This window comes from Zootoca vivipara, chromosome 3, assembly GCF_965207765.1.
Source record: "Zootoca vivipara chromosome 3, rZooViv2.hap1.1, whole genome shotgun sequence".
Taxonomy (NCBI): domain Eukaryota; kingdom Metazoa; phylum Chordata; class Lepidosauria; order Squamata; family Lacertidae; genus Zootoca; species Zootoca vivipara.
This window is the reverse complement of record NC_142586.1, coordinates 3046506-3117605: the sequence shown is the minus strand read 5'-3', so window position 1 is coordinate 3117605 and position 71100 is coordinate 3046506. Positions and strand designations below refer to the sequence as shown.

Below are 71100 nucleotides of genomic sequence, written 5' to 3'. Positions count from 1 at the left end.
ATTCAACTTGATTTATCCAGTATATGAATGATGCCAATTAAGGCCATGTGTCACTAGATGTTTTTCTTTTTAAAAATATTTATTTTTCAGTTCTATGGAATTCCACTGAAATACCGTAGCAATGCCCATGCTTCCAAATTAGGGATAAAACACAAGACAGGTCACACTGTATAATGTCAGATTAAGCCTGTTTCTCAAAAGGAAATGTATACTAACCTCAAGTCTCTTCTCTAGGGATTCAATTCTGTCTTTTTTACTGGCCAAGTTAGCTCGCGTGTAGCGATTCTGCCCAGGAAGGAACAACACCTGGCTGTAACATTCTTCCCACACTTGATTATAAGCTTCACTTGAAAGCTCTCCATGCCCCATTCCTTGCTTCACCACTTCCATTTCTTGGGCCAAGAGTTCTTCAGCCTGTTTGAAATGAGGTATTAGTTACAATTCACCTTTCTTGCTGTTCTTGAACTATAAATATAACAATTTACAGGGCAAACTTCTCCATTTGAAGAGCAGCATTTTCTATTGTTTGTATCAACACACCTTACAGTGTTACGTAAAAAACATAAATCATCAGTGGCACTTTCCCCAGTTTTCACATTGCATTTGCTGTACAGAATACAGTGGTACCTTGGTTCTCAAACGCCTTGGTACTCAAACGCCGAAAACCTGGAAGTGTTCCGGTTTTCAAACGTTTTTCAGAAGGCTGTCGGCTATTGTTTCCGGGGCACCTACACCAATCAGAAGCTGCTCCTTGGTTTTTGAACATTTCGGAAGTCAAACGGACTTCCAGAATAGATTAAGTTTGTCACTTTTGTTATTGAGGCTTTTTCTTTTCAGTTAATTTATTTTTATGACTGTGTGGAACCCAGTCAGGTACTAATTGATTATGTGACTGTGAAAATGGATAAAAGCCCCCCCCCATCCAAACAATCATCAGTGCAGGTAAGAAAAAAGTATTTTCATTTTTATCATCTACAATACTGTCTTATTTTATAGTACAGTACATTGATTATTAGGGACATTGTTCGGTCCCTGCTCCTGCAACCTAGCAGTTCAAAAGCATGTCAATGTGCAAGTAGATAAATAGGTACCACTTCGGCGGGAAGGTAAACAGCGTTTCCGTGTGCTGCTCTGGTTCGCCAGAAGCAGCTTTGGCATGCTGGCCACATGACCCGGAAGCTGTACGCTGGCTCTCTTGGCCAGTAAAGCTCTCTTGGCCAGCTGAGCCAGGAGGCGCCGCATCCAGCCTCTGCCTCTTCGCCACTGGAGCCACCCTCCAGCCGCTGCCCACTTCCTCCAACACCGGCAGCAGCGCTGTCCTCCCTAAAAAACTCTGGGAAATGGGCGGTGGAGGGAGCTTTGCACCACGATGCCGGATATGCTTAAGATGGCCCTGGAAACACCATCAGTACTCCCAAAGCACCCCCAAAAGAACATTTTAGAAATTTTCCAATCAGCTTAAGAAAGAATCAAGTTAGAAAGTGTAAACCTTGCAAAATGTAGTACTATGGTAGGCAGAGAGCATAAACAATGCAGAGAAATAGGAGATATATATATACCTTTTTGATGTCTTCCTTTGAGTATTTCTCATAAGGATTGTGTTCAAGATAAGATAGGTGTTCTGTGCTACCGGGTCCAAACCCTGGGACTTTCCCCTTTTTGCCTCCTGGGAGTTCTCCATAAGGGTGATGCACAAGGTCAAAATGAAGCATGGTAATCATCTCTTTCTTAATCAGCTCTTCACTCTTCTGTAAATCTGTTAGTGGTGGCTCTACATTTAAGGGTCTCAGGATTGTTTCATTTACCTAATCAAAACAAAAAACTAGCCTTTTAAGAGCAGCCACTGCTGCTAGTCATCAAACACTATATATGTGATAATCAACTGTTGCATTACATCAAGATGTGCTCTAGAGTGCCAATACACACATTAAATCCACAGAATTTGACAAAATCAGAAAATAATGTTTTATTGTCTTTATTAATTTCATTTAGCAATATAACAGCTTGGCCAGCAACCAGCTTTCCGGAATGGCTATTCTGAGAAGGAAGTGAGGGGTGGTGGACCAGTGCCCTGACTTACACTTCCTACCGGCCAGCAAATCCACGTGTCTTAAATGGCATTTTCCCCACTTCTTAGGGGACAGACTTGGCTTCATTTGCTAATACTGATACTGCAGCTTACAAATATTTATTCACCATTTTACTGATAGCATTCCCTCCTCCCAGCTTTAAACTTATTTCATCTTCTTCAGAATTAGGAACAACTTACTTCAGAGGGTCTTGGCAGATCTTTCTGAACTGCCTTGTGCATCCGCTTTAGTGCCTTTATACGTTCCATTTCTCGAATACTCTAGAAAGATATTTAAGGCATGAATTAGATCACGTTCATGGGAGAAGGACACAGTATGTTACACTGCTTTATAAATCTAATAATTCATTCTACCTGCTTGCGAGCATCTGCATCAGCTGCATCCTCTATGTATGTATCATCTGCATTATGATCTTCAAGTTCTTTTTCCGCATTTTCAGGTAGAACAATCTCAAAGTCATTCTTTGGAGCAGGAAGACCCCTAAGTCCTAGACGCAAATTTTCACGGGATTCTCTTTCCTGTTGAATGTTAAAGGAATTTAATACATTAAATGTTCACTTCCCTAAAAACAGCAATAAAGCAAGCAGTCATTTTACTTTTAAGCCTGCCTGGTGATTTCAACTACTCGCGGACCAGCGTCGTGTCCTTCCTTTCACACTGGGCTCAGATTTATGAAATGACTCAATTCTCAAAAGCAATGAAAGGTCTTGACAGGCAATCGTCAACAAGTCACTTTGGGATTTGAGGGTGATCACTGGGATTGCTCCAGTCTATTTCTGTGATCACAGTGGCTGCAATCACAGAACTTGAGCTGCTGCCCAAATGATGTCTACAAACGTGTGCACCCACAAAATGCCACAACTGCTTGTCTTGATGTGGTCAAGTGCTTATTCTTAACTCCAATTGCACTTCCTTAAATTAGAAAATACTGATAGAATCTACCGTGTAAAACTGAGCTGAAGAATTTGTGCTCCCACCCCCACCCTGGGCAATGTTGTCAACTCCAAAAAGCAGCTCGGTGGTGGTGGGGATTTAAGATTAGGAAAATGGGTGCAATATCTCCCCTTCGCTTGTCACTACTCTAATCAAACCTAGAGCATGCATGCTTAAAAAAAAATATTTTTAAAAAAAATCAGGAAATCTAGTCAGAGACCACCTACAATTTTGTACCCATAATTATGTTTGCAAAGATTCAAACAAATTCCTATTTGTTTTCAGAAGACATAATGGTGATGGATGGATTCATCATCATTTCTGAGAGTCCCCACCTGTGAAATGCAATGGATAAAATTATGAAAATGAAAATAATTTCCTACTTACTTACCATATGTTTTGTATAGGATGGATCACTGTAATCTGCCATTCCCTCCTCAGGATTAATATTTAGTTTATCACGCAGGGGAGTTCTCCCTGGAGTCACACCTACTACCGGCTTTGGAGTCATTCCACTATGAGGAGTCAGCCCTTCAGCTCCATGGGAAGGTGTCCTAGAAAAAAATTATTTGCTCCAATATGAATGCGGTAGCACAATTTTTGTGCTCATCTTTAACTGTTTAAAGACTGCTTGCCTACAAGTCCCTGTTTTGGATTTAGAATTTATAGTCAGCAATTCATAATGGAGGAACCTGGGAGATCGGGAGATCTGGTGTCCAATACACACACACACACCCTTATTAAAGTAAAAGAAAACTCAAGTGTATCTTTGCCCTTCCCCATCAGCTCAAGTAGATGACTTACCTGAATGGTGTGGAAAGCACTGTATTTGGCGTCTGAACAACTTGCCTCTGAGGTGTTACCCCAGTGAAGTCACTCTCATGGAGAGGGGTATTCAGACCACCTTTCAAAGGGGTATCAACATTTGTAAGAGCCATCAGATTCTGGGCTTCCTGCATAGTAAGATAGATAGATAGATAGATAGATAGATATAGAAAAGTCAATAATCATTTTCCAAAGTAAAATTATATAATATATATATATGAACCAGGGGGCTGCAGTCCCACAACCACCTCAACCTGTTCTGAAATCACTACAGGGACAGAAGGCAAAAGCTCCAGGCGCCTCTCTGCTTGAAATAGTGTTCTGCACACTCCGATCCTCACACAGATATTTAACAGATATTTTGTATAAAGTATGTTTACATTGTAAAATTAGCCAAAGCAAATTCCAAGTATGTAAATACTTGGCGAATAAATTACTATTCTCCTCCTTGCTCCACTTGCTGCCCCCTGCCATTCCTCCCACATTAACTCCCTAGAGCTTCCCCTTCCCGCTCCATGAAACTACTAAGCTCACTTTTCATCTTCCCAACCTATTTCCAAAGTTATTTCTCTCTTCTATTCTACAGCCATGCTTTGCACCCATTTTCACCTTTGCTCCCATGTCCATGCTTCCTCCCTGCATCCTTTTGCACGGCACTCTTATAAACAAATCACTCCCGTGGTAACCTCCTGAATCTTCCTCTTCCAGTATGTTTTCCTTCATCCTCAATTACTGAAATCTGTTCTCACTATACTTAAAACCTCTCCCATTTCTCAGCTACTTTATGAGCAACAAATAAGGCAGAGCCCTCAAATACTTCATACCTGCTTTGTTCACTCTTCTGCTGTTGCTTTAAACTGCCCCTTTCCCCCATTTCTCCCTTCTCACTCTCATGCCATAGACACCTGTGTTGTGCAACCTGCCTTCTATTTTGCTCCCCTCCCCCATGACTTCATGATGAAGCCCTGCAAATGCTCTAAATGTGCAATGACAGCCTTACATTTTTATGTATATAGAAAGATATTCCAATGTCAAAAGATACTACCTATTAAAGGGAAGGAGGAAAAATAAGTCACTTTTTTCCTTCTGCAACTACCCGCAAACCACCAATACCAATCCAATGAGTCAAGGTGCAATTTTCAAAAAGGAACCAAATGTTGCTCAAATATCAAGTAACAAAATTGGATGAAGTTATTATTTTGCTTCTTTCAAGAATACCAATTCCATTTAGTCATACTGAATATCTAATATAATTGACTGATAAAAATGTATTCCACTAATATCCTGGGCTTTGTTCCTCTTGCAGGTAGCAGAAAGGATGGCTTGTTCAGGTTGAAACAAAAGTCTCTCTTTGAGCTTCATCTGCCATCTAGTCTTCCTACTATGCAGCCACCAGCCAGCTATGTTCCAAGCAGGGGTTGGCAGCTCCCCATTCCCAGCAAGCCATGGAACACAATGGAACAGAGGTGGAAGACCGATTACTTACTTCACTTAACTACAAGTAAAATACGAAGCTGCAAAGGATACCATTGCAATATTAAAATGAAACTATATTTAGGCTTTACCTGTAAGATCCTGTCCTGTGCTGCTGGCGTTTTAGGTGTTCTAAGAGCAATGCTATTGTTGGTAACATTGTATTCTGACAGGAGTGTGCTGGATGCAGAGTTTGTGATCCCAGATTCCTCTGCTGTTTGACGTGCAATCTCACTTGCTTGGCCAACTTTAACTACTTCTTCAAGTTCTGTATCTGAAATCTTAAGAAGAGGAGAGAAATCCATACATTGCAATGAATAGGAGAGGATTCCTAATAAACTGAGAAACACCCAACAATGAAAAGTTGTTTTAACATCAGAAACACTAGCTGTTAAAATAGTGCCATAGGGACTGCCCTTAGTCAATATACCAACAGGAAAAGGGCAGTTGCTTCAACTGGTCAAGCCAACATCACTTTTCCTCCAATTTAACTGGGGAAAGTGGTACAACCTTTGCTACTTATGCAGTGCTAAAAGCATTTCCTGAAAAACGATGTGTCTGGCACAATGAAATAGAGCTAAAAAGGATGGTGCTTCCAAGAAGAATATGCAAATGAATGGATATAAAGCTACCCTGAGAGACTCTCACATTGCAAATCTGGGATATGAAAAGGGGGCTAAAAAGTAGGAGTCCATGGGCAACATGCATCTGGGGGGAGATGCAGATTATATGTGCACATTTGAACCTTAATTTCTGAAGAGCCCCATAATTTGAGCACATCACATGCATCTGCAGTGACTTAAACAAATCACAAGGCGGTGATAGGAACAAGCAACTTACCTGAGGAGCTGGAAGCACCAGCTTGCTTCTTTTTTTCGTGAATTCTGACACACCACTAGTCTGAAGAATTGCTGATGGTAAATCAGACTCTTTTTTCCGTTTCAGCTGTTGCCTATCTTTCTTTCGCTCTCTTCCTTCCTTTTCCCTGTTAAAACAGAAGTGCCTCAATCAAGTACCAATGATTGATAATTCAATAAACAGTTCAGAAAGGCATGGGGTGCTTTAGCTATTGCAACAGCACAAGTGGGGTTTTTTAAAGTCACATCATATTGACAGACAAATAAAGTTTTGCTGTTATTTGTAAGACAACAGTATTAATTTGAAGAGAATAATGGCATCAGGGTGGTGTATAAGAAAATAAAAACTTTTAGAATCAATAAAGATCCATCATTAAAATGGCTAGTTTCTCAAGAAGATTTTAAACAACTTGAAAAGCTTGTTGGCATAAAAAGCCTTCAAGACACCTGAAAGCCAAAGTGGGGGTGCCTGCTGAAAGTGATCCACAGGATGCAATAATAATAATAATAATAATAATAATAATAATAATAATTTATTATTTATACCCCGCCCATCTGGCCGGGTTCCCCCAGCCACTCTGGGCGGCTTCCAACAAAATATTAAAATACAGAAATCCATCAAACATTAAAAGCTTCCCTAAACAGGGCTGCCTTGAGATGCCTTCTAAAGGTCTGGTGATTGTTGTTCTCTTTGACCTCTGGTGGGAGGGCATTCCACAAGGTGGGTGCCACTACCGAGAAGGCCCATATTTGAACCAATATGTTTGGACTGACTAACAAATGGAGCTTTTCTTCCTTTTTTTGGGCAGGGGTATTGAATGCCAACCTACCACCCTCATTGCCGATAATATTACATGCCAGACTTCTGGCTGAGGCCAGTTGGCCCTCTGAAGCACAGAAAACAACCAGTACTGTGCTGCTTGTAGCATTTTATTGTCTCTGAAGTTTATTGTAGTATGCTTTTATTACATTTTTATTCCTTTCTATTGTACAGCTCCTAGATAAATTATTTCGTAAGGTGTCTAATAAAGGGAAATATCCAGCTAGCTATACTCAGGGTAGACACATTGAATTCCATTGACTGAAGTTACAGAAGTGCACTGATTTCAATGGCTCTACCGTACTATCTACTCCCAAGTTTAACTCAGTAGGATATCAGCTATGACAAAAAAATCATTGGTGTATCTGTCCAAGAATGCTTAATTTATTGATTAAATCTGGTCTTTCATAATTATCCTTACCATTTAATCTAGAGACCTCTTTTATGTCATTCTTGCAAGTCTTAAAAATACAGTTATGATGTTAATCAGATTCCTTCTGTGAGGTTTTAGGATTAGGTGTCAAGGCTATGTCACCTTACTTATTTAAAATTAAATCTTACTACTTCTTTTTACCAACAGAGACTCCAGTAACACCAATATTGTTTCAAATCAATATGGTTAATGGTCCCACAGCCATCACAAATAGGACTGCAGGTAGAGGACCTCTAGGAATCTTTAGGTGGTAAAAAGGAGATGACATATGCCCATCAGTTAAAGAAACATGACTTTTTGCTGTACCACTCTCAAAGATAAGGAGCAGATCTGTGTGAATTACTGGGTATGCAGTAATGCCTCTGTTTAGTTCCAATGTGTTAAATATAAAATATTCTCGTTGCAAGATTTGGATTTTGTTGCATGACAACAATTCCTAAAGTAAAGGGAAAATGGGAGCAGAGCAATCAAAACATTAGAAACAAAACAATATTACAACTTAAGTTTTCAAACAGCCAACAGAGAATAGCTACATATTTTAATGATTTTCATTCCACAAAAACAATAGTTAGAAACTCGGGTTACCTATTTAAAAAGCTAAGAATTCAAATGCTAAGTCTTGTAAGAATTCACAAAAAGTAAAGATAAGCAACAGTACACAAATGGATGGAATGTGTCATACCACATACTGTTGGCAACATTATACAAGACCTTACTCTGTACCCCTTTTGCCCCATTTAAACATAACTTTTCAGTCAAGAACCAACTTACGATCTCAGCTCCCCATCCAAGTCTTGTTGCCTTAACTTCCTAAAATCTGCATCCAGGGCCTGGTAGTTTTCTTCTGATGTGTCATAAAAACCTGCAGCAGGTTTCTTCTCAAATGGGATTTCTGCATTGTAGTCTACTCCTCTTTTCTTCTTTCTTTTCTTCTGGATCTCAATCCCTGCAGCTCGAAGTTCTCTCCTCTTCTGGAGGGCAGCAAGGCGCCTGCAAAGGTGTGACAGATTAATACAGCTGTTATTAGCTTTGCAAAATAGGTCACTTCCAGAAGAAACATTAACTGTGGTTTACTGTGTAAAATGTTTGCAGTCCATACTGGAAATTAGTTCCACGTGAGTATTCAGAGCCACTGCTGCTCCCTGTGCTTGGCAAGGTGGATGTTAGGATGACGGGGGCTGGCTCCCTGTAGGGAGTCACCCTTTCATCACTCATCAAAGCTCAGTATTTGAGCTGCTTAAAGTTTATTATTTATTGTCTTTTTAATACTTAGAACAGGTAACTAGCAGCATCAATAAAACCTGGTGTCATTAATAAAAGGGAAGAGGAAAATAGGTGGGAAACACAGGAGCACTGCACTGACATTTAAGATCCCATCTCAATCGTAGCCCAATATTTATTTATTTTCCCAACATTATAGACTCCAACAGATAGAACACAAACCATGTGCCAAGCATGACTGTTATCATCTTAGGGAGAGTTGCAGAATCTAACAGTGTTTGTGCAAATCAATTAGGGGCTGCAAGGAGTAGAATTAACCATTCTATTGCCATCTTATGACAATATAGCCATTCCATCCCTTGGACAAGCGTCCTGCCTCGACTGGAGCTCTGCCAAGAAACAGTTTTAGCTGAGTCAAGAAATACCTAGCTTCTTCCAGCTGCTTCTCTCTTGCTTTCCTTTTGGCTTTCTTTCCCTGAGTGTTAGCCAACCGAGCTCTAGCTTCAGAAAGCATCTCAAGTTCATCTGCAAAAAGAATGTACAAAGTTCACACACTCTCACCTTGCTCTATGAAATAGGTAAGAATGAAATGCTTCTCAGAAGTGGGATAATCTGTATGTTAACAGATCCCAGGTCACTTCTGCCTTCTTTGAATGTGTTCAAAACATGATTTGGGCCAACAGGAGTCTCTATTGTTATCTCTTGTATGAATACAGTGATAACATTACAACAATATTTCAAGAAAAAAAGTATTCTATTTCTATGGGTTTTTAAAAAGTGTAATCAACAAGTTTCTTCCTGTATTACTGAGGTTTCAATCCAATGCACACATATTGTTAAACTGAAGGACCATGTCCACCAACAGTTTGTATATTATGACTTTTTCTTTAACATGATACCAATAAAATTCATTTCTTCCCATCAAACTGGAGTCACTTCAAAGTTAATCATATTAATTTCCATGCAGAACTTTTCCTTTGGGGAAAAAACTCCAGCCTGCAGACCTAATCCAGTCTGCAATACCTCTTTACATGCCCCTCAGCACTCTCTTTAAGACATGCCCTTTATCCCTTGGCCATGCCCTTTTTCCAAGTTTCACTCTGCAGTGAACTAGCCATGCAGTCAAATATCTCTTCCTGTAAGGCCAGTTTACTTCATTCCCTAAGAAGTGGAAATGAAACAAATGGTTGGCTTGCTACATTTAATCTCTGAAAGGGAATGCTTTCTCACCACACAAGAGTGATCTGGCCATGCAGGAATGATGTTTTCCATCTCTGTGCAGTTTTAGTCTGTGAGCTAGAAAAGGGGAGCTCTTTTTCTTTGCAAAGATGAAACACAAGCCAAGCGCTAGTCATGTGTAAATGTTGTGTCTGTGTTTGTGAGAGATAAATAATGTGATGTATGCTAACAGAATTCTGTGTTTGGGGGAAGATTCTTCAGCCTTGCAATAGCTGACTGAAACCATAAAACAATTGATGGGCTAATGAAGGAAAGTCACAAAAGGAAAGAATTGTGCTATATAATGAATGTGTCAAGGGATGGAGTGGGGACAAATTCATAAAATCTGTTTCAAGCATACCCTCATCCATATCAATAGGGTCTGGCCTGGCTGGCTTGGTTTCTGGGTTTGGGTCAATTTCTCCGGGTTTAAGTTTTCGAGGATCATCAGCAGTTTCTTCCTCATGATCTCTTTGAGCAGCCTTATCCCTGAAAAGATAACATATAGAACAAGTGCAAAAATATGAAGCAAATATATACTGATATAAGGCATTGAATGGACTTAAGTAATCCATATCTATTGATATCAGTGGTTCTCCTCTCAGTATGACTTAGTTGGATACAAACCATACAACCAACCCAAAGAAAATCAGGAGCAGTCAGCATGGTGCCCACCAGTACTTCCTATGGCACAACCGAAAAGTCTCAGTAAACATCCCCTCAAAAATCCAGAATACAGTTCCTACTCAGTTCCTGTTTACCCACCCACTCCTACACTAAGCACGACCTCCTTAAACATGTTCACATTTCATGGGTGCCAGGACTGAACACCCATCTTTCCATCTGTTCTGAACAGAAGAGAGGTGCAAAGAGTTTGTGAGTGTGCGGGTGACTGATACAGGCGCTTTCTTACTTCATTGATGGGACAGGCATTTTGTGATGCCCTATCTTTTTCTGCTTTTTTAGAGATGACGGCCCCACAGCTGTCATTTTGTGTTTGCTGTCCATATTTGTGTTTGTGTTTGCTGCCCATGTGTTTGCTGCTGTACACAGAATGGAAGGTGGCAGGATCCCCAAGGATGTGTTCCACAGGGAGCTGGCTTCCAGTACCAGGCCTGCTGACAGACCAAAGATGTCTGCAAACATGACATGAAGGCTGGCTACATTAACCCCATCATAAGGGAATCCCTTAAAGATTATCAGAGTGCCTGGAGACAGAAAGTCATGCATCTACAGCAGTGACCAGATGAGGAATGACTGCTGAAGTAGTGCAGAGAGCACACACACTATGGTGCATCTGCAGCAGCACAACAGGACACCTTCATCTGCCCCAGCTGCAACAAAACATGTCTCTACAGCCACAGCAAGCACTGTAACCCTCCAACGGTTTGACTTCACCCCCAAAGGTACACTCCTCAATTGTCTCTGGATGCAAACAACAACTCTTAAACACCTAAAAGCTTTCTTCTGAAATCCTGAGTTAGTTCTGTAACTAGGTCTCCCAATATAAAAAACTAATTTCATTACAGAGCAGAATTACTCACAGGAGAAATTCATAGTGTTCCAAGCACTGGGCAGCTGTTCTCCCAATAATTGGTGCGATTGTCCTCCACTGGGTTGGCATAAGTTTGGCCAAATGCAACAACTTCTCCTCTTCTTCTCGTGACCATTCTGTCTTCTTGATACTTGGATCCAGCCACTCATACCTTATTCAAAATTTTAAAAATGAGAATTTTTTCAAGATACTGTTAACACAATTAAACACCTATAAATTAGCTCCACAGAGGATTTCACATAGCCTTTCTTGAATCTGTTATAGTATATAGATACATACATAAAGTAAATGACATAGTCCCAATTTTGCATCCATAAAGGTAGTATATTGGCTACTTTCAAAATATGAACTGTAATCTACACTGAAAAACTAACATGGCCCAGGCCAATTAAAAAAGATCCTAAGCCAGAGGTTTTCAACCTTTTTGAGTCCACGGCTCTCTTAACCAACTACATTCTTTTTGCAGCACCCCTGTGGGGCTCAGGAGTCCAATTATGTCACCCCTTGCCTGCAGACCTGGCAGCCTCTCACCCTCCCCTGTGGAGTGTACCCTCAGCCTCCTCTCCTCTCCCCTCTCCTTGAGAGTCCTCCAGGCAGCTGCTGCTGCTGTCCCTAGTCTCTGAGTTGCTGTCCCACTGCCAGAGAGGTGCCTCCCAGAGGCACCATTCACCTAAGGAGCTTATAGTCAGGGCTGCTGCAATAAACAGCTGTGCAAGCCTTTGAGAAGCAGAGAAGCAAGAGGGCATCAGAGGAGGTAGGGATGGAAAGAGGGACAGAGGCCACTGTTGCCCACAGGACTCCTGACCATCATTCAAGGCACCGCAGGGTTCCATGGTACACTGGCTGAAAACCACTGATCTATATATCAGTTGATATGACAAAATTAGGATACATCTTCTCAAGCCCCCTACGATCCCCGTTGTGTGACAGGCGGGATGGGGGGGAAGCGGAGGATATTTTCTCCGCTTCCCCCCATCCTGCCCAATACATCGGTGATCGTAGGGGTGTTGCCGTCTCCCTGCCTGCTTCCCCGAGCCGTAGCGCATCGGAGGACAGAGCCGAAGATCGGCGGGCGCTGTTTGCCGGGGTTGACAAGCCCCACAAGCAGCGCCCACCGATCTTTGTGTGACAGGCGGTGGGGAAGGCAGGCAGGCAAGAGAGCAAGCGCCTGCCTGCCTGCCCCGCCGCCAGTCCCCCGGAGCCCATAGGAACGCATTGATTAAGTTTCAATGCATTCCTATGGGACACCGGGACTCGCTAGACGGAAAATTCGTTACACGAATTGACCCGTGGAACGAATTAATTTCGTCTAGCGAGGCAGCACTGTATATCATTAGGATTTGGTGAAAAAATATTTAAAGGAATTGCTGCAATATATACAAACCAAAGAGCAAAGCTTATAATAAACAACGAAATAACTGGAGAAGTTAAAATCAAAGGGGTACCAGACAGGGGTGTCCCCTTTCCCCGTTATTGTTCATCCTGAGCCTGGAATATTTATTGGAAAATTTAAGAAATGACGATAAGATTAAAGGGATTAAAATAGGTAAAGAGGTCCACAAAACTAAAGCATCTGCTGACGTGATAATCACGGTAGAGGAACCAGTAGAGAGCATCCAACAGGTATTAAGGAGAATTACAGAATATGGAGAAATGGCAGGTTTTAAGATAAATATGAACAAAACCAATTATGATTTGAAAATTTTTTTTAAAGGAGGAAATTGACCAATTACTGAAGAAAGTGGGGCTAAAGGTGGTAAACAAGACGAAGTTTCTAGGAATTTGGATCACAAATAATACAAATAATTTATTTAAGGATAATTATATAAAAATACGGAAAGAAGTGAAAAAGATCTAGATATCTGGAGTAAATTAAAATTATCATTTCTAGGGAGAATTGCGGCTATTAAAATGAATATCCTTCCCAAATTATTATTTTTATTTCAGATGATACCTATATTACCGTAGGCTCAAGAACGGATATTTTAAAGCAATGGAAAAAAGATATTGTAAAGTTTATTTGGAATCATAGGTTATTTTCTGGTACCTACCATCTGGCTTTGCACTGCTTTGCTGATTTTCTGTGTAATAAAGAGGCAATACGAGACCATTGGTTTTTGCCATATTTCATTACAGCTGCTTTAAGAATTTCATCCTTAAAATGAAAAGAGATTTAAAAAGTATTAGTCATTACAACAATACCCTATGCAAAAAAAGGGAAGGCAAGTGTCAGAGGGTCGTCGTGGCTACTCTAGAGTAACTCCGCCTGATCCCAGTTTGTCTTCAAAGACGTTTATTGTGCTATTTATTTACAGTGTAGAGACAGCTTAAAACATGACCTCTCATCCCGAATCAGAATCCGGCAATGACTTACGTCTGTTCCTACGCCAGCAAAGTAGTCGGGGCACCACAAAACGCCCCCCTTGACCTATGTTGCAGCGCTCTCCTTACTTCTTGCGCCGGAAGGAGTGATGCCCTTTCAGCTTCCTCCCTGAGCGGTCGGTGCCCTGGCTCTGCAACATCCCTGAGCATCTGCCTGCATCCCTCCGCCCCCGAGCTTTCCCATTGTTACTCCCTTCGATTTCTCTCCTCCTCAGAGTCTCTCCCTCCCCCTCTGGCTGCTTCAGAACCACTGGTGCTCTCTGTACTTGACGAGGTGGACGTCAGGATGATGGGGGCTGGCTCCCTGTAGGGTGTCACCCTTACATCCAGCTTTTTTCATCCCAACCATGATGTTAAAAGAATGCATCCCAGGGGGGAAATGTTTACTGCAGCTACAAGAGTAGGCACACCTCACTCAGGTTGTGTAAGAGAATTCCATCACAACACTGCACAAACAGCTAAAGATAAGATAAATTCCAGTATTTGGGGTTTTTTTTATTGAAGACTAATGACTGTGTGTCCAGGTACTGCACACATGGTTTTAGTATGCCAAAGGTTGCAAAACTGACTAAAGCATAGGAAAAATGGAAAGTTGTGTTTTAAATGTCCTGGGAGTGCCATAGCCTGCTTACTATGACTTCTGTTGGAGATTTATTCCCCGTGTCTGCAGTCTTGGCATTGTTGTCTATCACAGGACAGTGTATGTTTTCATTCCACAGTGTGGGAAGTGACGGAAACAGGATGTGTTGGTAATACAGTACTGTGTTCCATGAAGCGGGACTATTGTCCTTTGTTCCTCTTTGATCCTACTCTGTTCCTACTCCATGATAGGAGGACGCTCCTAACAAGCAGCCCTGAAGGCAGCCCTGTGTAGGGAGGCTTTTAATGTTTAATAGATTATTTCATTTCATTTTTCTGTTGGAAGCCGCCCAGAGTGACTGGGGAAACCCAGCCAGATGGGCAGGGTATAAATAATAAATTATTATTATTATTATTATTATTATTAACAAGTAGAAGGTTCATGCACTTATCTGTGCCTACAAATATGGGGCCTGGTTAGGATGTTGTTGTGTTCAACTCTCTGTGACCCCATGAGCCAGAGCATGCCTTGGGAACTCTTTCTTCTCAAACCTTCTCCTTTTTTATGTCCATGGAGTTTTCTTGGCAAAATAATGGAGTTCCTTCTCCATGTTTAGGATGTACACACACTATTTCTCCCCTGCTAGAGGACTTCATGTAACAGCTTCTCATTCTGCATATGGAGAGGTTTAAAAGACAATAGTACCATCCTGTATATCAGGCATGGGAACCTTTGGCTCCCCAGATGTTGAACTGCAACTCCCGTCAGCTGCAACAAGCATCATCACCAGCCAGGGATGATGGGAGTTGCTGTTCAGCAACATCTGAAAGAATTGCCGAAGAATTGATGCTTTTGAATTATGGTGTTGGGGGAGACTCTTGAGAAGATCAAACCTGTCCATTCTGAAGGAAATCAGCCCTGAGTGCTCACTGGAAGGACAGATCCTGAAGCTGAGGCTCCAATACTTTGGCCACCTCATGAGAAGAGAAGACTTCCTGGAAAAGACCCTGATGTTGGGAAAGATTGAGGGCACGAGGAGAAGGGGACGACAGAGGACGAGATGGTTGGACAGTGTTCTCGAAGCTACAAACATGAGTCTAACCAAACTGCAGGAGGCTGTGGAAGACAGGAGGGCCTGGTGTGCTCTGTGTCCATGGGGTCATGAAGAGTCGGACACGACTAAACAACTAAACAACATCTGAAAAGCCAAATGTTCACTGTACCTGACACATGCCTTAAAAGCTGATCCCCTGCCATCACCATCCAGTTCTTTCTACCCTTTGACAAAGACATTTTAAATTGCTGCCAGTCACTCCAGGACCTCAGGGTGAAGTGCAGGCATCCAAACGAAACAATGGAAAGCAAAATCCAACAAAGGAAAAGTCTTGTCCGCAAAGCCCATATAGAAACTTTGCAGTCTGGGGCGCTAAGATCTTCCCTGGTGGAAAAATTGTTCCAACGGGAGGAGGGGGTGTGCCAGCTACTACTCCCCTGGAGCTTTCACAGCAAGAGCAGAAAAAGTAGGTGGGAGGCTGCTACAGACACTAACATTTATTATTATTTATTGATCGGATAAGACTGTGCATTGCTTCCTTCTTTTTTAAAGAAATATTATTATTTTAACGTTTATTAGGCGCCATTGCCTCCTACAGAGACAGACGGACACACACAGAGAGCGCGCTGCTGGTGCGCAGGCGCCGTAGCCGTTGGCGCAGGCGCAATGCTCTCCACCCGCTCGCCTCAGAGGGGCCTCCAGAGACCGAAAGAGACCGACGGCAAACAGGGCCGGGGGTGAGGAGGGGCGAAGCGACGGGAGTTGTGCCACCTACCTCCGTGTTTCGCCAAACTCCCCCCTTGATCATGATCCGCGGCATCTTGGCGGCGGGAGGATAAACTGCAAACAGCGGAGAAGAAGAGGCACGTCAGGTCCCGGCCCCTCTGCGCGAGGCGGTTGCAGGAGGGCACTGCGCAGGCGCAGCCTTTTACTAGCGGAACGCCTTCGGCGAGCGGGATCGAACTACCGCTTCTGATTGGAGGCGGAGGAGGAAGGAGGCGGTACTCTCTTGTGTTTCCATCGGCGCTTGCGGCGGGGCGTTCCTTCGCGCGCGAGGGTGGGGGTGCGCATGCGCCTTTGAAGCCGGTCCGCTCTGGAGGCAGGAAGCTTCCGGTTTCCTTGAAAGCGTTTTCCAAAGCGGAAGTGAGAGTTGTCCATAGATTATTATAGAGCGAGCAACTTCTGGAATTTCAGGGTCGGGTTATATTTAGGATCTTCCTATCCAGGGGCCATAGGAGCAGATTCCGTGGGGATAAGGCCTCTTCCCCCCCTCCCCATATTTGAGGGGGGCGCCCTCCCTGTGGAACGCCCCCCCGTCAGGTGCCAAGGAGATGAACAACTACACAACTTTTAGGCAGCCTTTTAACGTGTGATGCTTTATTATATTTTTATATATGGGAAACCCAGTCAGATGGGCGGGGTAAAAAATATTATTATTATTATTATTATTATTATTATTATTATTACCATCATCATAATTGCTATTCAATGAGCGTGTGTGCTCAGTTATGCGGCGCAGGGCTCACCTCCCCCCCCCCTCCATGTTTTATTCAAGGTGGCACCCTTATTTCATAGGGGTGGGGAAATTAAGATGTGTGTTTCAGTTTCCCAAGACAGTTCCCCAATACAGTTCTCTTTCTCATGGACATAAATCTGACATCAGGAATCACAAGACAGAGAAATCAGTAGGAGAACACTTCAATCTCCCAGAACATTCTATACAAGATCTCAAAGTAGCTGTCTTATTACAGAAAAATTTCAGAAAGAAACTGGAAAGAGAATTTGTTGAACTGCAACTTATTACCAAGCTTAAAACCATGGAGAGACCTGGTCTGAATAAAGACATTGGATTATACATGATAAAGCTTTCTTTAGCCATCTCACCCCTTGCTTTTTCCTGCAAGACCAATTGCAGTCGTTAACAGTCATCAACAGGTTTACCACTCCTATCGGCCAATCACCTATTCCCACCACCCTTCTGAGTAATACCCCTCCCACCCTCTCACTATATATAAGGGTCTGGTGACTTCTGTTTCAGTGTATCTGAAGAAGTGTGCATGCACACAAAAGCTCATACCTATGACAAACTTAGTTGGTCTCTAAGGTGCTACGAGAAGGAATTTTTATTATTTTTTGTTTTTTTGTTTCAGTTTCCCAAGTTTAATGAATGCTTAGGGGAGCTGGTGCAGGGCTAAACGTTTAAGGTTGTTGTGGGTCGCTTTGAGCTGCTTTTTGTGAGTAAAGCGACTATTACAATGAATGAATGAATGAATGAATGCAAGTTAAACTCGGACCCTGGTCAACGTGCAAATCTTCCATCGGCGGTGAAGCCGCTTGGGAGACATTGAGGGCCGGGCGCTCCTTTCTCAGCTTCCCCTATTTTGAAAACGGAGCCATGTGCAGTCGGGCTTGGAATCTCATTTTACTCATGTTTAGCCCTTTGGCTAAAGCAGTCTGCCGTTAACATCGCAAGTGAGAGACCGCTTTGCATATCCATTTAACTACCTCTCTCAACATAGCACCCCATGCCTCAGTTTCCACCGAATATTAATCTAAGAGATTAATCAAGTTTAAAAGAACGTGAAACCAGCAAGCTGCCATGCTGATCGTGTCAGACTGCAGAGTGCTGGTGCAACTTTCATGTCAGGCCATCAGCCTGTTATAGTGCCTCTCATAGTGCCACCTCAAATAATTTTTGGACACTGAGGGGCAAGAGACTTTCTGCTGTCCATGAGGCAATGGCTTTTCCCACTTGCCTTGCCCCACCCTCCAGCCCTAGGAGCCTTTCCCAGAACATACGGTAACTTCAGGAACAGCTAGAAAGTAGTTCTGGGGTATTTTATTGAAATATACTCGGAGTCAAGAGTGAATTTCATGCTCTTTATTCAGCTCATAGTCATCAAGGAAGAGAAGAAGAATGCTCTTTTCCCAAAACCATCTGCTTATATACATTATTTACACAATGGGCCTTGCGTGATTGGCTACTTCAGGGCTACACCTGTGGGCCAATCAGGTTGTGGATTGACTTCTGCCTGCAGCCTGATTGGCTGCTCCTACAGGCCAATCAGGTTGCGGATTCACTTCCACCTGGAGTTGGATTGGGTAGCTCCTGCGGACCAATCAGACTGCTGATTCTGAATCCTATTGTTCTAGGATTCAGCTCAATACATAACATTTATATTTAGAATGTTTTTATTGTAATTGTTAATAATGAATTGCTGTTCAATTATTTGCTGATATTTAATTTTATTGTGTACTGTTACATTCTAATGGATTATTGAATATTATTTTATTTGATGTAAAGTTATATTTTAAAGTTATGTTTTTATTGTGACATTTTTGTATTGGATCAGATCGTTATAAGGTGTGCAATTGTGTATAGTAATATAGAAAGGCGGGATACAAATTGAAAGTGAAATGGGGGGGGGGGGGAATGAGCCAAGTAGATCAGACCAGCAGCCATAGGAGAAAAGCGGAGCTAGGTACAGAAATTCAGTTCTGTAGATAACTTTTGTGAAAACATCCAGAAGCTTTTCTGTTAGGCATTTCAGGTCAAGACCTGCCAAAAGAGAAGAAAAAACTTTTTATGTATGCTACAACTGTGGCTAGGAGATGGAAAAGTGCTGAAGTACCAACTAAAGAAGAATGGCAAGCAAAATTAATGGAATATGCTGAAATGGCAAAGCTAATTGAAAGACTTCGAGACAAAGACAATAGAGACTTTAAGAAAGATTGGGAACCATTTATGTTATAGTATTTACAGAATCAATGTAAAGAAATGGACTCACTAGCAGGGTTTGATTAAACACTTGCAATTAACAAAATGAGTATAAGAAATATAATGAAGATGTCAAAATGTTAAGAGAATTATTATTATTATTTTAAAGATTTTAAAAATTAAGAAATAATAAAAACAAGCAGGAGAAGCTTATATGCAAAAAAGACAGAAGAGAAAGTTGAGGGAAGTCATGGAGGGGGGGATTGGGGAATGGAATTCTTTTTTATTCTTGTTATATGTCATGACATTTTGATGGGGAAAAAATGTAAAATTCAATAAAAATTATTTTTTTAAAAAAGAAATTCAGTTATGTACACCTGCTTTCTGGAAGACCCAACACCATCGCTTTTTATAGCTGTCCAGTGTGAGTAGCAGCACCATTTGCTCTGAGATTTTCCTGAGAGAGCTTTCACTGAAATGTAAGTTACAGACGGACATTTTTTATAAAAAACAATAGGCATGACAGCTCAACTACAGTGCATATAATAAGTCTAGAATGAAGAACCTAAAATGAAGAGTCTGCAACATGAGGTAAGAATGTCTCTGAAGGAGTCCTCATAAAAATATTCTATTAGAAATGGAAATCTGTGCATTTTACTGAAAATATCTGAATGCAGGTTGCCAACTCCTTGCAGGAAATTCTATCAGAAGCCTCTCCAAGTGGGTTTTGTCTTCTACCACAGTGTTTCCTACTTGTATTTCACAACAAAGGGATGAAGGTGCAGATCACGGAATGGATCGTGCCGTTAGTTGAGACAGGCATCTTAACTCTAAACCAAGTTGTGACTGTCATTTGATAGAAATAAGATTTGTTTGTATTAGCAGTGAATTAATTTTGACATACCAGAACAATGCAAAGGATTGGAATTTATTCCAGCCTTATGCTGAGATACAACTCATATCTGCCTGCAAACAGTGTAAAAAAAAAAATCCCCTGGTGCCTTTAGCTTTGGGTATTACTCAACTGGTGTGGGACTGTTAGTGTAAATGGGTTTGCCTCTGTTTTTGACACCACTTTCTTTTTCCTTTCAGCTTGGCCTTCTCTTTCCTTCCTTCCGTCTCCCCAGACACAACACAAATGCAGCTATGAGAATTTACTAATCTCTGAGGGTGGGAACAACACTTTCTCCTTATGTGACAGACACTTATATATTCTGGCCTTTTCCAGGAGGGTCCCTCGTGTTACAGAAAGCATTAGCAACTATAGGAACATTTGTTTGGTATTTTTAGACCCACAGTATTTGTAGTGTGACACTGGTGAGGAAATTTGTCTTGTGACTGAGGCTCTAAATTTTGTCAGATCTGGCATCTCTCCCCAAACATTCAGGCCTGTCTTCTAAACACAAAGTAGTTTGGCCCCAATAGGAACATTGTTCCAACCACTCCACGGTGCAGGAAGCCAACCAGTATGCAATGCAAGGAAGGATCTCTTCTGTTCCAGAGAAAGCCAGTAGCCAAAGGCTTGTGGAACAAGCTACTTCAGAAGCTTCATGCAAGCTCATCAGGTATAGAGGGTGGCCGTCTCTCCAACAGTTTAGGTTATTTCCTCCTCTGTCCCTTGCTTCATTTTCTTTTGCCTCCTTGTGTGCTGCTTCCATTTTCTGATGTTACTATCTGGACGTGGTCTTAGGGAAGAGCAGCATATTGTTTCTCATCAGGATAGGCTTAGCAGGTTGCAACCCCAAGACAATGTTTCCCAATGTTAGGGCAAAATTCTGGGTGCGAGAATGCTCAGCCACCCAGCTCATCAGGCAAGGGCCTGTGGTCGTTGCAGAGTATAAAAGGAAGGAGTCCAGCCACGATCCGGAGCAAACAGCAAGGTTTATTACTGCGCAGCAGGTTCAATGCCAGACTGAACACCATGAACAGGGCTGCAAGAACTTTTAAAAGTTCCCACCACCATCCCATAATGCACATCGAAAGCATCATACATACATCACTTGTGACAGGGTAAAACGTCAGAAAAGGGGAAGGTGCAAGGGGCATTAGCATACAGGTAAACAGGAGGTAAACAGGATTAACATAAGGTAACAATGCACGATTGATAAGCAAGTACCAGTAAGTATCTGGGAGGGGATCCTTGAGTACCTGGCGGGGAAAAACAATGGGTCCAGGTGTGAGTATTGCCTCTGGCTTCGGAGGGTTGGGAATGGCAGGAGATGGTACCTGAATGGATTATGGATATGCAGAGGAGCACCACCCTGGCTACCTGACCTCTTGCTTAAAGGATTATGGCTGTTCCCTGCATCCCTGAGAACCCTTGGCCAGAGTAACAAAAGGGGGTTTCATTTAGAAATACAGATACATGGTATTCATTCATAAAGAAATATGGTTACATAGAGTCTCAGGCAACAGAGAAAGGGTAGGAAAGGGAGCCTTTATTACACAGGGCTCGATCCCGAGGGGGTTCGTGTTGGTGCGATACTAGAGTGGTGTTGTAGGATCAAATGGGGTCCCCTTGAGGGCATTTGTGCCAATCTTGATTCCCAAATGAAGCCTCGTTTGGGTGCCCCCCCCATAAAATTCCCTAGCACCCTTGGTTATGCCTAGCAAAGTTCCTGTAGCAAACAGAGCTCCAGAGAGGCTGCACAGGAAGGGGAAGCGGGATGCAAATGCGCACTGAGGATCCAGGAGAAAAATGGGCAGGAGACACTGGGGCTGCTTTGTACCCCAAAACAACAGCAGGTAATGGGAACCTCTGGGTTGTATTCCAAGGACCAATCCAGGGCTGATCAAAATAACTAAAAATAAAGGAGTAGCTCTGGGTGCCTGGCTGACTCACACACAAGTCACTGGTGCTCTGCCTCAAGGGGAGCCACCCAGAGTGGCTGGGAAAACCCAGCCAGATGGGCATATTATTATTATTATTATTATTATTATTATTATTATTATTATTATTTAGTTATGGCCCTCCAGTTCATACTGGATGCCTAGCAAGCAATTTAAGTCTATAAGACTCCAATAAACCATCTGGTCCTCTAGTTATTCTGAACAGGCAGGTCCCAATCCACGTATGGTAACCACTAACTATTCACAGCCAGTACCCCTTGGTACAGATTCATATCTCCTTCACATTAAAATATGTGTGCAGTAAGAATAGAACTGGGAAGTACAATATGCCAACATGGATCGTTCCTACTGCCTCCTTTGAAATGCTTCTCAAAGGGGGGGGGGACACCAAAATCCTTGTTGCTGACGAAAGCATTGAACAATGTTTGATTTTGTTCTTCCAAAATAGAAAGAAAATGCTGTAGATAATTGTAATTTTCCAGGGCTACTTTACTTTCAAAACACATAAGGCAGGAATTCCGCCACTGTTTTTGGTATATACTAGTTTATAGACTATAACCAGTTCTTGTATTTTAAAAGTTTGATACTTTAAAAGTATCAAAATACACTGAATATCTGACCTTTTTGAAATAAAATAAAAAGTGGGTTTTTTCTCCTCATCTTCCCTAACAAAAAATAAATTCCTTCCAGTAGCACCTTAGAGACCAACTAAGTTTCTTTGACTGTGTCGACCACAGCAAACTATGGCAAGTTCTTCTTCTTTTTAAAATAATTTTTATTGATTTTTTGACATATGACAACAAAACATACATCACACACACACCAACCCCGGCACCACCTAAAACAAAAAACAAGTTCTTAAAGAAATGGGAGTACCTGATCACCTCATCTGTCTACTGAGAAGCTACAGTTAGAACTGGATATGGAACAACTGATTGGTTCAAAATTGGGAAAGGAGTACGACAAGGTTGTATATTGTCTCCCTGCTTATTTAACTTATATGCAGAATTCATCATGCGAAAGGCTGGACTAGATGAATCCCAAACCGGAATTAAGATTGCCGGAAGAAATATCAACAACCTCAGATATGCAGATGACACAACCTTGATGGCAGAAAGTGAGGAGGAATTAAAGAACCTTTTAATGAGGGTGAAAGAGGAGAGCGCAAAATATGGTCTGAAGCTCAACATCAAAAAAACCAAGATCATGGCCACTGGTCCCATCACCTCCTGGCAAATAGAAGGGGAAGAAATGGAGGCAGTGAGAGATTTTACTTTCTTGGGCTCCTTGATCACTGCAGATGGTGACAGCAGTCACGAAATTAAAAGACGCCTGCTTCTTGGGAGAAAAGCAATGACAAACCTAGACAGCATCTTAAAAAGCAGAGGCATCACCTTGCCGACAAAGGTCCATATAGTTAAAGCTATGGTTTTCCCAGTAGTGATGTATGGAAGTCAGAGCTGGACCATAAAGAAGGCAGTCAGAGACAGGAGGGGCGAGGCTCTTGTGCTCAAATCCTGCTTATGGGCGGGGCTGGCCTGCCCATTTGACGAGGTGGCAGATTCCACCCAGGGCAGCAGGCCCCAATGTCATTCTTTCCTCTTCTCCCTTGTTCCTGATGCAAATCTTCCCTGGCCCCCTTCTTCCCTGGTTGTAATCCAAAAAAAAAAATGGGTTGTAATCCCAAAAAAGGGACACACATTTTAGGGTATCTGAAGAAGTGTGCAATGTGCATGCACAGGAAAGCTCATACCAATGACAAACTTAGTTGGTCTCTAAGGTGCTACTGGAAGGATTTTATTTATTTTTTGTTTTGACTACGTCAGACCAACACGGCTACCTACCTGTAACTAATTCAATGTAAGCTGGCAAATCTCTCTCTCTGTTCCATGCCAGGTTTCCTTCTGTGTTTTATAATGATCTTTAAATGGGTTCATTACTCCATTAAAAATGACAGTTCATCATATAACCAGGATACCTTGTGTTGTGTTGTGTTGCATTTTAACTTTGGCTGCTGCTCTGAGGCTTTCTGTAGGAATAGCTTTGAGTTGGGTAAAGAGGTCAAGATGGAATGTGTAAAACACAAAATCCCATTGATTGTGTTTGCCATCCTTCTAAAATTCATTCTGCATGAATGCTAGTCTGAATAATACTTTATTGTTTATCACATTCCTCGTGAAGAATTCAAAGTCTTGTGAATGTTCATGTGAATATGCTTGTGCAACTGTTTTGGAAAGAATCTTTCACATCTTCCTAACTACCTTATTTCCTGCTGCCTATTTACATTGCTTGCTTTCCAAAATCCATTAAGCTGCTAGATAAACAAAAAAGCATGTCAAGTTCAATACAGCATAAGAATTACTGTAACAGACAGATTTGGAGGGGTGCAGGGAGAATGGGGCACAGCTGAGTGTCAGAGCATCACTTTGCATGCAGAAGCTCCCCAGTTCAAAGCCGTCTCCAAGTAGGGCTGGCAGAAAACTGCTGCCTGAAATCCTGGGGATTTGAACCTGCCTCTCTCTAACCCAACACCAACTTAGTTGTTTGTTAGTCACATGTCTCCTTACCTAATAGGTCCAATGAGGCCTTACAAATAGCGGGGAAGAGAAGGCAGGCAAAATGCAAGGGAGATAATGAAAGATACAGGAAATTGAATGCAGATTTCTAAAAAATAGCAAGGAGAGACAAGAGGGCCTTCTTAAACAAGCAATGCAAAGAAATAGAAGAAAACAACAGAATGAGAAAAACCAGAGATCTGTTCAAGAAAATTGGAGATATGAAAGGAACATTTCGTACAAAGATTACCATAATAAAGGACAAAAGTGGAAAGGACCTAACAGAAGCAGAAGACATCAGGAAGAGGTGGCAATAATACACAGAGGAATTATACCAGAAAGAGATGGAGGTCTCGTACACCCCAGGTAGTGTGGTTGCTGACCTTGAGCCAGACATCCTGAAGAGTGAAGTCAAATGGGCCTTAGAAAGCACTGCTAATAACAAGGCCAGTAGAAGTGATGATATTCCAGTTGAACTATTTAAAATTTTAAAAGATGATGCTGTTAAGGTGCTACAATCAACATGCCAGCAAGTTTGGAAAACTCAGCAGTGGCCAGAGGATTGGAGAAGATCAGTCTACATCCCAATCACAAAGAAGGGCAGTGCCAAAGAATGCTCCAACTATTGTACAATTGCGCTCATTTCACACACTAGCAAAGTTATGTTTAAATTCCACAAGGCAGGCTTCAGCAGTATGTGGACCAAGAACTCCCAGATGTGCAAGCTGGATTTCGAAGAGGCAGAGAAAATGGGAGTGTCTGGTCACCTCATCTGTCTCCTGAGAAATCTCTATGTGGGACAAGAAGCTACAGTTAGAACTGGATATGGAATAACTGATTGGTTCAAAATTGGGAAAGGAATACGTTGTATATTGTCTCCCTGCTTATTTAACTTAGATGCAGAATTCATCATTCGAAAGGCTGGACTGGATGAATCCCAAGCTGAAATTAAGATTTCCGGAAGAAATATCAACAACCTTAGATACGCTGATGACACAACCTTGATGGCAGAAAGTGAGGAGGAATTAAAGAACCTTTTAATGAGGGTGAAAGAGGAGAGCGCAAAATATGGTCTGAAGCTCAACATCGGGGAAAACTAAGATCATGGCCACTGGTCCCATCACCTCCTGGCAAATGGTAGGGGAAGAAATGGAGGCAGTGAGAGATTTTACTTTCTTGGTTTCTATGATCACTGCAAATGGTGACAGCAGACACGAAATTAAAAGATTCCCGCTTCTTGGGAGAAAAGCAATGACAAACCTAGACAGCATCTTAAAAAGCAGAGACATCACCTTGCCGACAAAGGTCCGCATAGTTAAAGCTATGATTTTTCCCAGTAGTGATGTATGGAAGTGAGAGCTGGACCATAAAGAAGGCTGATTGCTGAAGAATTGATGCTTTTGAATTATGATGCTGGAGGAGACTCTTGAGAGTCCCATGGACTGCAAGAAGATCAAACCTATCCATTCTGAAGGAAATCAGCCCTGGGTGCTCACTGAAAGGACAGATTGTGAAGCTGAGGCTCCAATACTTTGGCCACCTCATGAGAAGAGAAGACTCCCTGGAAAAGACCCTGATGTTGGGAAAGATGGAGGGCACTAGGAGAAGGGGACAACAGAGGATGAGATGCTTGGACAGTGTTCTCAAAGCTTCCAACATGAGTCTGACCAAACTGCGGGAGGCAGCGGAAGACAGGAGTGCCTGGTGTGCTCTGGTCCATGGGGTCAGAAAGAGTCGGACTCGACTAAACGACTAAACAACAACAACAACAACAACAACAACAGGTAATAATGTTTAAAATGAACCCACCTTTTACTTGTTTTCATTTTAACAGCTTTTCAAACCAATCTAATTGCATGTAAGGCTGTCCCTTAAATGCAATGGGGCATGATCTAGTAAACTCTTAGTTAAAACCCAGGTATGTGTTTAGTCTAGTTACAACCTTTATATCCTTTCCTCCAAGGTGCATTGGGCAGCATAAAAAGCCCCCCCCCCACCCCTTTAGCCTCACAATAACTCAGAGAAGTAGAGTTGGCTGAGAGAAAGAAACTGGCCCAAGGGACACCCATTGAGCTGTCTGGGGTTGAGTGGGGATTTGAAGCTGCCTCTCTATAACCCAGCACCAGCTTAGTTGTTTATTAGTCACATTTCTCCTTACCTAATAGGTTTTTGCCACTGAATATGTAGCAAGGGAGTTTGCACTGAGAATGAAAGGTTTGACAGCAAAGCACTGGAAAGGGAGGAGGAGGAAAAGAGAGGCTGGGGGGCAAACTTTATAAGCCGGCCAGCTGTGAGTCAGCAGCAGACACTGCCTGATTGTTACTCTGTGCCTCTCAGAAGTGGAGAGCATTGCCCCCAGCTCCTGTCTCCTAAAATGCGCCACAACGCATGACAGCATCCCAAGTGGTGGGTTTTTTTCTTCTCAGGAACTGTCCTCAGTGTCCCTGTCTGCCCAGCAGCCAAGCTAAGGAGCTGCCTTTCCTCCCCACCACCCTGCTTTCCTGGGCTTCAGAACTTTCTCCATCTCCACAACAGAACATGGAAGACCACTACATCTCCAAACTGCACCCCACAGGGGATTATGGAGCAGGGGTGTTTCTTTTGATTATAGGTAAGTCCTGCCTTTCTGCTCATTCAGGGCTGAGTATTTAGAAGACTTATAGTGCACATAGCAGTGAGGTCTCCATGTTTGACTGTTTATTGCTATAAATTAAAGTTGCTTCTCTCTTGTTTTGGTCCCATGATGTAATGTTATTTTGTCTTCAGAGGGGTTGGAGGATGTGTGGTTTGAGTGTGGATATAGGGTTTTTAAAGGTTTTTATTGTTAGGTTTTTTCTGGAAGCTGAATACTTTCTGAGTTGTATATTTGACTGTTTCATGCATTACAGAAAGACACATGCATGATTTAGCAGGTCATTCAAAATTTAGTTTAAATCAGCCTTCACCAATCCCGTGCCCTCAAAAATGTTTTTATTTCCCTGCTTGGTTTTAATGCATGTATGTGAGGGGTTTTTATCAGTTAGTTAGTTAGTTACCGGGTAGTTAGTAGGTTGCTTTGGGCAAGAAAAAGCAACTAGCAAATTTAATAAAAAAAATCCTTCAGTAGCACCTTAAAGACCAACTAAGTTTTTATTTTATAAAACTTAGTTGGTCTTTAAGGTGCTACTGAAGGAATTTTTTTATTTTGTTTCGACTCAGACCAACACGGCTACCTACCTGTAACTAGCAAATTTAATAAATCACTGTAATAATAATTTTGGACTATAACTCCCATCAGTTGCAGCCAGCATTGCTGTTGTAGTCCAAAATAGCTGGAGGTTGGTCCATGCTGGCAAAGGCTCATATAGATGAATGAAGTTTTGCAGAATATGCTGTTTGGAAGGAGGTTGCAGATGAAAGTCAGCTAAAGCTCATAAGCAGGTTGAGATAAATGCACGTATTATTTGTGATGGTGACAGCTAATGTGCGAAGGATTTCTATGTGCAGCAAAGTTTGTGGACAGGGGCATGACCATGAGGCATGCTGAGGTGCAGGTATCCTACACGGATCCCCTCACACATTCTCTTAATGATGTCTGAATCTCTGTTGGATAAGTGCCATCCAAACTGGTGAAATGAGTGCAGAGACTGAAAAGGTCATATGAAAACTTTTATCTGCGGCGGCTGCAATGGTCCCCTCACCTATTGAAGCCATCACTAGATATAAGCTAGTTTTTGAAAGCTATAATGGGAAGACTTTGCCCTGAAAGATTGGGAAAAAAATACATTCACACTCTTGGGGTGTCGAAGCAAAATAAAAAAATTCCTTCCAGCAACACCTTAAAGACCAACTAAGTTTTTTATTTTGGTATGAGCTTTCGTGTGCATGCACACTTCTTCAGATACACTGAAATAGAAGTCCCCGAGGGGAACCCAGAGGGAAGCCACCCTTTCCTTTTTTCAAGGTGCTCAGGACAACTTCATGTTGACCACAAACTGGCAAGGCAATCCTATACACATCTAGTGAAACATAAGGCTAGTTGACTTCATTGTGACTTACTCTCAGGTAATTGTGTGTAGGAGTACAGCCTAAACCAAGCTTTTCACCAGGTGAGTGCAGATGATACTTAATAGTTTTTACTGAGGCTATGAAACCTTGAGCCATGGCTATCAAGGTTTGGGGTGGAGGAGGGAGAGAGCTTGAATATCGAGACCCACAGAATCATAAGCTTGGGAGTGTCCAGAACCATATTCACGATCACTTCCATGCATTTTGTCTTGTCTGAAAATCTGCTATTGAGCACAGAGTTTGCACCAACAAGGGTGTCAGGACTGGACAGCCTTCTCCCCCTCCCCAATTCTTACTACTCTAGGGATTCACTGGCTGTGGGTCATGAATTTTTTCATTTTGCTGGGTGATGAACTGCACTGGTTTGTTGACTGATTACGAATGCCTGTAAACCACACTGCCTTCCTCCTCCTCCTTTCAGGCATCCTGACAGTTCTGGGGAATTCAGCTGTCCTGGCAGTAGCTGTGAAGCGCTCCTCCCATCTCAGGTCACCTGAGCTCCTGACGGTTAATTTGGCCGTAACCGATCTTGGAATGGCCATCAGCATGTATCCCCTGGCTATTGCTTCTGCCTGGAACCATGCCTGGCTGGGGGGCGATGCAACTTGCATTTATTATGCCCTGATGGGTTTCCTGTTTGGTGTCGCCAGCATGATGACCTTGTCTGTGATGGCTGTAATCCGCTTTATTGTAACCCACTCTTCAAAGTCCAATAGTGAGTAACAAAGCACAGAAGGGTGGCAAAGGTGAAACAGTTTCAAAGCTTTAGACTTCATGTCAAGGCCAAGGGAATAATATTTTAAGGAGGCAATCAGACCTTATATGTGTGTTTATGGATCAGATATATTCAGCATTACTGCAGTAGAGATGTAAAATTTCCGGAAATTTTGAAGCTCAAAACAAACCCCGGTTTTTTCCTGTTTTTTTTGGGGGGGGGAGAGAAAGTTCTTGAAGAAATGGGAGTGCCTGATCACCTCATCTGTCTTCTGAGAAATCTCTATGTGGAAGAAGAAGCTACAGTTAGAACTGGATCTTCTTCTTCTTTGGTGATCACTCGTAGCCGAGTAAGACTGTCTTCCATAAACACGGTTTTAAAAATGAGTCCGTAAGTGACTGTGGAGTCCAATTCTGGATCCACACGTCCTTCCACAGTAGGGACATTGGTTTCCAGGTGGGAGTTGATCATGGTGTGGATTTGCCAAGCATGCCTTCCTCTTGGCACGTTTCTCCCTTGCGTCCTGAGATCGAGTGTCTTCGAAGCCCATGACACCTTTGGTAAAGGCTGTTCTCCAACTGGAGCACTCGCAGGCTAGTGTTTCCCAGTTGTCGGTGTTTATACTACATTTTTTAGATTTGCCTTGAGACAGTCTTTAAACCTCTTTTGTTGGCCACCAACATTACGCTTTCCATTTTTAAGTTCGGAATAGAGTAGTTGCTTTGGAAGACGCTCATCAGGCATCCGCACAACATGACATGTCCAACGAAGTTGATGTTGAATAATCATTGCTTCAACACTGGTGATCTTTGCTTCTTCTAGTACACTGATATTAGTTCACCTGTCTTCCCAAGTGATGTGTAAAAATTTTCGGAGACACCGTTGATGGAATCTTTCGAGCAGTTGGAGATGGTTTTTATAAGTTTCAGAAGCATACAGTAAGGTTGGTACCGGTAGTACAATAGCTTTGTAAACAAGCATTTTGGTTTCCCTGCGAATGTCCCTGTCCTCAAACACTCTGCACTTTAATCGGGAGAAAGCCGCACTCACAGAGCTCAGGCGATACTGGATTTCGGCATCAATGTTGGCCCTTGTGGGAAGGTAACTGCCTAGGTAGGAGAAGTGATCAACATTTTCCAACGTTACACCACTGAGCTGGATTTGTGGCGCTGCAGAGCGGTTATTTTGTACTTGTTGTGATAGGCCAAGCTTTTTGTAAGCTTCTGCAAAGATATTTAGGATGGTTTGGAGGTCATCCTCTGAGCATGCTCACACTACGTTGTCATCAGCATACTGAAGCTCTATGACGGAAGTTACAGTAACCTTACTTTTTGCTTTCAGCCTGCTCAGATGGAAGAGCTTTCCATCTGTTCGATATTTGATTTCTACTCTGGTGGGGAGTTTCCCGTCGACAGAGTGTAGGAACATGGCAATGAAAATAATGTTGGGGCAATAACGCAACCCTGTTTGACACCTGATCCGGCTGTGAATGGTTCACTTTGAGAGCCAATGTTATCTGCGATTGTTGCTGTTATATTATCATGAAGGAGACAAATGATTTACAAATTTATCTGGGCAGCCAATTTTCAGAAGGACAGTCCATGAGGCATTACGATTCACAGTGTCGAAAGCCTTAGTCAGGTCAATAAACAGGGGTTGGTTTTGCTCTCTGCATTTTTCTTGAAGCTGTTGAGCAGTGAAAATCATGTCCACTGTCCCCCTAGAAGGCCGAAAACCATTTTGGGATTCACCTCGGATATTGTTACCAGACGGTTTGCTAAGATCCTTGCAAGAATTTTGCCAGCTGCAACTAATAGAGAGATGCCTCGATAGTTTCCACAATCAGTTCTGTCACCTTTTTTAAAGAGATTGATAATTTTGGCATCCCTAAAGTCTGCTGGGATTTCTTATCTTTCCCTTATTTTTGATGAGCTTGTGAAGTTGTTGTGTATGTTCAATTCCGCCCACTTTGAAGATTTTGGCAGGCATCCCATCAGGTCTACTAGCTTTGTTGTTTTTCATTTGGTTAATAGCTGTATACAACTCTCCCAGATTTGGAGATACTGCAAGCTCATCTCTAACTTGATTTTGCTTTTAGGCCCAAGTAGAGATGTAAATTCTCCAGAAATTTTGAAGCTCGGGGGGAAAAAACCCGGTTTTTTTCAGGGGGAAATGGAAATATTTGGAAAAATTGAAAAGAAAAAAAACACTCTACATTAGCACTTCTTCTTTCTTTTCCAGATTGAAAGACATTCTGTTACTTTAGAAACATAAAATATAACTATGGACAATTTTAATGGGCATAAAATTACCACAACTAGCATATTAAAGATATAGTGTATCCAAACAATTATTACAAAATGAACTTACTTTTAAAATAATATTTATTTGTATTTGTAACAAATGGAGCAACAATCTCCTGAACTGTTTTCTAGTTTATGTGGAACAAAAAACACTCCACAAAACAATTTTTAAAAATCCAGAAGTAACAATTATTCATATTTCCTCTCCACAGTATATTTTCTTCCAGGGCTTTGAGGCCTAGTGAAGCGGAACAGAACGCATAGCATAGCAAACGCATGCAAAAACAAAACAGAAACCTTTTTCTTTTCTGGTGACAACAGCACCTCCTAAAGGAGGAAATGTATCTTGTTCTTGTATTGGAGAGTTCAGTGTGTAACCTAGGACTTGCTTGTCCTCACAGAAATTAGAATCATCTGATACCATACATAATTTTTAAAAATGATTTATAAAATATTTGAACCCCTTATCTTAAAATATTTTATTCATCATGTTAAAATAAAACATTCCATAATCTATTTTTTCTTCTTCCAATTTTTCAGAAAAAAAACAAGGCTTCAGGGGAAAACCGGGGGGGGGGGCACGCATGGTTTTTTCCAGGACTTCACATCTCTATACTGCAGTAAACAATCAGGACAGATATACAGTGTGGCCGTAAATATGTTTTGGGCTGTAAATTGAAATGCATAATACCATGTAGCAGTTGGCACTGTGTTGCTGGTGTAAAAAAGACTATTCTTGTTTACATTGGTTGTGTACCTCTGCTATTAGCCAAAGATAGTTAACCACATCTGGTGACCAATGGAAATGTACTAAGCTTCCCTGAGAATGCTCTAAGGAGGCCTATAAATGTTGTCAGGCAATATACACAAAGGTATCACACTAGACGAGTGTGTTCTAAATTACGGTATGTCTATATATCCATAACTCAAACAGTTACTTTTGAGGGAGATCATGTACATAATGTCTCCACAGCCCAAGCAAAGGCTTACAGAGGATACAGAAGATCCCATGCTCAGTTCTTGTCATCTCCAAATAGAGCCTGGGAAGTCTGAAACCCAGGAGAGCTGGACAACATACAGGGATAATTGCCTTGCAGATTTCTATGCTATTCAAATACTGTTGGTGTCTATAGTCTACCTTTTCTTTTCTTTTCCTAGGTAATACAATCAACAGAAAAGTCATCCATGTTTCTATTGTCTTAATCTGGCTGTATGCAGCCCTCTGGGCCATGTTGCCTCTGCTAGGCTGGGGGCATTACGGCCCAGAACCATTTGGCACTTCCTGCACCATAGCCTGGGGCCAGTTCCACAACTCATCTAATGGGCTTTCCTTTATTCTGAGCATGTTCATTCTGTGCACCATTCTGCCAGCAATTACCATCACCATCTGTTACTTGGGCATAGCCTGGAAGGTTCATAAAACCTATCAAAAGATGCAGAACTTCAACAGGACTTCAAATGCAGCAAAGCTGGAGAAGAAGTTGACATTGGTGGGTATGTGTTGTTGTGAGCAGAGTATTTTTGTATTTTAAAGAGCAATAGGAACACAGTGCTCCTTTGATTCAGACATTGATTTTGTCCCTACAGATTGAACATTATTGTTTGTGTGTGGTTGCCTTCATGTACCGTGTTTCCCCCTTTTTAAGACACCGTCTTATTCTTTTTTTTACTCAAAAAAACCCACGGTGTCTTATTTTCAGGGGATGTCTTGTACCTTAAGGCCTCCTCGGAGGGGCCAGGCAGCTGGCTCGGGGTGCTGCTGGGCGCTCTGTGCGGTGCTGCTGCAGCAGCCGGTTCCAAGCACCAAGGCAGCAGGCTGCTGGCTCAGTGCTCCGCCTGGTGCTGCTGGGCGCTCCGCTCTGCAGCTGCCGGTTCCGGTGGTGAGGTGGCAGGCAAAAAAAAGGAAGAAGAAGAGGCCAGGCCGCTCCGCTCCCTCCAGCGCTGCAGGGTGCTCCGAGCGATCGGCGCTGCGGAGCGCTCTGCTGTGCAGCTGCCGGTTCCGGTGGCGGGGCGGCAGGCAAAAAAGGGAAAAAAAGAGGCCAGACCGCTGCGCTCTGCCCAGCGCTGCAGGGCGTTCTGAGCGCTCGGCGCTGCGGAGCGCTTCGCTCTGCAGCCGCCGGTTCCGGTGGCGGGGCGGCCGGCAAAAAATAATAATTAAAGAGGCCAGGCCGCTGCGCTCCGCCTGGCGCTGCAGGGCGTTCCGAGCGCTCGGCGCTGCGGAGCGCTCCGCTCTGCAGCTGCCGGTTTCGGTGGCGGGGCGGCAGGCAAAAAAGAAAAAAAAAGAGGCCAAGCCGCTGCGCTCTGCCCGGCGCTGCGGAGCGCTCTGCTCTGCAGCCGCCGGTTCCGGTGGCAGGGCGGCAGGCTGCCTCGGGCAGGCAAAAAAAAGAGAGGCCAGGCTGCTGGCGCGGGCGCTCCAGGCGCTCGCTGCTGCTGCAGCAGCCGGTTCCAGGCCCCTCTGGCTGGCTGGGACCCGCTGGCTGGCTGGGGCGCTCGACGGTCTCGTTCTACACGGCATGGAGGTATGCCTTATTTTCGGGGGGTGTCTTATGTTTCACTAATGCTAAAAAATGCTGCCATGGCTTACTTTCTGACTACGTATTAAAAAAGGGGAAACACGGGTATGCATTTGAGTTGCAGAAATTGAGCACCTCCTCTGTTTTTCAGTTGTTTGATTCATTGGTATAAAAGCTTATTGTATTAATGAGAAATAATATTAAAATAAATAAATAAATATTTATACCCCACCCATCTGGTTGGGTTTCCCCAGCCACATACATACTGGGGACTAACTTAATGATGAGCCTGTATACTGCAAGACTCTCAGATCTTACAATGCATGGGCTCATAGAGGAAGCATGTGGTGTATATATTGCTATTCTTTGAGATACTGAGCTCCTGGCATATTTTATTCTATAGGACTATAATTTGAAACAGGTGACATTCCATTATGATGTAAAGCATCTGATAAAGGATGCTGTTGTTCTTAATTTGTTATCCTGATCTTGTGTTATTTTTTACTGCTGGAGGACTGCTGTACTGCAGGGGATACTGCTTTTGGGTCTTAGGATAAAATGAATGGACAGCCCAAAATGAATGCAAGAGCCAATTGTTTAAATATCTATTAAATGTTAAGGCACTAATCCTTCATTTCTCGCTCACCGATTCGAAATACACAGATAGAGAAGGAGAAAATATAAAAAGCCAGCCAGTAACTAATTATAAGTGGTTGTTTTTACAGATGGCTGTACTGATCAGTATGGGATTCCTCGGCGCATGGACACCATATGCCGCAGTCAGCTTCTGGTCAATATTTCACTCCAGTGAATCAATACCGCCCATCGTTACCTTGTTGCCATGTCTTTTTGCTAAATCCTCAACAGCCTACAACCCTTTCATTTACTATATTTTCAGCAAAACTTTCCGGCGTGAAATTAAGCTCCTCCAGTGCTGCTGTAGTCAGAAAGTTTACTTTAGCACCAAGCACACCACCAATAGCCATGTGTCAGTGATTTGGTCAGGAAAGGATAATGCACACATTTCTTCATTCAGAAAGAGAGACAGTGGAGAAGTTCCAAATCCATCAGCTGCAGCTGCAGAAGTCTTATTTGAAAACGTTGCTCCAAAGTCCAGATCATGAAATCTCCCAGGGAAACACTGCAAGGGCAGTAATTCCTATGAGGTTTATAATAAACTGCTTTCAGGATCCTTATGATGAATTCCAAGGTCTCTGTTCTTTATAAAAAAAAGACCTGCCAGCAAGAAATGAGGCATCTCAAGGAATTTTGAGCACATGAACTAAATGAGAGTTTGCTATATTAATAGCTGGCAGAGGAGGTAGTTATGCAGTTTAAAGAGATTGTAATGTTAGTGAACCTGGCATTTGTTTTGTGCTTTTGTTGGACTGTATGTGATGCTAAGCTCAGGTGTCAATGATGGAGTCAAGAGACTTTTCATAAAAGGGTCCAATCTACCCATCTCGTGCATGTCATCTCAATAATGGATTCATGAGGTCACAGAACTGGAAACTGCCCATATCTCCTGTAAGGCCACCAACATCTGACTCTACAGAGGCTATTGAGCAGGAAAAGAAAAGGGTAAATTTTTCCTACCAGGGGTAGGAAATGGATTTTTGTTAATCTGACAAGCAAACAAAGCTAGGGCAACAAGACTGGACCGAAAGGGCAAGAGGCATGTGAACCAACAGTATGAAACAGCAGGACATAATTTCACCATCTCTCTGTTCAGTATCAGTAGCATTTATTTTCAATTCTAATTTGTATTTTAAAAGATCCGAAGTGTATTTCAGATATAATGCAGTCTTATATGCAAAATCAATTTTAAAATTTACTCATTTCATTTAGATTCTTTGATAGATTTTACATACATATGTAATATTGCGGATAATTTCCCACTTTCTTAGAAAGCATAAGGCAACACCAGACATTGTAGATGATTTAACATGAATTCTTTTTATCAACAAATCACAACACATCAACACAAACTATAAAGTTTGTTATGAGTCAGAGGTTTACACAGATTGCTGCCTCATATCCAAGCATTTCTCTTTTTAATTTTTTTTATTGAAACACGCATTACAAACAATACACAAACTTTGCATTACCAAGGAAACACATTCAAATACAAAAATTCCAAATTCCAATATCATCACAGTTAGAAAATTTACACCCATAAATTCATACATTCCCACTTTTCCACCCCCTTCCCACTTCCCCTCACCCATATGTGATCTCAATATCCTTCTTTTTATCCTTCAGTTGTGTTAATATACTATTCATTTATCTTCCGATTCATTTTATTAGTCTTATCTTATATTCCCCTGCACGTTTTACACCTTATCCATCAATATCTCCATTCCAAAGCAGTAGTTCTTCATGTATTCCTGCACACCTTCCCACTCCTTTATTACTTTCTGATTTGAATGGCCTCTGATGCTTACTGTCATTTTTGCCATTTCTACAAACTCGAGTTTGTAGAAATATCCAAGCATTTCTCAATATCATCAAGAACTTGGACAGCTGCCTTTGGGATTTGGGTTCCAGGGCCAAATATATTGGAAACACCAGTCATACAGGAAGTCATAATCCTGTGCAGGAGAAAAACAGACATAAAACATGCACGCAAACTTTGTAAAGTAAAATTCTACAGAACACATGCTAAAAAAGCAGGATTTAGCGATGGCAGGTGAGGAGGTAGTGCACACGGAGAAGAGAAAATAACTTGGTACAGTCATACCTCGGAAGTCAAACAGAATCCATTCCAGAAGTCCGTTCAACTTCCAAAACGTTCAACTACCAAAGTGCAGCTTCTGATTGGCTGCAGGAAGCTGCTGCAGCCAATTGGAAGCTGTGGAAGCCCCGTCGGATGTTTGGCTTCCAAAAGAACGTTCGAAAACCAGAACACTCACTTCTGGTTTTTGATCGTTTGGGAGCCAGAACGTTTGACTCCCAAGGCGTTTGGGAGCCGAGGGTCGACTGTATGCTAGCTATGGGGGAAAACAGTCGTGTTCTCACCTGTGCAAATTCTGCCATGTGTGCAAAGTCCTAGTGACTACAGATTCAAGCAATCTCTGCTCTAGGCGTTATCCTATCTAACATAAAGAATGAAATCATCAAAAGTGGTGAACATTTTCATCTCTGCTCCAAGACAATCAGAGATTTGTGGCTCTATACATGGGGGTACCCAGCGAGGGGCAGGGGGGACAGCTGCCCCCCCAAAGCAAAAAAATTTTTTTATGGTTATAAAGTGATGAAACGAGGAGGCTAATTCCCCCCCCCGCAACAAGGCAAGCACTCCTCCTCGCTTCTTCCCCCCCCCCTCATTCACTCCTTATCTTTAAATCCGATCTTAATCCTTTCAGGCTTTAACTGCTAGCCTGTCCTGAGCAGTCGAAGTCCCCCCCCCCCCTGCTTTGATTGCTAGCCAGGGCCGGCCCTACGTATTTACACTTCCCAGGCAATATAATTTATAAACTCAAGGTGTGTTTTTTTAAGGATAACATTACAACTTCATTTTCCTAAAAATTAATGCTTACAGTGGTACCTCATGTTGCGAACGGGATCCATTCCAGCGGCCCGTTGGCAACATGAAAAGGCCGCAACGTGAAGTGCCGCATCTCTGCACGCGCGTGACGCAATATGGCGCTTCTGCACATGGGTCCGTAACCTGAAAAGACGCAACATGAAGCGGACGTATCCTGAGGTTTGACTGTATTCCACAACAGATTTACAATGTTCAGTAATTGCAAAAGTTTTTCAGTGTTAATTCTAGGCATTTTAAAAAATCACCATGGTAATTAAGTTAACAATAACATCTTATGTCCTTTAGAGGAGAAATTGAGAATTGCAGAATTTTAAATACCCATCATCATTCTTCGCTTCACTCAATTTTGTTTATAACACTTCCATTTTCTTCTAGTCGTGAGGGTGGGGGATGGGGGGGCTCACAAATGGAGTGGCCTGGGGCCTCTCTTCATCTAAATCCAGCCCTGCCGAAGGGTCTTACCTTTTCTGTCTTTTCAAACAGGGGTCTGCAGGGGGGGGGGAGGCAGTGGGTGAGGGGGAGGACTCTGGGAGAGGGACAGCAGTGAAAGAGCTCATCTCAGCCTGGAAAGCCTAGAAAAGAAAGGGGGAAGTGTGAAAAATGGGGCTCATAGTTAGTACTCTCCTGATCTACGTCTCTAAACTGTTTTTTGCATTCATGGCTCTAACCTCACTATCATCACAGAATTCAGTTGCGCATCAAGGTCCCAGCGCACCCCTAGAATAATAAAAACACATTGAGACAGAATTTTAATGGGCAAAGGTTTATGGGCAAAATTTAGGCCACAACTTTATTGATTACAGCAATGTGAGTGGTATTGGCTTAGGCATTGGCAATAACTGTATCTGACTCCTGCCCGCCTTGCAGGAAGTCTGGAAGAGTAAACCACCAACAGAGGGAACTCTGAAGCTCACCCCGGGGTTCCCGCTGGGTCCTGGCATGGCCCTAGCCTCCCAAGCAGACTTCGGATGAGATCCAGACCCACAGATTCCTTTACCAGAATACCCTTGTACCTGGAGGGGCAGGTGATGCCCACACCTCACCTCCCCCACATTTCACTAAGCCAATGCCTATGCACCTAACCTTACAAAGTTGTGACAATTGCTAAGAGGCATGTGGTCCGATGGGAGGTTACACAATATAAAAATGCAGCCTTGAAATAAGTTAGAACAATTTACAGTCGGAAGAATAGGGCAGGCCTTAAAATAGGTAGCATCTGCTTCCTCCAGCCTATCAGGAGAGGGACGTTGACCTGCAAAGAGGGACACCTGCTATGGAGACCCTCTCTTGAAGGTAGAGGGCCTCTTGCTCTGGCTGCCCAGCTAGCAGTGAGGGCATAAAGGAGACATTCTGGGGGATTGCCAGGGGTGGAAGCAAAAGGCTTTGGTTCCACTTGTATGCACAGAAAGCCTTGGAACTGGGGTTGTTGTTTTGCTTCCATTTGGAAGGAATGGGACTTCTTGTTGAGATAGCCCCCCCTTTCTGTCCTTTTGCATCCAGGGGGGAAAGGATTTAAAAGGGGGTGGAGTGGGGAGCTCTGAGCAAATTGACATTTCAACTAATGAACCAATGAAGGCCGAGAAAGAGAAACCAGTGGAGTGCTGTCCCCAAATGCCCCCAAATCTATGAGGGAATCAGCAGAGTTGGAGAAAGCACACAGTGACTGGATACTGAGTCTATGCAGCTAACTGAAGAGGGATCCAAAACTCCTGCCCAATTCATCATCTCCCATGGACCAGGTGAGTGTGACGGTGGGAAAATGGCCTTGTGGGCCAAAGTTAAACAGACCGCTGGAGAGGTTTACTTTGACCCACAAATTGAAGGATCCCCATTTGGTTGCCTGGGATTTGCAGCCATTTGTGTCACAATGCCTGGGTTCCGGTGTCCCTGGAGACGCCAGAGAATTCCAATGTGATGCTTCAGAAGCAAAGCTGTTGGAAGACGGTTGGGCTTTCCACCCTGCTCAGGTGAAGATGTCGCGTTATGGCCTTTACGGTGGAGAAACCAAAGTATATGTTGGTAATCTAGGAACTGGTGCTGGTAAAGGTGAACTTGAGAGAGCTTTCAGCTACTACGGACCATTACACAAAGTATGGATTGCGCAAAATCCTCCAGGATTTGCGTTTGTTGAGTTTGAAGACCCAAAAGATGCTGAAGATGCAGTTCGTGGGCTAGATGGAAGAGTGATCTGTGGCTCTAGGGTTAGAGTGGAGTTTCGCCGGTTTCGCTATGATAGAGCCACAGCACGCCGGCCATTTGATCCCAATAATAGATGTTATGAGTATGGCGAGAAAGACCATTATGCTTATGACTGTCATCGCTATAGTCGTCAGAGAAGAAGCACTTCACGGTCCAGAGGAAGGAGATATTCTCGCTCACGTAGCCGAAGTCGTGCCCAGAGATCCAGGGCTGTCTCTGCTCAGAGATCCCGATCACTCTTCCCTCAGAGTCGTTTGCCATCAGGAAGCCCTCAAAGGAGTGTGAGTCTTGAATTGCAAATAACATGATAGGAAGAATTTTGATTATGTTATTTTAAGGGATTTATTTGGTGTTATTGACAAATGTAAGGATTTTGGTGATGAAAACCTTTTCTAGGGCTAACGCAGCAAGGATCTTGATCAGAGGTCAGCAAACTTTTTCAGCAGGAGGCCAGTCCACTGTCCCTCAGACCTTGTGGGGGGGCAGACTATATTTGGGTGGGGGGAAATGAACGAATTCCTATGACCCACAAATAACCCAGAGATGCATTTAAAATAAAAGCACACATTCTACTCAGGTATAGAAACACACCAATTCCCGGACCGTCCGCGGGCCGGATTGAGAAGGCGATTGGGCCGGTTCCGGCCCCCGGGCCTTAGCTTGCCTTCCCATGATCTGAACCAACAAGGTGATCCATACAAACAAATTTTTAACAAGCCCATGGGGAGAAAGGGGGCTATTGCGAACAAGTATTTAAACTGGGGTTGGGGTGAGGTCAGGAGGGTGTCTCCCCTGCCTCTCAAAAACAGAAAAAAGCCAGTTGCGGCATTCCTATCCTGGAAAGAGATCTTCTCTGAGCCCAATAGCCCACTCCCCAATGCAGGAGAAGAAGTCAAGTTGTTTAGTTGCCAAAGGTTTCTTTATCACCAGTTTCCTTCGTTGGACTGAAACTAGGTCCTTCTCGGGGATGGGGGGGGGTGATTTATAAGAAAGGGAGCCGGAATGATCTGTAGGCATTTCCTGTTTTCACTCTCTTCATTGCTGCAAAAAGAGGTCCTGTAAAGGGGAGGAAGAGAAGATCAGGTGGGGGTGCGGGGGAATGCTTTGAGGAAAGGACTGGGGGGTGGAGTTGCCTATTCAGGCACATGTACGCCTTCTTAAAATAAAAACAAGTGTGGCATTTAGAAAGTAAAAATCAAACCTTGCACAGGATGTAAGCAACGATGTGAGGGGAAATGGCGAGCAGGGTCTGGAGCCGTTTAGGTTAGAGAAGAGGAGAGAGAGAGAGAGCAACGTAATAGGAATTTATGCAATTGAGCATGGCGGGGAGAAGGTGGCGATGTAGGACCTAAGTGCCACCCGGGTAATAGGAGCAATGGAACCAACACAAAAAGGCAACATGGCAGGCAGGTTACAACAAGATTTATTTGTTCAGCATATGCTAAGCAAAGGTGCAGTGCAATCGGCTCGCAACCTGCACACCGACTGGTGGATGCACAATACTTTTATACAGTCACAAACAGGCAACACCTGATTTCCTCGAAAACAAAATTTAACTACAAAAAGCAGATGTATTCAGGGCCGTCTTAAGCCTATGTGGCGCTGTGGTGCGAAGATCCCTCTGGCGCCCCTCCCCCCCCATTTCGCAGAGTTGTTGACCTTTTTAGGGAGCTGACACCACTTACATATTATCTCTGCTTAGGGCTTGGGGAAGTAAAAAGGAGAAGGAAGAATCGAAAACACAATTTACCTGCCTTGGGCTGCAATCCTAAACATCCTACTATTACTATTAAGTCTTACTAGGGCAATTTCCCTGTGCTTAGAAAGGAACATCAGTTTTAACTGCAATGGAAGACCTATCATGAAAGATTTCCATATAGAATCAGAGTTGGAAGAGACCACAAGGGCCATCCAGTCCAACCCCCTGCCAAGCAGGAAACAACATCAAAGCATTGACATATGGCTGTCAAGCCTCTGCTTAAAGACCTCCAAAGAAGGAGACTCCACCACACTCCTTGGCAGCAAATTCCACTGCCGAACAGCTCCCACTGTCAGGAAGTTCTTCCTAATGTTCAGGTGGAATCTTCTTTCTTGAATCCATTGTTCCGTGTCCACTTCTCTGGGGCAGCAAAAAACAAACTTTCTCCTTCCTCTCTGACATCCTTTCATATATTTGAACATGGCTATCATATCAACCCTTAACCTTCTCTTCTCCAGGCTAAACATACCCAGCTCCCTAAGCCCTTCCTAATAAGGCATCATTTCCAGGCCTTTGACCATTTTGGTTGCCCTCTTCCCACTCAAGCACTCCCTTAAGCATGAGCCACCTTCTCTTGAGAAATGAACATAGTTATAACTCTGATAATGGACCATGCAAACATATTTAATCTACAGTCACAGAATCTGGTATCACTTTCAAATCCTCTGCAGATGCCACACATACCGTGTTTCCCCTATTTTAGGACGTAGCCATAAAATAAAATGCAAAAGTAATCATGCTAAGCATTGTTTTTGCAAGCTGCAATTGCATGCAATTGCCTTCAGCACTAGGGTAGGTGCTTTTGCTTGATGCAAAAGTAATCATTAACTTAGTGATTATCTTCAAGCCAGTCCCTCCCCAAGCCAGCCCTTCGCCACTCAGAGTGGGGCGGGGGGTCGCAATGCCTCTCCAATTAAAGCCCCTGGCCCTTTCAAACTCCCCCACCACCCCACTTGCCCCAAAGCAGCAGGGTACCTGGAGGCGCGCGATCCAGCCAGGCAGCAGCCACCAGGCTCAGGCAGGCAGTGGCCCAGCCAGGCAGCAGACACCAGGCTTAGGCAGGCAGTGGCCCAGGCACACAGCAGACACCAGGCTCAGGCAGGCAGCAGCCACCAGGCAGGCTCAGTCAGGCAGTGGCCCAGCCAGGCAGCAACCACCAGGCTCAGGCAGGCAGCGGCCCAGCCAGGCAGCAGCCACCAGGCTCAGGCTCAGGCAGGCAGTGGCCCAGCCAGGCAGCAGCCACCAGGCTCAGGCAGGCAGCGGCCCAGGCAGGCAGCGGCCCAGGCAGGCAGCAGCCACCAGGCTCAGGCAGGCAGCGGCCCAGCCAGGCAGCAGCCACCAGGCTCAGGCAGGCAGCGGCCCAGCCAGGCAGTAGCCACCAGGCTCAGGCAGGCAGCGGCCCAGCCAGGCAGCAGACACGAGGCTCAGGCAGGCAGCGGCCCAGCCAGGCAACAGACACCAGGCTCAGGCAGGCAGTGGCCCAGGCAGGCAGCAGCCACCAGGCTTAGGCAGGCAGTGGCCCAGCCAGGCAGCAGACACGAGGCTCAGGCAGGCAGTGGCCCAGGCAGGCAGCAGCCACCAGGCTCAGGCAGGCAGCGGCCCAGCCAGGCAGCAGCCACCAGGCTTAGGCAGGCAGTGGCCCAGCCAGGCAGCAGACACGAGGCTCAGGCAGGCAGAGGCCCAGCCAGGCAGCAGCCACCAGGCCCAGACGGCCAGGCCACCAGTCCAGCCAGGCAGGCAGCAGCAGGCGCATGCACCACTTCCTCCAGCCGTTTGCTGCTGAGGGGAGGAAGCGCGCCAATTTCAAAGTAGGAGAACTCCGCCCCCCCTGGAGCCCTATTGGCTCACAGAGGGGTTAGAATGATGCGGCGGCGGAGGGGAGGGGCGCCAAAATGGAGTCCTCCTAGTTCACCTCAGCTGACTAGCCTGCTGCGGGCGCCTCGTGCTCCAGGCGCCTTTGCTGCGGACGGACCGGTCGCTGCGCGGCTGTTTGCGGCTGCCGCTGTTGAGTGCAAGCGCAGCGCGCCTATGGGCACACCGGCACGGCGCTCCTGGCGGTCCGGCGCCCTGGTGCGCCGTGCCACCCAGCCTACCCTTAGAGCCGGCCCTGTGGCCATTGCTGAGTTTTCCAAACTTGCTGGCATATTGGGTGTAGCACCTTAACAGCATCATCTTTTAAAATTTTAAATAGTTCAGCTGGAATATCATCACTTCCACTGGCCTTGTTATTAGCAACGCTTTCTAAGGCCCATTTGACTTCACTCTCCAGGATGTCTGGCTCAAGGTCAGCAACCACACTACCTGGGGTGTACGAGACCTCCATATCTTTCTGGTATAATTCCTCTGTGTATTCTTGCCACCTCTTCTTGATGTCTTCTGCTTCTGTTAGGTCCTTACCACTTTTGTCCTTTATTATGGTAATCTTTGTACGAAATGTTCCTTTCATATCTCCAATTTTCTTGAACAGATCTCTGGTTTTTCCCTTTCTATTGTTTTCCTCTATTTCTTTGCATCGCTCATTTAAGAAGGCCCTCTTGTCTCTCCTTGCTATTTCTTGGAAATCTGCATTCAGTTTCCACTATCTTTCACTATTAGGTTTAGGATTAAAAAGATAGTATTGGATATATGTTGGAGTTTAATAACAGGAACATTCACAACTCCTACCCATGTTCCATAATCAAAAGGTGTTTTTTCTTTGTTCTGTTTTCACAGGAAATTGATGAACCACATTGCAGGCACCTCCCACCCCTCACCCCTAAAACCCACCCCGAATCTGCCCCCTCCCCCCTGAGTCCCCTTCCGAATTTGCCCCCCCCTGCTCCCTCTCCCCTCAGCCCATCCCTGAACATGCCCCCTACCCACCAATCCCTGAGTATGCTCCCCCGCCCCCAGACATCCGCCCTGAAAAAATCCCCCTCCCCCCTGACACCCCCCTCAACACCTACCTGAAAACACCCCCCTCCCCCCAGACTCCCCCTCCGAAATTGTCCCACTCCTCTGCTCCCTCTCCCTTCAGCCCACCCCTGAAAATGCCCCTTCCCCCCCTTACATTTTCCCAAGATATGCCCCCTACCCTCCTGATCCCCTCCCTAAATATACCCCCTTGCCCCTGACACCATCCTATATGTCCCCTCCCCCCTTAAACTCTCCCTAAATATGCCCCCCTAATCCTTCCATGACTATGCCCCCTCCAACCCTTCCCTCCTCCCTCACCATGCCCCCTCCACCCCTTCCCTCCTCCCTCACCATGCCCCCTCCACCCCTTCCCTCCTCCCTCACCTTGCCCCCACCACCGCTTAATCCATCCTGCCTCAATTTGCCCCCTCCACCCTTTAATCCCTCCCACATGCCCCGTCACCCCCTGAAACGCCCCCTTTCCATGTCCCCTTGCCCCCTGAGCCCTCCCTTCAAGAGACCCTTTATTTCCCTTTTAACCCCTGCCCCCATCCCAGCTCTGCCCCCTCCCTCCCTGGTACCTTCCCACGTGCCCTGTCCCTCCCTTAAACGTCCCCATGCCCTGCCCCCTTTCCCTCTGAGCCCTCCCTCTAAAATACCCTCCTTGAACCTGCCCCCTCCCCCCTTAATCCCTCCCTGAACCTGCCCCCTCCCCCCTAAACCCCTCCCTGAACCTACCCCTCCCCCCTAAATCCCTCCCAAACCTGCCCCATGGGTATATACCTGAAATGTGGCACGAATATGATGATTGATTGCGGTGTGAAGAACCCGAGCTGGGCCAGCATCACCTATGGAGTGTTTCTCTGCATTGACTGCTCTGGGGTTCACCGGTCGCTGGGTGTGCATCTTAGCTTTATCCGGTCCACAGAGCTTGATTTCAACTGGAGCTGGTTTCAGCTGAGGTGTATGCAAGTGGGTAGCAATGCCAATGTTTTTCCCGCCAGTATGGTTGCACCACCACAGATGCCAGTGCCAAGTATAATAGCCGCACGGCCCAGATGTAACGGGAGAAGATCCGGCAGCTGGCAGCTGCTGCGATGGCCAACTATGGGAATGATCTCCTGTTTGATGGGCTGAGTGGAACTCCAGGCCACTCTCCAAAAAAGAGTGATGCCGATTTCTTCTTGGAACTTACACAGGCTTGTAATACCTGGGATGTCGCTGAAACAGGCCAGAGCACAGTGGAGCCTTCACTAGAATTGGAGAGAACAGCAAAGTCTACTGAGAAGAATGAAGCTCAACAGCCTGACCAGGGTCCATCTATCAACCTGCTGAGCACTTCTCCTAAAGGGTCTCTTGAAATAAAACCTTCACTCATTGGAAAGAAGCCAGGTGCTACAAAGAAAGGGCTGGGGGCCAAAAAGGGTCTTGGAGCTCAAAAAGTGAGCAGCCAGAGTTTCACTGAAATTGAACGACAGACCCAGGTGGCTGAAAAGATGAGGGAACAACAGGCTGCAGAGTGCAAGAAGCAAGCTGAGGAGTCCCTAGTTGCCTCAATGAGACTGGCATACCAGGAGTTGCAGATTGATCGGAAGAAGGAGGAGAAGAAATTCCAGAACCTGGAAGGAAAAGAGCGTGAACAAGCTGAGAGACTGGGCATGGGATTGGTGTCCAGGAGTTCCATCTCGCTCTCTGTCCTTTCCAAGATGCAAAAGATAGAATAAGAAACACCAGTGACTGCAAAGTCCTCTCGGTCCCAGCTGGATATGTTTGAAGACACTGGAAGTTTTACATCCGGGCCACCCAAGTACAAAGATAATCCCTTCTCGTTAGGAGATGCTTTTGGCTTGCAGTGGGAAACAGACAACACCTGGGGGATTGACAAAGGGGAAGAGGAGACAGACATCACTATCGGCCCATTGGTGAAAGACCCACCAACAGAAGAGAGACAGAGAGCAAGATCTCAGTACAGTAGTCCAATGTCAAATACACAGAATTTACTGTATATGATCACATGTGGTGTGTGTTGCTATAGTACAGCTGTCAACCCCCAGAGCCCACTTGAGATGACTGAAAAATACTGAGGCCCAACAAGATGGTGGTGCAGGGCAAATGGTGGCAGATGGAAGCGAGGTTTAACAAAATCAATGGGCAGTTACGGACATCATTTTCCACCCATATTTATACAACTTTTGAATTTGTTTTTGGTTTTTTTTTTGTCACATTTCCTTGTGGCAAGGAGTTCCATAGCTCAGCTTTTCTCAGGCTACATACAGACATTTTCTCTGAAGGGATTGTGACTCAGCCTCCGCATTTTAGGCAGAACTTCCTGATCTAGAAGCTTCTAGTAAAGAAGTCTTTTCCTTTACATTTTCCCCTTCCTATTCCACATTGAAAAAATTTCTTCAGTCATGGGTATTTTATTTTTGTTTTTATGAGAGGCAGGTGTAACAAATAGATGTAAGGCTTCACTGTAATAAATAAATATTATGATACTGTAGTTAGAAGTTGACATGGTGTACTGGTCATATTTACACTATTATTTTGGTGCTACAGTGGATGCTCCGGTTGCGAACGTGATCCGTGCAGGAGGCACGTTCACAACCCACAGGGTTCACAATGCGTGGGTCGCAATTCAGTGCTTCTGCGCATGCGGAAAGCACGGAAACCTGGAAGTAACCCGTTCCGGTACTTCTGGGTTTGGTGCGGTGCACACCCCGAAAATGCACAACCTGAAGCTCCCTGAAGGCATGCTTTTGCACGTGCGCAAAGCGCCAATAGAGCGATTCTGCGCAAGCTGCGCAGATCGATTCTGCGCATCTGAGATTAGACCCTTGCCCCAGTTGGAGGATCAGAAGGAGTGACTTATCAGTACCACTATTTCTTTTTTTTTTAACATACTTTTTATTAATTTTACAAACAGCAAAAAAAAAGGAAACGGTACATACATAAACACCTTTTCCACCTCCTTCCCACCCACCCACACGGATCCTCCCCTGCCACAGAAGTATCCCATGTATGTGAACAGTCAGAGATGGTCCATTTTATGCTTGGATTTCTGTCCTCCTCCCCCTCCCCTGACCCCAAAGCCCCCCCCTGCCACCAGGGAGCTCCAGCAAACCAGGGCAGTACGCAGGAGGACATCCATCCAACCATCTATTGTCATACCAAAAAAAGAAAAAAATTAAAATAGGAAAAAAGAGAAAAAAGAAAGAGCAAAAAAAGATAAAAAGAACAGTACAAAACAGGAAAAAAATTTCTTACATTCATAATTGTAAAACCATATTTTGTGGGCTTCCCCTCCCCCCCTCCCCGGTTTTCATCCCTTTTTTTTATCATCTTTAACAGTTTCTTACTTTATAAAAATACACCTTTATATCTTATACAACTTATAAATCAATTATTATCATTTTCACCTAATGTTCAAATCACTGAAAAATCAAACTCCCATTTTATCTTCCCGTGCCTAATTTTTACTCCCTCTATAAGCCTCCATATTTTCACATTTTTCCAAAATCCATTCACTTTTAAAACTATAACTATTCTCAATTTAACCTTACATCCCCGATTACCGGCTCCACCCCCCCAATCCAGCAAATTCCATAATCAGCAGATCAGTTATAAACCTGTTAATCCATCCTTATAATCACAACATCACTTTCCCTTCACCCCACCCCCTGTTTATAGTCTTTTGCCATCCAGGCCACCATACAAGACCCCTGAATTTCTTCTCTTCTCTGCATATTTTTTCCTTCTTCCCTGTGGGTGTTCTGGAGTTCCAGTAATACCAATCGTGCCCCCCTCAAATGCAGGGCACTCCATCCAACTTTTTGAAGAGTAAAGTCATCATTTTTTTCGTGGTGTGCTTCATTTTGTGTTGAATCATCACAGTCCTCATCTTCATCTTTTTCTTCCAAATCACAGTCACCATCATTGTCATTCTCACATTCATCTTTTTCAGTTTCAAAAGCTTCATCTTCTAGAAAATCATATTCTGCCATCACCATCTGAAATTGTTGCTGTAACTCTTGCCGTTTTGTCTCCTCTTGACATAGTTCTATTCTTGTTTCCCACATTAAGGTCAAAACAGACCGCTGGAACTCAGGGGAACACTTTTTTGTTGACATAGTTCAATCCTGCCAAGGTCAAAACTTGTCACGTGGGGTGGAATATGATCACAGTTTATTTTCTCGACTCCATTTTAACAAGCTGGCTGCATTCTTCAAGTCTTATTGACAATAAAGTTCGAACTCACATTTCACAAACATTTAAACCAAAAAAGAATTTCCACAAAGTTCAGAAATACAGTGAAATAAAAATTGACTTATAAATCCTGATCAACTCACTGGGTTGTCTGGGCTGCCGGCTCCCGAGGAAAAGAAAGGTTTTTCTTAGTCTTTACCTCTTGCTGCAGGGCACTCACAACCACAGTCTCTCTCCCCTTTCACCCTGCATTTCGGGGAAATTCTCTTTGATGCCTTTGAGGGATCCTTTTAAGTTAAGATCTTCTGTTTACGGCTTCGGGTTTCTATTTACTGTCTCTTATGTTACCGTGGGGGGGTGGCTTCCTCTTTTCCCCCTCTCTCCCAAATCCAAATTGCCTTAATTTAAATTCCAAACAATCCAAATTACTCACAGTCTATTCATTTGCTAATTATTCTTGGAAGAATTGGCCGCCTCCACTTCCCAGACTCGCAGCTTCGCGCTCTCAGAGCAGCAGTGTCAGCCTGTCCGCCGCGGTTCACCTCCTCGCTCTCGGGGGCTTAAACAAAGCCGATCCGGGGAGGAGAGAGCCCGCTTTTGGCGCCGCCAGGCAAAATCCGTCCCCAAAAAGCTCGATTTGGGGCTTTTAAGGAGGTTTTGCTTCGCTGGAGCAATTCCCTCCACCTCTGAAGCGCCGAGGTCCGATCCGCTGATCAGACCCCCGTCTGAGCAAAGATGGCGCGGTCAACCGGAAGCCCACTATTTCTTTTTTTAACCACCCTCAATCATAATTTCACCATACCCTCCAACATTTATCTGATGAAAATGAGGATGTCCAGTGCTATTTTTCTAGAAAAAGAGGTGCCAGAAGTCACCATGAACATCTCCCTTGTTCTCTTAGAATGGCAATGATGTCCAACTGAGAGGTGCTGGAACTGAGTCCCAGTGCGTTCCGGCTGAAAAAAGAGCCCTGGGGATGTCCTGTTCCATACCCTCCAACATTTTTCTATTGAAAATAGGTATGTCCTCTCATATGCGGGTGGCACTGTGGTCTAAACCACTGTGCCTCAAATCCACATGACGGGGTGAGCTCCCATTGCTCTATCCCAGCTCCTGCCAACATAGCAGTTCAAAAGCACACCAGTGCAAGTATGGGTACCACTGCGGAGGGAAGGTAAACAGCGTTTCTGTGCGCTCTGGTTTCTGTCACAGTGTTCCGCCTGGCAAATCATTGAGATCAGATCCCAGCCTTGCAAACTGGCACAGGGCTGGGCAGGGCAGGGCAGAGCAGAGCAGCACCCAACAGAAAAATGTGTCTAGAGCCAATACCCCAGGAGCCCCCACCCACATTCTACAACCCTGTTAAAATCTAATGGAGGATTCCATTGTTGAGCTATATTTCAAACAGTGACAATCCGGACAGAAAAGTTGTGTAGCTCAAGAAGTGGGTTTTTGGTTTATTTTTGAAGTTTTTGAGCCCGGGGGGGGGGGATGACAGTGCTGACATGAGTTGCCATGTATGTCTGGATTTTCTCAGATTTTTTTTTTGGTATGTATGTGTGATTTCCACATGGACACTGCTTCCGACTGCAGTATTCCGAATATGTCCGGGAAATTTTGGACGTATGGCAACCCTAAACTAGCCAGGCAAGTTTTTTGAAGCATTAATGCTGTCCTTAGCAGAACAAAGGAAGTTGCTCTGTGTTAGAGTGGGGTAAATGGGAGAGTCCACCACCTTTTGTTGGAATTTGTTTTACTGTCGGACAGCTTTGTCAGAAAGTTCTTCCTGATGTTTAGCCAGAATCTCCTTGTTCCCTCTTCCATGTGACAGTCCTTTAGATATCTGATGGTCACAATACACTTCTGTTGATGCAGCCTAGAATAGCAGTAGTCCCGTCCCCCGTCCCCTCGCTGCACCACACTGTTGACTCATGACTTGTGGTCTACTAAGACTCCTAGATCCTTTTCACATGTGCTACTGGCAAGCCAGGTGTCCACCATCTTATATTTGTGCAGCTGGTTCTTCCTGGCTAAGTATAGAACCTTACACTTGTCCCTACTGAAATTCATTTTGTTAGTTTGGGCGCAATTCTCCAGTCTGGTTTTCTGTGGCACTGACTAACCCTTCCTGTTTGCTATCATCTGCAGAGTTGATTAGCATCCCCTCAATTCCTCTGTCCAGGTCCTTTCTTTCTTTCTTATATTTATTTTTTAATTTATCTACCACTTTATATTTTTAATAAAAATATCAAAGCATATTAAAATCAATCAATCAAACAAACATTAGCTGGGCGATGTTCCTCCAGCCTCATGAGGAGCCTCTGTCTAGGGCTGGGTGAGTCTGGGCCTCGCCCCCTAGGCCAGGAGGAAAGGACCTCGCAGGGAGCTGCCTTCCCACCTCATAGCCGAGCCATGTTCTTCCGGCCTCATGAGGAGCCTCTTCAGAAGGGCTGGTGAGCGTGGGCCCCGCCCGCTAGGCCAGATGGTTATAAATATGTTGAACAACAACAGCTTCAGAACAAAACTCTGTGGCACCCCACCAGTCGCTTTTTTCCAGCACTCTTTGGATTTGATTTGGACAGTGAAGAAGCTACAAATCCAGCTAAGTTACCTTGCGCAGCCCACCTTTTACTCTATATCATAAAAACGTCTCTGCTGTTTGCCATTCTCGCTTTACTGGTCGAGGGAGCTGGCATACAGCTTCCAGGTCAATGTGGCCAACATGACCAAGCCGCTTCTGGCGAACCAGAGCAGTGCATGGAAATGCTGTTTACCTTCCCGCCGGAGCGGTACCTGTTTATCTACTTGCACTTTGACGTGCTTTTGAACTTCTAGGTTGGCAGGAGCTGGGACCGAGCAACGGGAGCTCACCCAGTCGCTGGGATTCGAACCACCAACCTTTTGATCGGCAAGCCCTAGGCTGTGGTTTAACCTGCGTATAGAGAGCTCTATACAACTGCACAATTCGGGTTCTGATCAGAAACTTCCCCATGCAGGTTAAGAAGTGGGAGGAAACATGGGAAATATCAATAAATCAGGGCAGGTTGACAGATGCTTTCTGCACTGCTCTACATTGCACTGAGGGACATTCCGTGCAAGAGCCTGCTTGAATAGAAATGGGGCGATTTTTGTTTTTTAAAAATGATTTTATATGTTTCCCTCCCTGCTGCCCAAGGGTTTTAATATGATTTTTGAGGATAGAAGGAGAAAAGAGAGATTATGATTAGGGAGAAATCTTTTTAAAAGACAGTAAGGGAGGTATGTTAAAAGGGAACTGTGTGAACAGCTTTGTTAAAAGGCATTTAAAACAGGCAGATTGATTGATTGATTGATTGATTGTTACGGTTCTTGACCAGCACACACATAAATATGCAGTACATAAAAACAATAAAAGAAAAACAATAAAAATCTAAAAATAGGCAATAAGTATAGGTTTTAACAATTGTTTAAAAGAAAACTGATTAAAGGGAGTGTTACTACTTAGGGGGGTAGACTGCAGCAGTTAATATCACTGGGTCCTCTTTAGCTAGTCCTGAAGATGTTCTGAAGATATTTGGACACTGCTAATTAGATTAGACCGAATTTTTATGGCTCTAGCACAGAATTTGGCAACCTTCGCTGACACATTAGGGTTAGCGTCGGAAAGAAGCCACTCTATATAGAAATTATCCGAGCGTCCAGGTAGCTCTGCCAGTATAGTGTGGATAAGCTCGCCTCGCACTTCCTCGTAGAAGCAGCATCGCAGAAGTATATGGCCGATAGATTCCACTTCTCCTGATCCGCACAGGCAGCATCTCTCACATAAAGGGATCCGTTTGTACTTCCACTGGAGAACTGCTGAAGGCATTATGCGGTTATGGGCCAAAGTGAATGCTCTTCTATGAGAGGGTATTTCCAGGTGGAATAAATACCTGGCTGGGCGGGCCAAGTATCTCCTTTCCTCCTCAATTAGAAAGTGAGGTACTTTACTCAAATCCTTCTGTCTTTCTATATCTATAATCCTCTGTTTAATAAGGGTCTTTGCTGTATTAAGATCCCGTGACATAAGGCTGGATGGGTTGAGGCCTATACTCAGCATCTTATTCACTATGGTCTTGCTCCAGAGGGATTGATAGTTATCTTTCACTAGCAACAGAAGTAGGCCCTGAGGGTTCATGTGAAGTTTCAGCCATAGATTACAAGCCTGCATCCACACTCTGGCCTCCACGCAGGTCAGGCCTGTTTCTAGTCGTATGGCCGCGTTTGACACACACGGGGGCATTTGTAAGGCCGCTCTAAGGAATTTGGACTGTACTCTTTTGGCTGTCGTCAAATTAGGTGGCAGGATGTTAAGGTTGGCCCCCAAGAGCAGCTGAGGGTTGTGTCCTAGCTCCTCTTCTGTTTAACTACTATATAAACGACATTGTATCAAAAGTAAAAGGGCCACAGTTTCACTCTCCTAAATTGGCACATAGGCATATATCTATCCTTCTATACGCGGACGACACTCTGGTCTTATCGAGGACCCCAATTGGGCTACGGAGGGCACTACGATCATTAGCGGAATACTGTACAGAAGCCCATCTCACTATTAATTATCAAAAGACAAAAATAATGTCTTTCGCTAAACGCCCTAAGAACTATACATGGAGCATACGCGGCCAGAAAACTGAACAGGTCCACTGCCTAAAATATCTAGGCGTCGTCTTTCACGATAAAACAGGCAGAAATTCAAGCCTATTATGCATAAACACCGTATTTTAAAGCACATTGGAAGCACATTCTTTGCCTCAAAGAATTCTGGGCATTGTAGTTTTTCCCCTCACAGAGCTACAATTCTCAGCAGCTTTGCCCGGAATTCTTTAAGCGGGAGAAATGGACTCGAAATGTGCTTCAAAGATATTGTTTGTACATAGCCTGAGTCTCCTCCATGGAGGGTTGAAGCTGTTCATTTTATGTTTACACGGCCTTTAAAGGCACAAAACCTTTACCACCACCAAAATACTAATGGAGTTCTTGCTTTCACCATTTTGGGGCTCCCCAAGTGGGGCTTGTCACTCACCCTACTCCCTGACGGTCTTAAAACCAGGTATAAAATTAGAATGGGTTCACAGCTCAGTCAGTAGAGCCTGGGACTCTTAATCTCAGGGTCATGGGTTCGAGGCCCCCCCCGGCCATTGCAGGGGGCTGGACTAGATGACCCTAGGGTCCCTTCCAACTCTACAGTTCTATGATTCATTGCTCCACCTCCACTTATTGCGAGGTATTTCAAGGGAAAGAGTTAAACCAGGAATGCTCTCCCCTGGGAGGCACCTAAGGCACCAGGCGAAAACATTTCTCTTCAACCTGGCTGGCCTTTGGCTGACCAACATCCTATATCCTTTGGAACGTGTGGTGGGTGGGAGGCGGTTCTTCTTTTGTTCCGCTTTTGTTTTCCTTATGCATTTTGTGTTTTAATCTTGTATTACGCGGTTACCTCCAAGCCTTTAAAACAAAGCGGCGCCAAACGCGGGCTACTTCGGCTCCTCCTCCACGCCTGTCGGAAGCTGCGCTCGGGAGCCGGTGGTGTCGTTGGAAAACCCTTTGGCGCCGCCCCTCCCCGCTGCCTCCTCCTCCCCCCTGGCAACGCGCATGCGTGGTCGGGGTAGGGCCGGCTTCTGGTTTCCGAAGCAGCCGCCGCCGCCGCGGATGGAATCCGGCTTGGCTCCCCTCGCCTGCCATGGCCACGCCGGCGCTTCTCTCGTCCCCGCTCCGCCGCCGGCGGCCGCTCCTGCTCGGCCAGGTGGAGTCTGGCTCTCCGGACCACGCCGTGACCCGGTGCTCCAGGAGGAGGCTGGCGCCGGAGGGGCCAGAGCCAGGCTCCGTCCGAGGCGGGGGCTGCGCTTCAGGAGGGAGGGCTGTCAGGCAGAGGCGCCCCGAGGCTCCCTTGGCAAGGAGGGGGGGGCAGCATCGCCCCCCCCCCGAGAACATGGACAAGAAACTCAAGAAGTTTGCTTTGGGTCCCCTTTGGCTCTCTGCCAGTGACTCCCCCCCCCCGTGGCCAGAGGGGTCGGGTCTGTTCCCCCCCGGGGTGCTGTAATGCCCTCCCCACCAACTGCTGGATTCTATCCTGGAGGCACCCAGAGGAGACACTCCCATTTGGACGCCCCTGCCTCTCGCACTCCTCTTGCAACTGCCCAGGTGTGCGCGCGCACCATGGGCAGGTGGGTTCTGCACACCCCTTGGTCCTGAGCTGTTGGTGGGTGCCAATCTGGCCAACTTCTAGGTAGACCAGGCTCTGGGTGGAGAGTCCCTGCTTTCCATGCAGAGGCTCAGGTTCAGCACCTGGGATTTAGAGTGGGCCGTCTTCATCCCTGGAGAGCCATCGCTGGGGTGTGTGTAGCAGTTTGACTCTGGATAATGCAGCTTGGTGGGGGGGGGGCAGCTCTGGATTTAGGATGGTTCAGGCAGTTGCCCCACACAGGGCACCAAGCAAAGGAGTTGCAAAATTGAGAAGATCCATTTTGGGGGTGCCAAATTTTGGCCTTGCACAGGGCAGCATATTAGGAAAGATTCTTGACTGAGCTTTTCCTTTCTTGGGTATTTCTGATATGGACTCCAAGGAAAGTTGAAAGGCCAAGAAAAGGTATTGGTTTACCTGTTTGTGTATCTTGTCTTCTAGCACAGCAAGAATATTCTCCCTAGAAGCCTGCCATTAGCCATAGCTGCCAAGTTATCCCTTTTTTACAGGGATTTTCCCTTATGCTGAATAGGCTTCTTCGCGAGAAAAGGGAAAACTTGGCAGCTATGCATTAGCTAGCTGGTTCAAATCAGTACATGACATTTAAGCTCACCACCTTCGCCCACTGTCTGCTGGCCTGCATTGCCCCTTCTAGGTTGCTGAGTTTCAGGAGAAGCCACAACAGGCAAACTCCCTTTCCTGTTTTGTCAGAATCAAGTTACCATTGCATGTGGATACAATCACTGCTTCTTTAAAATGAAGGGGGGAAGCAGCTTGAAGGGGGCCAGTTTAGGAAAAAGCTGCAGTGTGAGGGCTGTTTTAGCCTTTCTCTGCCTGCCACTTCTCCATTCCTATCCAGCCCCAACTGCTTCCCCCTCTGTGCAGTGCTGAACCCATGTTTGTGAGGGTAGAGTGTGGAAACAAACTGGAAATAGCTTGAGAGGGAGGAATCTGTTACTGCAGATGGAGGGTGGAGGGCTTTTCCTGCTCATTCTCTACTTAAAATCACCAACAGTGTTCTTTTAAAATAAGTAGTAGATGACAACTTTTACTTTCATGCATCTGCTTGCATTGTTGATGAGACAGGCACTTGCAAAGCCTGTTATTCTGTGAGTTTGGTTCCATTTGCGCTTTCTCTTCCAGCTCCAGCAGTCATTGTTTCTTCAGAACTCTGTTATGCATCCTGGTTTCCCCCCATAGGATAAATGTATGTGTCAGCTAAGTGGAAACCTGGAGATTGCAACTTGAAATGTTGTCTAAAAGAGGTGTGGAAAAAGGAGATAACAGGTCAGATAAATTGCCACAGCTGGGGGGAAATATGGGAGAAATGCTTTCTGAAAATGATGTCTATAAGGATAAAATAAAATTACAATGAGTTAATATGGACGTGGTATTTAACACCAGCAAGATTAAATCAAATAAACAAGAAATATTCGGTGTTATGTTGGTGATGGCAGGAAACAGAGACTTATGTTCACATGTGGTAGGGGTATAAATACATACAAAAATTTTGGCAAAGGGTGTTGAAGGAGATAAGACAAATCACAGGGTTAAAGCTGAATGAAAGTCCATTCATTGTTATCAGTTTATGACAGGGTGGAATGTACATAGGCTATGAAGGACTTGCTCACAAATTTATTAGCAGTGGCATGAGTTATTATAGCTAGGAAGTGGAAGGGACAAAGTGGAAGAATGGTATAAAGAGGTGTGGAATATAGCTATTAATGATAAATAGCTATTAATGATAAATTAAGGTAAGATGGGGAATGTAAAAGTCCCAACAAATCTGATTATGGGGTTAGCTTAAAATATTACTTGATGGATTTTATCACAGGTTCAACATATTTGGGAGTAATCTTCGCCTTGTGCCACAAAAGCCTCCTACCATTGAGCATTCATGTCTACTCAGAAGTGGGTTCCACTGACTTCAGTGGGACTTACTTCCAGGTAAGTGTGTTGGTTGCAGCCCTACAGTGCAATTTTCTGCCCACTTACCTGGACATGGTGACAGACTTCTGAGTGAACATGCATAGGTTCACACTGAACATTAGTCATACAACACAATCTTATGTATGTTTACTTTGAAGTAAGTCCTACTATTCTACGTTCAATAGAACTTGTGTCCCAATAAAATGTGTTTAGGATTTCAGTCTACAGCAGATAATTTTATTCTTTGTCAATCTACCATTTGTTCTAGCATCTCTTATTGTAGCCTGAAACCCATGAACTGAAAACCTGTGGTCCTACTAGACATTTACAAGACTGTAGAGGAAACAACCAAGACTCTTTTTTTACAAGTATTCTTCTCAAATCAGTATTTTTTTCTGAAATAAATGAAGGGTGATATGCAATGAAGTCACACTCATGAGGACCTACTGAAACCAGTGAGGTTACTTCAAGGGTGATGGGTGCTGACAACAAGAGGATCAGCCATTTTAGATCTGATCCTAACCAATAGTGATGACCTGGTTAGCGGGGTAGAAGTGGCAGGATCATTAGCTGGGAGTGATCATGCTCTTCTGGAGTTTATTGTTCAGCGGAAAAGAGCAACCAAGCATACTAAGACTCAAATCCTAGACTTTAAGAAAGCCGACTTCAGAAAACTTAGGGAAACGCTGGGTGAGATCCCATGGACAGCAATACTAAAAGTGAAGGGAGTTCATGATGGTTGGGAGTTTGTTAAAAGGGAGATAATAAAAGCACAACTTCAGGCAATACCAATGAGATGGAAACAGGGAAGGTGCCTAAAGAAGCCAGGGTGGCTATCTAAAGATTTAACTGAGTTAAGATTTAAAAGGGATATGTACAAATAATGGAAAAGGGGGGAAATCACCAGAGAGGAATTCAAACAAATAGCCAGCACGTGTAGAGACAAAGTCAGAAAAGCTAAAGCACAGAATGAACTCAAGCATGCTAGAGAGATGTTGTAATATCATGCAATATTAATTAATAATTGCAATTAAAATGTTAATCTTACTCCAAAGTGGTCACAAAAATGTGTACTATCAAGGCTCCTTAAGTCAGAAAAGCTAAAGCACAGAATGAACTCGGGCTTCTTAGAGAGGTTAAAAGCAACATAAAGGGCTTTTATGGGTATGTCCGTAGCAAAAGGAAGAACAAGGAAACAGTGGGGTCACTTAGAGGAGAAGATGGTGAAATGCAAACAGGAGACAGAGAAAGGGCAGAACTCCTCAATGCCTTCTTTGCCTCAGTCTTCTCCAAAAAAGAAAACAATGCCTGACCTGAAGAATATGGAGCAGATGATTCAGCAGGGGAAACACAGCCCCGAACAAGTAAGGAGGTAGTACAAGAATACTTGGCTAGTTTAGATGTATTCAAGTCTCCAGGGCCAAATGAACTACATCCAAGAGTATTAAAAGAACTAGCAGGTGATTTCAGAACCACTGGCAGTAATCTTTGAGAATTCCTGGAAAACAGGCGAAGTTCCAGCAGACTGGAGGAGGGCAAATGTTGTCCCTATTTTCAAAAAGGGGGAAAGAGAGGACCCAAACAATTACCGCCCAGTCAGCCTGACATCAATACCAGGAAAGATTCTAGAGCAGATCATTAAGCAAACGGTCTGTGAGCACCTAGAAAGGAACGCTGTGATCACTAAAAGTCAGCATGGGTTTCTGAAAAATAAGTCATGCCAGACTAATCTGATCTCATTTTCTGACAGATTCACAAGCCTGCGAAGGGAACGCTGTGGATGTAGCCTATCTTGATTTCAGCAAGGCCTTTGACAAGGTGCCCCATGATATTCTTGTAAAGAAGCTGGTAAAAGGTGGGCTAGACAATGCAACCATTCAGTGGATTTGTAACTGGCTGACTGACCGAACCCAAAGGGTGCTCATCAATGGCTCCTCTTCATCCTGGAGAGAAGTGACTAGTGGGGTGCCACAGGGTTCTGTCTTGGGCCCAGTCTTATTCAACATCTTTTTAAACGACTTGGATGATGGGCTTGAGGGCATCCTGATCAGGTTTGCAGATGACACCAAATTGGGAGGGGTGGCTAATACCCCAGAGGACAGGATCAGACTTCAAAATGACTTTAACAGGGTAGAGAACTGGGCCAAAGCAAACAAGATGAATTTTAACACGGTGAAATGTACTACACTTGGGCAAAAAAAAATTGAAAGGCTCAAATACAGGATGGGTGACACCTGGCTTGAGAGCAGTACATGTGAAAAGGATCTAGGAGTCTTGGTAGACCACAAACTTGGCATGAGTCAACAGTGTGATGTAGCAGCTAAAAAAGCCAATGCAATTATGGGCTGCATCAATAGTATAGGATCTAGATCAGGCATCCCCAAACTGCGGCCCTCCAGATGTTTTGGCCTACAAGTCCCATGATCCCTAGCTAAGAGGACCAGTGGTCAGGGATGATGGGAATTGTAGTCCAAAACATCTGGAGGGCCGAAGTTTGGGGAATCTAGATCAAAGGAAGTAATAGTACCACTGTATTCTGCTCTGGTCAGACCTCACCTGGAGTACTGTGTCTAGTTCTGGGCACCACAGTTCAAGAAGGATACTTACAAGCTGGAACGTGTCCAGGGGAGGGCAACCAAAATGGAAATGATGCCTTATGAGGAACGGCTTAGGGAGCTGGGCATGTTTAGCCTGGAGAAGAGAAGGTTAAGGGGTGATATGATAGCCATGTTCAAATATATTAAAGGATGCCATATAGAGGAGGGAGAAAGGTTGTTTTCTGCTGCTCCAGAGAAGCGGACACGGAGCAATGGATTCAAACTACAAGAAAGAAGATTCCACCTAAATATTAGGAAGAACTTTGTGACAGTAAGAGCTGTTCTGACAGTGGAATTTGCTGCCAAGGAGTGTGGTGGAGTCTCCTTCTTTGGAGGTCTTTAAGCAGAGGCTTGACAGCCATCTGTCAGGAATGCTTTGATGGTGTTTCCTGCTTGGCAGGGGGTTGAACTGGATGGCCCTTGTGGTCTCTTCCAACTCTATGATTCTATGACCCAAAAGATGTAACTCTATCCCAAATCCTAGAGATCAGTAGCATACCTGTCCATTTGTGTATGTCACACCAATAATCCAAACATTTTATAGAAAACCTTTTTCTGTGTGTTTATTTTCAAGAATATTCTTTTTGTACTGTATAGAAATACTGTAGGATTTATTAAGACACTATGAAGTGACACAATCAGCTCAACAATTTATACATCTTGTAAATTCATCCTGACAGATTCCTACGCTGAATCTAAACTGCAGTACAAAGAGTACAATACTCATATAAAGCTACTCATAGAGGAAAGGGAGGGGAGGCAGAATGATCACCTGAAAACAACCTTTTGCGTTCTGATACAAACTTGAGAAGGAAGAGGGTGGAATCCAGGAAACAGTCAAAGGTAAAGTTCCCATTTAAAATTTTGAATTGCCTCGTTCTAATTACTTCTCCTGGGTGTTTGCGACAGTAGCATAGCAGAACAATATTGCCAAATCACAGGGGGCATTAATTATCTTGGTGTCTGAGGAGTGGTAATAATAACGCATGCAGCAGAGACAGAAATATAGCTATCCCCACAATGATAAAGGTGAAGATGTGTTTCATGCAGGCTCTGTTCTGTTCGTCTCCATAGTGCAAGTGAGATTCAGTCAGGTACTTGGCCTGACATTGATTTCAGGGTGAATACTTGCATGCTTAAAAGTCTAGTCACACATTCATGCAGTTCCAGGAATTCTGGTTCAGTTCCCCCAGGTTTTTCGTGTACAAAGTGTGTAATCCATAATCCATAATTTGTATCATAATCACAACATATACTGTACTACTCAATGAAAGATGCAGAACACTTTTGAATTGCTGTAAGAGCATGCAATCACAAACTCATGTACAGCTACTCTGTGCTTATTCTTACATTAACTCCGATGGGGTGTGTTTGTTTATCAACACAGTATTTACTGCATACAGCAGAAAGATTGATAAAATTCAGTGGATATTATGATTTAAATATATGCAGCCTGATCCTAGCCTTGTTTACCTGGAAGTAATTCGGGCTTTCTGCGACAGGGTATACTCCCAAGAAGACCGCAACATATCATATTGTACCCTGCTCCTATTCATGTTGGAAGTAAGCACCACTGAACACTGAAGGGCTGAACCCAAAATAAATATGCATAGGATTGTAGTCTTAAAACACAATTCTAATCATGCTGACTCGGGAATTATTCTCATAACATTCAGTGGGACCAATTACTGTTCTTGATTACTCAGTGACTTTTTTCTGCTGTGATCCTCGCTTGAGGGGTTCCTTTGTATCCCTTTCTTTATGTCCCTTAAAACACAAGCAGAAAACTTCTTCCATGCTATCCACTGTTGTTTCTTATAAGCCCCACCTAACACTGCAATGCAAAGTGCCCCAGGAAGGTGAGGGTGAAACTGCCAAGGTTAGTAGGTGAAGCAGGCAGATCTGGGCATAATGCAATGGCTTTTTTAACCTCAGACTAGCCAAGTCTGTTACTTGTGATAGAGCAGAACTTCAGAATATGACACTGTAAACTTTTGCAGGGCCTGAGCAGAGGCTACACACAGGTGAATTAGCAGAATCTTCTTAGCACCAGTCCAGTTTTACAGAGTTTCTGTATGAAAGAAATTTTGGCCCCATCTCCTCACTAAAATGAATTCAATGTGAACTGACTAAACCTAGAACTTCTAGTGAGTGATGCAGAGGAGTGGTTAATTTTTTTAAAAAATCTTATCTTAAACAAGAAGGTCACAGCTTTGATTGACTGATTGTTTTAAGCATAAGTTCATTTTGCTGCCTTTTTTGCCTTTTAAAAAAATGTTACGCTATAAAAAGTCTCCATAATAAACATCTTTAAAAGTCACTATAATACATGTGTTAAAAATAAGACATGTCCATTCCTCAGATTGCAACAAGTCCTCAAAATCCCCCTGTGAAACATTGACAGAGGGGTACATTTCATTGGGCTATGTAATCACATGGACAATGCAGTTCTATGGTAAAGGTAAAGGACCCCTGGATGGTTAAGTTCAGTCGAAGATGACTATGGGGTGTGGTGCTCATCTCTACCACTTGGCCTAGATCAGTGATGGCCAAACTTGGCCCTCCAGCTGTTTTTGGACTACAACTCCCATCATCCCTAGCTAACAGGACCAGTGGTCAGGGATGGTGGGAATTGTAGTCCCAAAACAGCTGGAGGGCCAAGTTTGGCCACTACTGGCCTAGGTGAAGGTATCTGATACATTATTAACTGAGCCATTTAAAAAGGCTATTTTTTGTCAGATGTGCTGAGAATTCTGTTCTCTCCCACACTCACGACAGTAGCCACGAAAAGTTGCTAGTCTGCAGAAGACAGTTGTATTCTCAAGGTCTAACAACGCAACCCTATACATGCCAATTTAAAAATAAGTCCCACTGAGTTTACTCCCACCCAGTTAAGTGGGTACAAAACTGGAACCTAAGCACACCAATAAACCTAGAAACTTCTATTCCTGTGTGTGCCTGGGAGTCCCGCTCCCTCGAAACATCCCATCAGCTCTGACCTTATCATTTACAGCAGATTTAACAACATATTGAAAGTAGTTTCTAGCGAAGACATGTACAAACCAAGGTTCTGTGAACAATGATACCACCAACCGCCCAAAGACAAAGAGGACATATTTCCGAAATGATATGATAATATTTGCCCAAAGAACACTTGTAGGTTCAGAAAGTTTATACTTTGCCTACTTTGCCGCTCTTAAATCGCAGTTATAATGTTCAGTTTTGCAGTTAGAACATTAACACGATGAGTATCAATAAATAAACTAGAAACTTTTAAAAATTGTATTAATATTATATTGTGCAAAAACATTTAATGACCTACATTCTATGCACATACCCTGACTATCATATGAAGGCCAAATCCAGAAGCCATTACTCAGTTTTGACCCTTCCCTTGACAACTAACTCCCCAAAGTAGAAACCACAATGGTAACTGGTTGCAATCCAATGCACAATTAAACACACCCAAGTCCACTTGATTCAATGGGATGTGTGTGTTGAGACGGGACCGGAGCCATTGTGTCTAGCTAATCACATGCCATTAGAGTCCACAGGACTTTTTGCCATTGGTGTTAAGGAGACCAGCATCATTAGGCACTGAATAATGACTTCCACATTTAACCCTCTTTGTGATCTGTGTTACACTTACATTAACCCACTTAAGTGCTGGAGAAATATTTCCAAAAGTAAACGTTTCCATTTAATAATACATTTAGCACTCAAAACTGCCCTGTCAATAGCTTCTGCAGTTTATAGACAATGAAGTAACTCTTTCAGAATCCACTATAATTTGATTATCCACCAGGTGTAGGCTATTTAGTGCCAAAGAATAAAGGGGCCCGGCTCAGTATCAAGTAATCATCAATTGCTTTCTTCATGAGGATAAACAGTGCTGTACTTCAGTCCGTCAGTATGTTCTTTGCTGCTTATACTGTAGGAGCAAAACGGTGGCGCCTGCCCTAGAGGGAAGTTGCTCCAGGGTTGCTTGCCTCTGCTCCTTCAGACAGATGTGGACGGCATCTGAGCCAATTTGGAATCTAAAATTTTGGTTTTTATCTTTATCTGATTGTTTTTGCTTTTGAATATGAAAACAAGGTCAACCAAGTTTAGTAAGCTGGAGGTCTCCATTTATCTTTATCGTATCAATAGCTGACAACTTCTCAATGCGGTGGTAAAAATCAAAAAGCTGGTGTCCATCCACAAATATTCTAAAACGAGGGTGTTCACAAAGTATTTCAACCTGTAAGAAAGAAATGTTATGAACCAGGATCACAGTTGGAACTGGGAAGAGCATTTCACAGAACTTAAATATCACCATTATGGGAACCATAGTCAATTTTATACTGCTTGGAGCATCTGTAGGGTTAGGTCACTTCCTTACAGAATAATTGAAATCCAGTCAATAAACACCCAGTTATGGATCAAAATCACTACAATCCAGTGTCTTTAATGTGGATCTGAGAGGATCACTGGGTGACAGTTGGCCAATACATTTTCTCAGCTCCAGACCCAGGTCTGCAGTTTTAGAATGAGCATAGCCTCATAAAGCTACTGTGACAATGTACTAAATGACTAGATAGAATGACTACAGCAAAAGGATTTGTGTATTGAAAGTACATTCTGAATGATGAAAACAAACAATGGATGAATTATCACAAATCCTAGGAGCATTACTCTACCAGGCGTAGTGATATTGCTGAATGCATAGTATGGTCACAAAAATTCCATGACACAATGACAATGCGACTAATGGCACAGAAATAATGAAAGTCAGTGTGAGGTTGTGAATCTGAAGTTACTTTACAGTGTGAGGTTGTGAATCTGAAGTTACTTTACAGTTGTACAGTCCACATATCATTTATGTTCACAACACCAGCATCCAGGGCCAGCCCACCCACAGGCCAAGGAAAGGTGACTGCATCACAGGTGGCAGGATCCACAGGGGCAGCAGATCCAGCCTCCAAGGAATGTATCACCCTCTGCTGCTGCTGTGCTACATGCCTCGGCGGCTGGATCTGCCCCCACCACACTGCCTCTACAGTGGCCTTTTGGTCAATAGGAGAAGCTACTGGTCTCCCACCCTTTCCCAATGTAGATCACTACAGCAGCATCCAACATCACTACAGCTTATCTGCGCAGGTCCTGGGAGGGAACAAGGCTGGGGTTGCACAGCAGCAGTGCTGGACTGGCTAAGTGTCTGCAGAGCCCAGCTTCACAGCAGGCCTGTGCAGGTAAGCTGTACTGACATCAATGACCAAAGGGTTGTTCTCCAGGTCTGCCTCACCAACTGCTACCACATAAACAAAAGAAACAACAGATTGTATGAAGTTTTGAAAAATATTGGTTGACTTGCACTGAATTACCAAAACAAACAGTGCTAATCCCCCACTCTGGTCCTTGCCTAGCAAGAACAAACATTGACTTTCCTGGCCCAAAGTGAGGTGAATCTACACTAGAAAAATAAGAATTCTACAGTTCTCTACTTTGTGAATGAGTAGAACACACACACACACAATTTCATTACCCATAATATGCCAGGGGCCTAGAACCAACTCAAGGCAACAGTAGAAGTTCTACAATTCTTCACTTAAAATAGGACTACAGGCCTGTATTCTTCTAAGGCTCTTAAGAGTGCAATCCTATACACAAAGGGGACCCCTGACCGTTTGGTCCAGTTGTGAACGACTCTGGGATTGCGACACTCATCTCACTTTACTGGCCGAGGGATCCGGCGTACAGCTTCCAGGTCATGTGGCCAGCATGACAAAGCCGCTTCTGGCGAACCAGAGCAGCGCACGGAAACACCATTTACCTTCCTGCTGAAGGTAATTTATCTACTTCCACTTTGATGTGCTTTCGAACTGCTATGTTGGCAGGAGGAGGGACTGAGCAACACAACGGGAGCTCACCCCGTTGCAGGGATTCGAACCACCAACCTTCTGATCAGCAAGCCCTAGGCTCTGTGGTTTAGACCACAGGGCCACCTGAGTGGCACACACTTAGATGGGAGTAAATACCAACAACCTTGGCATTATCAGCACCAACCAACTGAGCCATGTTGCCAGCAAAAATACATAGTTCAGTCCCCAAGCATCAATGTAACGGGGAGAGGGGGTCCTGTCCGTCTGATCCTAAGATTGTATTCTAAAAAAGAATCAACCCATGTTTTGAAGAAATGTATTTCTAGGAATTTTGGAAGGGAAGAAGCTCAAAGGTCTAAAATTCCAGTCACCCAAGTTCTCTAGCACCTTTGACATGAACTGGCTTATTGTGATAGTGAATTCAGTAGGCAAAATGCACCTCAAGAAGTGGATTGTAGTATGAAAAGCCCACAGTCCAGCTTGCTCTTGTTCACATTCCAGATTTCTTTTGTGTGTGATGAAACATATATATATATTGGCTACTGGTGACCTCTGTATTCTCAGAAGCACAATATCCCAGCTTCTGAGGCCAAAGAAGTTCCCATTGAGCATCTGACTCGGATCTCAAGCCTAGCTACCCACTGTCTCTTCCACCTTCACCCATGGCAACAAGATGCAAAAGAGGGATGGGATCCTGCACCTTTAACAGTCACACAGCAGAGGGAATGTCATCAGGTGCAGCTTGGATGACAAACTACACCAGCTGAAATTCCCCCTTCTAGAAAACAATTGAAGGTGATGGACCCCTGTCCTCTTTGGCATCTATCCACCTTAGCTTTACCCCCACCAGTTAGTCAGTTGCGGGACGTTTGTGACCCTCCAGATGTTGCTTGCTGGTCTACAACTCCTATCATCCGTGGCTGTGGCCATGCCTGGTGAGGGCGATGGGAGCTGACGTCCAGCTACATCTGGAGGGCCAAACGTTCTGCACCCCTGAAGTACTCTATATCACAAAACGGCTGTGAGGATCAGGGGCGTCTTAGCCATAGAAGCTAGTGGTGTGAGGAACCATGGCGGCAAGTTCTGGAGGGCGCTGGAGGACACCACAGAAGAGGCGGAGGCCGGACGCAGCGCCTCCCTGCATCAGCCTGCTTCCGCCATGTCGAGCAGCGCCTGGAGCCTCCGTCCCGTTGGAGAGCTGTCCGCCCGGAGGGCTGCCTCTTGCGTTTCCCATCTCCCCCTCGGCAAAGGGGCCCTCAGGGCATGGCAGCGGGAGCTGCCAAAGCACCAAGGCCCACCACGACACACGCGTGTGCGCTTCTCCAAACCCTTGCAGCGTGTGAGGGCTGCCAGGAGGCGGCCGGCCGCCGAGGGCGAGCCCCGGAGCCTCCGCCTCTTCCCCGCTGTAAAAAGGTGAAATGGGGGGGGGCGGCAGAAGGATCTTTGAATGTGGCGGGTGTGGGCACCGGAGGGATCTTTGAACCACGGCGCCGGATATCCTTGAGATGGCCCTGGTGAGGATTATTGAAATGTGCTGTTAAATGGTAATTGTGTGTGGGGGTAGTACCTCTAGTGGGGGCATGTCATGCTCCTTCTGGGCTAGTTTGTTCACCTTTGGTCCCCCCCCCTGCACTCAGCTCTCACCTGTGGCTCCTAGAAGCTCCCAGCATGGGACAGCAGCCACATCCCGGGAACGGTTTTGACTGGCTGGCTAAACCAGGTGAGCTAGGGACTTCCCCTGCATGCAAAGACCAACAGTGGGTCCAGTGGTCAAAAAGGCAGTTTGGGGCAGGTGGGGTTTGTCAACCTAAGAAGGTAGCCCACCTGGGAGGAAGAAAACTCTGATCCTAAACCTCTGCTGCCTTGCGGGATGTCTTCAGGAAAAGGAAAGGCGGAGGAGTAAACCTTACACAAATCCGGAGTCCACTCCCTAAGTTGGTTGGATGGCGCCGTGTACGCCTCCCTCCGGCAACTCCTGCAGCCAAGCTGGTGCCAAACCCCTTGCTCTGCTTTCCTTTGGACCTCATCAGGGAGGCCAAGGGGGGTGGATCATCATCCGCACAGCCCAGGACCTCCATAAGCACTGCCCAGGCTTGTGCCCCAGGGAGGTCATTTCAGTGCACTCCATTACCTCTCAAGAAAGACAGATGCCACCAACAACGTTTTTTATTCCGTTGTTGTTGCAAAACCTGTGCTCTATCACTGAGCTATTGCTCCTCCTCATAAAGGCATTTTCAGATACTGAAATGTCTGTGATGAGAATACAACATTGACCCCATTCAGCACCAGTAAATTGCATCCTCACATCTATGAAGGGGCATGAAGAGTCCTTGATGCAGAGGGGAAAGACAGGTCTTTTAAAAAGGTACTGATACAGATGTATACAGATTAAAGATCAGGAGCACACTCTTTCTGAAGGGAACACCCCCCACAACCTGCAATAAAAAAGGGTACATTAAATGCAGCAGCAAGTTAAAAGGGTGAAGAGGCAGTGGTACTACTACTGCTTGCTGGGATAGGGCAGAGCAAAGCAGCAGCAAGGTCAGGGAAACTCAGGGCTCTCAGCATCCCACAGGTTTGTGCACACCTGTGGATGCCTTTGCTGCCAACTCAGAGCTCCCTTGACCTTATCACCGTCTCACTGCATCCTTGAGAATGAAGTGTTGCTGCTGCTGGGACAACGCCACTGCTACTCTACACAGAGCCATCCTGCTGTTGATTAAGTGGCAGAATATTTAACTATCTCAAAAGTTGCAGGGTACAATCACTTGTTGCAAATCACTTGTTGGACAATTTGTGACCCATCAAACCTAACCCAGCCCACCAAACATGTAAAGTGGCTCACTAAACCTTCCTTTTTGCTACCAGTCCACAGAATAGGTGCAGCTGTGGGGCAGGGATGCATTTTGCCAGCAACTCCATCCTGCACTTTGGGTTTCATTCAACTGACTGTTACTCAGAGTAAACCCATTAAAATTAAGGAAGTCAAGTTAGTAATGGCCGTTCGTTTCAATGGGTCTACTGTAAGTAAAGGTTAGTTGGAATACGACCAATAGGCTTTGGGAAATATGCTTGTAGAGTAGGAAAAGGTTTTCTGGGTCACTGCAACCAATGAAAAGAAAATACAATTTCTCAAGTGATGTTTTCATTGCATCTTGTTTAGACTACTTACTGCAGTGAGCTGTTGGCTGCCTTTGGAGACTGTTCAGAAACTGCAGATATGTTAGCGGAGGCTAGACAGGTGGAACAGCTACAATGACTATGAGTGATTTTCCAAGCACAGTGCAAGGTGCTAGTTTTAACCTAAAAGTCCTAAAATGTTTGGAACCAGGGTATCTAATGGACCATCTTTTCCCACATGAACTTGTCTGGCCATCAAGATTGGCTTTAGAGGCCCCGCTCTTCTGCCAACTGAAATTACACAATCGGGGACTTGAGGCAGGCTGTTTCAACACTGTATTCATTTTTACATTAGATTTTAATTGCCTGCTATATTTTACATTGATTGTTATTGATTAGATTGTTATTACTTTATTGTATTTTTTATGTTTTCCATCCTATGCTTTTGCCATGGTTAAAGACTGGCTACTAAATATGTTGAACAAACAAATCAATATATAAACCTGCAAAGAGCCTGAATGGGGATTTATTCCTGATTCTCCCTCATACAAACCCAGCATTCTACCCAGCCCACAGAAACAAAACTAAACAAGAAATTGAATGGTGGCTAAAACTAATTTAACACAAGATCATGGTGCAATTGGATTGTCTTTAAGCCCAGTAAACAATATACTGGGGGGGGGGCAAACGTTCCCAGTCTTAGTATCTCAGAGTGCACAAAACACAGCACTTTGTATGCCTGGCATATGCACAGCATTGCTGCCAAACTCCACAGTGCCAGAAAAAACGTATGCCGGATGGGCCTGTGGCCTGGATAGATGTACTCAGATAAGCTTTATCCTGATTTGACCTCAAAAGCTGACTTTGCCATTTATCCTGCAGTTTAAATCACACTTCGTAAAGGATGCAAAACAACAATAAGCAACAATGCTAAGTATCACTTTAAATATGGCTCTCAAGTTTTCATCTGGACACTCTCCTATTCCTAAGGAAAAAGTAATAAATGTGGTCTACAGTAGAATTAATTGCTGCCTCCTCAAACTGGCTAGAAATCCCATAATCCCAGGCTGCACTAGTCACGTAATTTACTTTCCCTCCTTCTATTCAAGACAAAGGAATCCAGCTGCAGATTGTAAACATAAACTTATAACCACTATACTATAAATGTTTTTCCCCCTGCCCTGCATTCCATCATGTCCTGGACAGGATACTACTGCCTCTTCACAAAGTGGGTGTCCAATGTGTGGGTACTTTAGACACCAAAACAATAAAGTAATCGCAGGGTGAGAGCCTGAACAGGACCCTGCAGAGAGGGAAGGCTCACTGAAATGTGCAGGGAAATCTTGGTGTGTGTTTTTTTACAAAATATATAATAAAACGGGGAGAGGGAGAACTGTATGCCACCTAGAGCTCCTTCCAGGAAAGGTGGAATATAAATTTAATAAACATTTTTTAAGGCAAATACATTTTCCACACATACACCAGGCACTCTTCAAAAACTACAAAAAATTAGGTCTGTGCTGATGTTCAGACCTCTGATTGCCTGGAAACAAAGAGTAGATCAGAAAAGAGATTTAGGGCCAAGATTAATATTATCTGTGATTGCATTTAACACGTCTCTTGCTATTGTTCCTTTAAGTAACAGCTGCAAGGTGGCAGGTAGGTAGAACCAGGACTAGAGAGTACATGGAGGGTTGTTTAACCTTTTAACTGCATGTTCCAATGAAAGTTGTCCCATCTCTAATTCCTATTTGCACTGAGTAGAGAGTAGAGAAGCGGAGCAATGGATTCAAACTACAAGAAAGAAGATTCCACCTAAACATTAGGAAGAACTTCCTGACAGTAAGAGCTGTTCAGCAGTGGAATTTGCTGCCAAGGAGTGTGGTGGAGTCTCCTTCTTGGCTTGACGGCCATATGTCAAGAATGCTTTGATGGTGTTTCCTGCTTGGCAGGGGGTTGGACTGGATGGCCCTTGTGGTCTCTTCCAACTCTATGATTCTTTGGGGGAAAGTGTACTGGAGCATGAAGAGAAAAGGTTAAAAACTTCTCCCCACACAGTGAAGTCATGATCCTGAATGGCTCCTGGGACAATTTTTTTGTTTTTTAAAAACGCAATACATTCAGTGCAATTATGCATTTAATACACAACTTGCTGTTTGACCATTTGGCTGAAGTAAAGTAGCCTGCAAATCACTTTCCCTCTACAGGGAGGACCTGGGGTCAAAGAACAGCCCCTTTAAAGTTTAGATGCCTTGGATAATACCTTCAGACACTCATTTTCTGAGCCTAAATTCTCCCCTGCCCACACGATCCTTTAAACTGCTAAAAGACTCTTCTTACAGTTAGGATGGTTGCAAACTGGCCTCAGAAATATTCCCTGCCTTATAAAGCCTCTGTGAAGACCAAAGGGGAAAGAAAACAAGCTCCCACACTGATCACAATCCTGTTGGAGCGTTATTTGCTTTGCTGATGTCTGGACCCAAAGTGGTTTCTGATGTATTGTGACACTGTCTTTTGAGAGTGATGCACTGCAAATAGATGTCTGTGCTCAGATGCTCCAAACCAAATGCATAACACCCAAACTAATAATAATAATAATAATAATAATTTATTATTTATACCCTGCCCATCTGGCTGAGTCTCCCCAGC

At 44.3% G+C, this 71100-nt stretch overlaps 4 protein-coding genes and 1 pseudogene across 5 annotated transcripts in view; 3 read left to right on the top strand and 2 right to left on the bottom strand.

Moving 5' to 3' along the window:
* Positions 1-16339, bottom strand: part of CDC5L (cell division cycle 5 like) — a 23154-nt gene extending 6815 nt beyond the window's left edge. The window contains exons 1-14 of the mRNA XM_035110298.3: positions 16217-16339; positions 13477-13580; positions 11415-11576; positions 10232-10359; positions 9078-9177; positions 8203-8421; positions 6162-6306; positions 5414-5602; positions 3828-3976; positions 3415-3577; positions 2444-2608; positions 2270-2350; positions 1560-1805; positions 217-414 (exon numbers count right to left, since the gene is read on the bottom strand). Of these exons, the coding sequence (XP_034966189.1) occupies positions 217-414; positions 1560-1805; positions 2270-2350; positions 2444-2608; positions 3415-3577; positions 3828-3976; positions 5414-5602; positions 6162-6306; positions 8203-8421; positions 9078-9177; positions 10232-10359; positions 11415-11576; positions 13477-13580; positions 16217-16261 (2094 nt within the window). The 5' untranslated portion in view covers positions 16262-16339. The remainder of the gene's footprint in view (positions 1-216; positions 415-1559; positions 1806-2269; positions 2351-2443; positions 2609-3414; positions 3578-3827; positions 3977-5413; positions 5603-6161; positions 6307-8202; positions 8422-9077; positions 9178-10231; positions 10360-11414; positions 11577-13476; positions 13581-16216) is intronic.
* Positions 16340-26867: 10528 nt separating this feature from the next.
* On the top strand, positions 26868-35338 carry LOC118082887 (opsin-5). Of its 2 annotated transcripts, none has more exons than XM_088665498.1 (4): positions 26868-27175; positions 29033-29326; positions 32788-33119; positions 34868-35338. In XM_088665498.1, exons 1-4 carry the CDS (start codon positions 26953-26955, stop codon positions 35264-35266), a joined length of 1248 nt encoding a protein of 415 aa, XP_088521624.1. In that variant the 5' UTR covers positions 26868-26952; the 3' UTR covers positions 35267-35338. The 2 variants fall into 2 exon arrangements, with proteins under 2 accessions (XP_088521624.1, XP_088521625.1); XM_088665499.1 differs by having other exon boundaries at positions 32788-33123.
* A 3261-nt stretch (positions 35339-38599) lies between these two features.
* LOC148686128 (uncharacterized) lies at positions 38600-40304 on the top strand. Its single transcript, XM_088667434.1, has one exon. The coding sequence runs from the start codon at positions 39420-39422 to the stop codon at positions 40194-40196; it is 777 nt and encodes a 258-aa protein (XP_088523560.1). The 5' UTR covers positions 38600-39419; the 3' UTR covers positions 40197-40304.
* A 5035-nt stretch (positions 40305-45339) lies between these two features.
* Positions 45340-46898, top strand: LOC132591853 (ADP-ribosylation factor GTPase-activating protein 2 pseudogene; annotated as a pseudogene).
* Positions 46899-62750: 15852 nt separating this feature from the next.
* LGALSL (galectin like) overlaps positions 62751-71100 on the bottom strand; it is an 11711-nt gene continuing 3361 nt past the window's right edge. Inside the window, exon 5 of the mRNA XM_035110388.3 lies at positions 62751-63710. Within this exon, the coding sequence (XP_034966279.1) occupies positions 63567-63710 (144 nt within the window). The 3' untranslated portion in view covers positions 62751-63566. The remainder of the gene's footprint in view (positions 63711-71100) is intronic.

Coding starts and splice junctions, on each gene's coding strand:
- LOC118082887 (XM_088665498.1), top strand. CDS start 26,953: ATGACAGCATCCCAAGTGGTGGGTTTTTTTCTTCTCAGGAACTGTCCT. Junction 27,176..29,032: donor GGTGTTTCTTTTGATTATAG/GTAAGTCCTGCC, acceptor TCCTCCTTTCAG/GCATCCTGACAGTTCTGGGG. Junction 33,120..34,867: donor TGGAGAAGAAGTTGACATTG/GTGGGTATGTGT, acceptor TTGTTTTTACAG/ATGGCTGTACTGATCAGTAT.
- LOC148686128 (XM_088667434.1), top strand. CDS start 39,420: ATGGACCAGGTGAGTGTGACGGTGGGAAAATGGCCTTGTGGGCCAAAG.